The sequence below is a fragment of the Cebidichthys violaceus genome, unplaced genomic scaffold (genome assembly GCF_023349555.1).
Source record: "Cebidichthys violaceus isolate CVI_PGR_0920_01 unplaced genomic scaffold, fCebVio1.0.p SCAF_2, whole genome shotgun sequence".
NCBI lineage: Eukaryota > Metazoa > Chordata > Actinopteri > Perciformes > Stichaeidae > Cebidichthys > Cebidichthys violaceus.
In genome coordinates, this window is record NW_027176372.1 from 7,949,034 (window position 1) to 8,021,122 (window position 72,089).

Genomic DNA, 72,089 nt, shown 5'->3' on the forward strand with positions numbered 1-72,089 from the left:
TCAGACTGGCTGCATCAAATCTGTGCACACCATCAATTTGTCCTTGTCCATTCTGGGAAGGCAAATTACAAAGAACATTCCATTTTACATGCAATGGTCCTAAACTTCTCTGACACAAACACCAACCCCCCCACTATGCCAAATTAAACAATAGGTTACTAGACGATTTACCATGGTATTGACCCAATATCTGATACTAGTATCTCCAATAGACACATAGCTCCAGTTGACTACTTGGACGAGCTGCACCGGCACTCAACTGTTCAGCCTTTAAAAGAAAATGATGTCACCGCTTGAACAAGAGTAATAATAATTGAGACGATAGTGTTCACAGCCTTATAATATGGAGCAGGAGAGATGCAAAATGCTTCCATGAGCAAAATAAATCATATAACAGTTAAATCTTGGTATAGGATGAAATTATTTAATGTAATACCATTTGCACAAATATCAGCCCAATATCTGATACTAGTATCTATGCATCTCTCAGACACATACCTCCCACTGACCACTTGGACCAGCTGCATCTGTACTCGGTGGTTCAGCCTTAAAAAGAAAATAATGTCACTGATTGATCAGGAACAATGTAAATTTACAGCCGCACACCAGTATCACACCTACACATTACATCTCTGTACAATAACAATATTCCAACTTGATCGGTGTGTACATAACTATTTGTATCTATGTAAATATACATACCAGCTGCTTCCGTGGGTCATTTGGCTTGATTGACTTGAACAAAATGTGGTATTTGTCAAAGTTTTGGACATTGCCGTCAATGTCTGTGTCAATGAATTCAATAAAAATCTGTGTTAAATTTTAGAAGTCTATCACATTCTGCATTACAAGTCAATGAACTTTTGCAGGCATCAAGAATTTCTGCAACAGTGTTCAGTTGATGCAGCTTCTTACAAATCTCCCTGCCATCTGGGAACACTGTTACAAGTGTCTTGGGAGTCTCACTCCCTTCCATTTCAAAGCTGTAAAAAAGCAAAAAGACAAAAAGATAGTGTTATTTTGCAAATGTGACATCCACTATCCCAACTTAACCCTGTTAAATTGCTTTTACCTTATCATGTATATATCACACATTATTACTGACAGAACTTCCTCCAACTGATTTGAAAACAAATTTTGGGATTGAAACACGCCTGAACAATGAACAAAATGGCACTGTCCAGAAAATCTAGCTACCTTGCGAATATTCCGTTCCCTGCCTTTAGCACTTGACTGACAATGTTTTTTCATAACCTAATAACGTTAACCTGCATTACAGTATATATAGTGGAAAGCATTACAACCTAACCCCCAAACATTGTTTTTGTTACGTCAACCTTGTGAAAACTTTGGCGAACATTTCGTCGACATTACTGAGCTAACATTAGCTAGACATCCAAGTTACGTTAGCTAGCTATTAACTAGCATTAACATTCGCCGACTGTACGAAGAAAAATGGCGCTAACCCACCCCCTTAATGCTTATTACTACAGCTTGCCTTGTCAAGCCAGGACTGGTCCCTCCCCGCAGGGAGAGCAGGCACAGCGAGCTCTTAGTCGCTGAATGACTGTTCTATCCCACTTACACCACCCTTACAATTACAATTGGGCCTTCGCTGGCCGACGTTGGTTGCTCGGGCCCTAATGATATAACAAGGACCAGTATCTAAAATGCCATTAATACAGCCTAAACTGATGGATATCACTTGCTGCTCGATCCATAACTGAATTGCCTCCCTAAGTTAATGTTAGCTGATAACTTAGATGGGCAGCACGGTCCTGGAGCTAACAACTAATATAACCGGAGGTTAGGTTGGGTTTCACTATGATCCATTCACACTCTATTAAAAAAAAAATTGGTACTAGATGAAAGTTAATACTGATGTTATCATGATATGTTCAAATGTAATCTTGACACGGCTTGACACAATTTTGTTTGAACAGCAATATAAAATAGACATTAGAGAGGGAATTATGACCTGTATAAATTTTTTTAACTCACTGGTATCGGATTGGTACTCGGTATCGGCCGATGCGCAAGTTCAGGTTTCAGAATCGCTATCAGTAAGGAAAATTGGTATCGGGGTCGCGGGGGCAACAGCTCCAGCAGGGAACCCCAAACTTCCCTTTCCCGAGCCACATCAGCCAGCTCTGACTGGGGGATCCTGAGGCGCTCCCAGGCCAGTTTGGAGATATAGTCCATCCACCTGGTCCTGGGCCTCCCTCGGGGTCTCCTCCCAGCTGGTCGTTCCTGGAACACCTCCCTAGGGAGGCGCCCAGGTGGCATCCTTACCAGATGCCCGAACCACCTCAACTGGCTCCTTTCTCCTAGTCCCTCACAGGTGACTGAACTTCTCACCCTATCTCTAAGGGAGATGCGAGCCACCCTCCTGAGGAAACCCATTTCGGCCGCTTGTACCCGCGATCTAATTCTTTCGGTCATGACCCAGTCCACATGGCCATAGGTGAGGGTAGGAACGAAGATTGCCCGGTAGATAGAAAGCTTTGCCTTGCGGCTCAGCTCTCTTTTTGTCACAACGGTGCGGTAGAGCGACTGCAATACCGCCCCAGCTGCTCCGATTCTCCGGCCAATCTCACGTTCCATTGTTCCCTCACTCGCGAACAAGACCTCGAGGTACTTGAACTCCTTCACTTGGGGTAAGGACTCATTCCCTACCCGGAGTGGGCAATCCACCGGTTTCCTGCTGAGAACCATGGCCTCAGATTTAGTGGTGCTGATCCTCATCCCAACCGCTTCACACTCGGCTGCGAAACGATCCAGTGAGTGCTGTAGGTCACAGCCCGATGAAGACATCAGGACCACATCATCTGCAAACAGCAGCGATGCAATCCTCAGCCCACTGAACTGTAAACACTCCTCCCCACGACTACGCCTCGATATCCTGTCCATGAATACCACAAACAGGATTGGTGACAAAGCGCAGCCCTGGCGGAGGCCAACCCTCACCGGAAACGAGTCTGACTTACTGCCGAGAACCTGGACACAGCTCTCGCTTTGGGTGTACAGGGATTGGATGGCCCCCAGAAGTGGCCACCTCACCCCATACTCCCGCAGCACCTCCCACAGTATCTCCCGGGGGACCCGGTCATACGCCTTCTCCAGGTCCACAAAACACATGTAGACCGGATGGGCATATTCCCAAGCCCCCTCCAGGATCCTTGCGAGAGTGAAGAGCTGGTCCGTTGTTCCACGGCCAGGACAAAATCCGCATTGTTCCTCTTTAATATGAGGTTCGGCCGAACCCTCCTTTCCAGCACCTTGGAGTAGACTTTACCAGGGAGGCTGAGTAGTGTGATACCGCGGTAATTGGCACACATCCTCTGGTCCCCCATTTTGAACAGGGGAACCACCACCCTGGTCTGCCACTCCCTAGGCACCGTACCAGACCTCCACACAATGTTGAAGAGACGTGTCACTTGACTCCGGAGACACTCAATGGATTTGTAGTTCCAATCTAGGTGGTACTGCACCAGAATAAAAAACAAGCTTTGGAGACACACAGGTGGGATATTTGGAAGCCAGGGAGATCCCAGGGCAGTTGGCAAGTCCATGGGTCCACAAGCCAGTTCTGTCGTCAACCCCTTCTACCGCCATCCAGTTAATTAGCAAGCCAAGAGACGAAGCACAGTAACCCAACCCCCCCCCCCCAAAAAAAAACAAATTAGCTGGCAAATGATCCAAGAAACAGTCCAGAAATCAAGCCTCGGTCAGCGTTCTACTAGCCAGCCCTTTACCCTACATGTCATGGAGCCAGAGGATGCCAAGCATCTTTGCGACCAGCTTTTCTTTCAAACGACAGACTGAAGAAGCTGGAGTTAAGCTGTGTGAACCTCAGTGCTCACGCCTGCCAGATCAGGAAAGAGAGACCGACCCTCTGCTCACCCGGCCTCAAAGGGGGACTTGAACTGCGACACAATATTTTACGCCCAACATGCACATGATGCATTTTGGTGAGAAACATTATTATTAGTGCTGGGCAACGATTACAATTTTTAATTGCGATTAATCGCATTGTTATGCGCTAAATTCAATAATGAATTCAAAAGTAGTGTGTTGCGCATTTTTATTTTAAAAGTACTGCTATCATTTGGTTTGCAAACACTTTAAACAAATAAGCTTAACAGCAGTATTCCCTTTACACAGTCGCAGTTAAAATACAGTTATAATGATTCTGATAATAGGTATTCAGCCGATGTTCACAACTTGTGTAATAGATGCAATTTGAAATATACACCTTGACAACTGCAAATCTATTCAAGTCATGTTTTGTCTAATTCTCAGTAGCGATAACTAAATGATATGCTTATTATACATATTCCAAACAAAAAAAATTCCTGCAGCAGCAGTAAGAGAAGGAAGAGATGCCACACACAGCTGTTCACCGGTTCTTGTGTTAAAATTGTCCGCTTTATAATTAAAAAAAAAATCTCCATCCTTTCAGCGGGCCCAGCAATACGGCCTGGGTCTCCATCAGTGGTGGTGACAATGTTGGCTCCCTGCGGGGACCTGCGAAGCAGCGAGGCGAAGCTTTGCTCCTGGAGGTGTGGCCGCAGGTCGAAGACATGCAGGCTCTGGGTCTGGCTGCAGCTGGCTGGTCTCTGCTGGAGGTCCCTCTGGAGTCTGAGCTGAAGGGTTTTTTGGTGAACCTAATGGTTTGTTTGATTTTGTGGGGAATCGGACCCAATGACAATTACCGACAATAACCGTGTAGACAAAGCCTATCCTCTATTTTCTATTAAAGTCAGACTGTTTCATAACCAGTTAAAAGCTCCTTTTAGTAACTTTAAAGTAATCCCTCAGATGTAATATCCTTGCTGATTCGGCGACACCTGTGTTTACTGTGGCAACAATGTATTTTAACATTATAGCAAACACTCTTTGAGTAACTACTTTGTCAGAAATCACAACAGAAGAGCAGCTGGCGTATCTGTTTACAGCTCAAACAAACAAACTGATGTTTGAATAAAGAAGTCAGTCAGATATGAACTGTGATCTGATTCCATGCTGTACACAGTCAGAGTGGTTTTCCACCGCAGCAGCAGGACGCAGTGAAGTTGGTTACCTTGCTGAGGAGTTGAAGGTGAGCGGCCTGTCACCTGCAGCTCTTCATCTAACAGCTCAGCGTGGCTGGTTCCTGTGATGCATTAAAAATAAAGCTTCACAATGAATAACATTTCACCAGTTAAAGGCTTTAAATGTGAAGCAGCAGGAGGAGTTTGGTTTGCAACTAGCAGCACTGTAACATATCTCTGATACGTGTGTTAAGAGAGGAAACAGTAAACGGTTTCCTGTGAATCGCTCATACGCGTCAACACTAGATCTAAATGCAGCACAGGGATGGCGGGCGCCGCCACAAACAATTAAAGGTAGTAACAGGATGTAAATGCAACAAGTGGCTCCTGCAGAAAAGAAAGAAAAATGCTGACCACCAATTGTATCAAAAACTGAAAAATGGAATTCCTTCACAAAATGTTTTTGAAAAGTCTGAACTTGCCCTCCAACTTAAGGTCACTACGAGGAACTTTTAACTGGTTATGAAACCGCCTCAACACAAAACTGATGACTCTATATGACCTACTGTATATAAATAAACCAGACCATCAGCAGGAACATTGGCTATTTCTAGATAGTTATTATATTCTTCATAGATAATATATATAAATCACATGAAATCATGCAGGTTTACTAAAAAACTCCTTCAGCTAGTAGTAGTAATTAGTCTACAGACTAAGACGTTGAGTTAACTATTGCTGTTACATTTCTTATTTTTCTCCCACACAATAAGAATTATAACGAAGGAAATACATTTTGTAATCGGTGGCCAGATCTTTCATGGTTCAACACTGACAATTGCACAAATATACATTGTTTGTTTACTAGAGTTGTCAGAATTGTTTTTAATTCTCCAACTGATCATGAATGTGGAAAACACAATTTAGGGCGGAGATATTTCTATTTAAAAGGCTTGAGATTCCAACACGCGTCCTTTTAGCACACCGATGCAACATCGTGCCGCCCAGGTTACAAGACAGAGTCATTTTCATCTGCCATTTTCTACTATTTGCTCCTGAGCGAGCATCATGCGGCAAACCTTTTTTTGGGACAGAGGAGGTGATATGTTGCTGACGTGCTGGGTTTTATTACCACCAGGCCAAGTTGTGCGACGAAGGAGAGGGTCAGGAGAGAGAGAGAGAGAAAATAAAAGGAGGAAACAGTGTATGAAATTGGACTCAAAGCTTTACAAGCCCCCTGAGAGAGAAAAAGGGGAAGAGAAAAGGAAGGTCTTACAGAGTCAAATTAGATATACTGAAAGGAATCCTTGTTAAAGAGGAATAAAACCCATTTCTCTTAGCAGGTTACATATCTCGCCGAGTTATGTAACAAGTTTAGGAGAGAAGGTTTTGCTCACTGAAACGTCCTCGTATGATAAAATATTCACATGGCTGCACATTCAAACAGGCAGTCTGGTGTAGTCACACAACTCACCGCTGCCTCCGTGAAGAATGCAAACTTAAAGGCCTTCATCCCGGACTTCATTTTGCTGTGATTGGCTATAGATTTATCATGAAGCTAAGTGTTGAATGACCATGAAGATTCTCAAGTGTTCCCTCGTCTGTATCTCTTTTGTGTGTGTGTCTGTGTGTGTGTTTGGCGTGGCTGTGGTCTCCCCTCCTCATTCTTCCTCCCTCTCTAGTTTCTTCAAAAAACATCCCTTTAAACGCGCTGCCTTTTGGACTTCCGTGAAGTTGTGATGTCACAACTTGAGGTCCATCGATTATAATATTGAGAGTTTGGAGAAGGAACAAAAGCGATGGGCGATTAATCTGCAGTCAATCCAATCAAGAGGTGACAGTGTTGCGTTATGTATTCGAGAGATACATTTTGTGGGAAGAAAAAAACCCTGAAACTGTTACAGCCACGAGTACCACTTATCTGCTTGCTGTAAAATCAGCGGTTCCTCTGGAGCGTAAAGTTTCAGGCTTGAAACCGGAAAATGAACATAATATGTATCCTTTTAAAGAAACTAAGACTTCCATTGCTTTTTACTGGGATTACCCTTTATATACTTAAATAGTAGGCCTATTAATTCCAAAATCCAAGTTCTGTCACAAGCCGTGTTCTGATTTCATAAACACTCTTCAGATCTGGTCCTGTGCTGATGCTGAAGTGGGCACAGCTGAGGGTTTTACAGAGCTCATCAGCACCTAATCAGATTTTCACGACTCTTGTTTTTTTACTGCTGCAGCTCCATTTAGTGTGTCCCAATGTGCAAAACAGACAGAACGCTACACCCAGTCCTCCACAATGCAGCTGCCTTCATTTTAGATTTGTTTTACTTCTGTAAAACGCACGGCAACAGCAGATTTGCAGATTATATGCGGATTCACAACCAATTTATTTGCATTATTTGCATTTGCAAGAGGTAAAAAAAGAAATCCTCCTAGATATTCTTTAAGCAATGTGAATGTAATTTATTTCTTATCAGCTCATGTATTTGGACTGAAGGCAAGCCTATATTGAATTGGATTTCACTATACTTTGAAGAGCATAACTAGCAGAAGCACTCCTGTATACATTTAAACTTTCGTACAAAATAGTTTTTAAAGTTTCACTCACAAGAGTTCAACCCCCCCCCCCTGAGAAAAATTTAAAATAATGTAAAAGCTATGAAGGTCTGCCAGGTGTTCTTGTGATTCACCCGTCACAAATAAAGCAGAATGTTGTGACAATATTGCTGCACCCACTGTTTAAGTTTGTGTTGTATTTCGGGATTGGTACGCAGACGGCTGTGTAACAAATTGCCCACACGGCTTCACGCTGACTCCGTCGCACGCAGAGACACAATCTGGTGAACAATGAAACTTAACATTTCTTCAGCCGTGAATCCATCTCACAGGTGTTGTGCTTACGACTTAACGCTCCTTTATATCTTATTTTCAAATCTGTCATGACTCGTGGGAGGAAGGTGGGCCTACTCCGCCGAGCAGCACTGCAGTCAATGCAACAATATGCTATTTTAGGCAAAGTGAGGCATCAAAGTGACCAGTTTGACTAGCAAACTCCACCGGAACAATCTGCTACACAATGCTGTCTGTTCAAGAATAACGGAAGCGTGGTTCAAAAGCAAAGATAGTTTCACTAATCCACCTTTTTTTCTACAGTAAGACTCAAAAGGCCAAACAAACAATACGCCGCTCTCACTTTTTGCTAGTTATCACGTGTTGTTGCCTAAAAGGCTCCAGCGAGACCGGACGCAATGACAAAGTTACAACTGCCTTTCAAACATTCATTACATTACCATTACCGACCTTCTTAAAACAACAGGAGTCTGCCTGTAAAGCGCCTCCATCAATTATGCATGGCTCCTTGGGGGGAGGGGGACGTCTCTATTGTTAAACATTTAACAATAGATACGAGAGAATGAATTTAAGAGAGGAAAGCCTGCTGCTCCGTCTCCTCGATGAATAATTTAAACACAGAGGTATAATTCTGGGTTCTCACCTCCAATGAAAGACAGTAGGAGAGAGATGACTGTGCAATAAATCTTTTACATTTTTATTTTTTTTACCTTTTTTCATTCAACTAAAAACAGAGGGATGCCCCGCATCTCATAATACTATCATTGATTCAGACACACTAGCTCTCCAAGCATTGGTAAATCCTGGGTGAAGACTAAAGTACAATGAAGTAGATTTAATTTGAGGATACTTGTGATTAATGTAGCAAAAGTGTGGTTTTTCAAATGTCCTAAAAATGTACTTTGTATACTAATTATATATCATTAGGACAAGCAAAATTATACTAAAAACAAAATCAAATGTCCTTGACTGCACTATTGTTCGAAACCATTAACATGCACTTAAATAAACTCAAGCACAACTTTTTTTAATCTGTATTTTTAGATTTTATTCCAACTTGAAGTGTATTTCAATTATATTTCAGCTAAACTTGAAAGTCATTCAAGTTTTTCTTCCAAATAGTACCCTGACCCCCTGCTACATATTATTTTATTTTCTCACAGTGGCCCTAATATGCCATTGTAGAAAAGTTGATTTAATTATCCCTTGAGTAAAAAAGTAGTAAAAAGAGATTTAAATGCATATTCGTGGTGTCTCAAATTAATTAACAATATCACCTCTCTTCTAAATCCAAAAACTAGCTTTGTAAAACTCAAATTTGTGATGTCATGAAGTGTGAAGTTGACAATGGATTGGGAAAGATGTTATAGATAACACGGAGAGCACTGAGAGGAATGTTCTGAGTATGGCTCCGGTTTCTGTTTCACAACTGAGAACACTACAATAGAATAAAGCTAAGCTTTGGGAAAAGAAAAAGACAACAAACTTTCGGTAGGTCCACAAAATCAGTCTGCAATTCATTGTCGATGGAGCATCTCCAGCCTTTAACGTTTGCTACCATGGTTTCTGGCTTTGAGAGAGAGAAGCTCATGTTCACAGATATTGATTGAACTCTCCTTGGCCATGGAATAACAGATTGGGCAGACCGTGTAGCACCTGCTATAGGTTGAAAATATCAAATTCCATTGAAAGGTGATAATCTACAATTTTTTTTACTTTTTCAACAAATTTTTTGCGTCTGTTGTCAGCTGCTCCACCAACAAACTGAGACTTTGGGGGGGGGGGGGAATAAATAATCAAAGCGCTCTGAATCATAAAATCTATTTTTACTGTCTGTCTTATATCTTACCAAATCTCAATTTGTATAAAATCATAATGTGTTGATCACATTTTGAGTGGTTTGCTAGATTCCGTTTGTTTGTGTTTCTATCTTCCAATGCAAGAAATCTTTTTATTATTTTTTTCAGTTTGATGATTTAAATCACAGCTCATCAGTGAATCTTGCTGGGTTTAATTAGCTACTCCACAGAGAACTATTCACATACACACTGTGGAGGTCAGATGGAGGCGCTTTATTTCAAGTCTGTGTCAGACGTGTGCTTAGAGACTGAGTAACCTACACATACACAGACTACCCTCATCTGTCTGAAGGAGGGAGACTGGAGACTGCAAAAAAAAAAGCCGGTGCTAAAAGGATCAACATCTTCCCACTTTTGTATATTTGAACCTTTTCCCATGTAGGAATTATGAGAAAACCATATCCCATGTGGAAGATTACCAGCATGAGGTTAGTCACAATCATCCGAATGAACCATCTGCCACATGAACATCCCTGTATGTAAAATACAGCATTTTGCAGCATTAGCGACATTTCAAATGATCTCTTATGTTAATTGAATGCTAACACTTTATTATTGCTACTAAATTAGAGGTAATTATGAGGTCAGGGTCAATTATCCTCCCAGGAAAATATGTTTTAAACCGTGTTACGGTGAGTGACCTGTACCAACACAAAGCCATGGGGGAAGGGTTAATGAGAAGATCCATTCGTCGTACTAATAATTCATCTTTGAACTGCCGCCCCAAAAAAGGAGCAGTCGTTGCATTTTCCGCTTTTGGGTGAATGAGCTGATCTCTGAGGTGTGCTACCGGGGCACGGCGTGAACCAGGTTGCTCGTATACCCAACCCGTACCGGCGCGTGGCCAAGAAGGGTAATGAAGATGCGGCGCCATCTGTCCTATATGTTGCTCGCCTGCAGCTTTTACAGTACGGGAGCTGGCTCAGGGCCCAGCGTGGGGGAGCGCTGTAATATTCCAGAAGAGCAACAGAGGGAGAGAGAGAGAGAGAGATGCACACTATCAAAGTAAAAAAAAATCATATTAGCTGTGCTTTTGAAAATCAGCAGGAGGATACTTGTTACCCGTTGGATTATATTTGTGCGTTTAAACTTTTCACAGCTTGAGATGACTTACTGAAGGCTCAAAGGTAATAAAACGTGTGACATTGTTGCTCACTCTATATGCCCCCAGCAGGGAGCGTTACAATACTTGGCACAGGGCCTTTGCATTTGAGATATTGGAGCACACCCACATGAAGACCTGCGATGTGGAGCATCAGAGAGATTAATCTAATGATAGGAAATATGAGATTTAATCAAGACACTGTAACCCAGTTTCTCCACAGGGCCTAATTACTGAAAAGCTAGTCTGCCTCGTGGCGCCGGTCCAGATGACTGTTTCCTGAGGACTTTTCTTCTACGTCAGTTAACTTGACTCCTAAATCTATAGAGCCCACGCATACTTGCAGTTAATGTTCTACTGGGTTTAAAAGATCAGAACCGCTAAAATACATCTTCATTGGCATACAGTACATATCATATTTGACCCATATTCATTGATTAGAACAGTTCACGAGGACCCAGCGGGCTTATGAGACATAGGCAGGATGTTCTGCATGTATATGTGATGGATGCATATGGTGCAGGCTGGGCGGACGAGTCGAGGCATTGATGTGTGTGATTCATAGCGACAAGCTACAAAGGCAGTAGATCAGAAGATAGATCATATCTTGTTTGACCCTGTCAGCATCTTTACAATGGTAAAGATGGACTGATGACAGATAGAGGAGAGGAGATAAGCATTCATAGTTGAAAAAAACATTGTGTCTAAAGCCCATGGTAATAGTGTTTTCTGTTTTGTTTCTTACCCTTTTCCCATGTAGAAATAAAGGTAAAGTGAAATTCTGCGTAAACGTGTGTCTTCATCACATTTTTTTGTACCGTCTATCATATTTTTATGTCCACTGTAATGAACATTTTCAACTGAAAGTGTAAAGATGTCGGACACATTATATTGAATTTTCCTTTTACTGCTTGACCATCTACACTTTGTAGTATATAGGAAGTAGACGTGTTGACCGGGACGTGACCCATTGCCTTGTGGACTACGGTTTTGAACCCTCGAACTCAGCATTTCGTCCTTCTTGGTTTTTGGCAATCTGATTTTTTTTTGGAACAAGAAGTGACTACAATTAGTACAATCAAATGCTGAATAACACTTATTTTAGGTGGCCAAAATGTTACAATTAACTTTCATGAACTGAAAACAGACTGTGAAAGGGTTTTATTTTGAAACAGATTTAAAGCAAGTGGAAGTTTCGCTGTCATCCAAACAGACTTCTGCTGACATCTGGTCAAACATTTGACGTATAGATTCATTGCATCTGTCACTTTGCAACTCTTGACAATGTAAAAACTGGACATTTACTGGCTTAATGGAATCTGTTTAATAGGCTTAGGTCAGATTCAAATCACACTGAGTTTGAATGGCTGAATGAATTGCTGCAAAGCCTTTATACTTGAACTTAGATAATAGATCAGCCAGGGCACATTTTTCTATATTGTGCAATTAATGCAGATAGCAAGTCACTGAAAGCATTGACATTTTTTTCAAATTTTGCTTATGCCACCCAGTTGCCTGGGGAAAAAATAATGTTGGCATTGTACATTTCTGCAAACCATGGGATACGTTGAACGTTTGACCAACACAAATATTTGGCCCAGGTTAGAAAAAGATCATGGTTTGTATTAGATAATAATGTAATACTATTACAGAGTAATGTAAAAACTGTACCAACGTAATGAAGGTAAATAACGACCGCCCCTCGCGGACTTTCTAACATAACATTATATAACCAGCGTAAGAGCGGAAAGTCAAAACTTACACTTGGTTTCACACGGGAAAGAAACAGTGGTGTCCTGGGTAAGTCCTGTGTTTCTTTGACCCATCAACCACCACCCTTAGTGGATGTCTCGCTTGTTGTACTCGTTATTATAGCACGTGACTTTCAATAACAGTTGCTCGATATACTCCGTCACTTGCTCTGACCGAATGAAAAAGAAAAAAAAAAAACATTAACGTAGTGATGGTTTGCAGAAACGAACACTGCCAACATTTATTTATTTTCTATGCTGCTGGGCTGTTTGCTAAACATTGTTGCAGAGACTTGATGACTAGATTACAAGATTGATAGTACACCAACTCACTGATATCCTCATATCTGTACACTAAATATGAAGCTGGAGCCTGCAATCAGTTAGCTTAGCAGAAAGACTGGGGGAAACATCTTAACCAGCTCCATCAAAAACTTTACTCAAAATACACTGTCTGGAGTATTTCTTGGCTCAGCACAGTGACTTCCTTGAATCTTGTTGTTTGGCAAGACACCATGAACTCACTAGTCCTGCTCATGAGATAGAAATAGATAGACCCACCCAAAAACAAATGAATAAACAAAAACTAAATCTGTAAGTTGATATTTTTACACTTTGGCCTTTTATTGAATAAACAAAACAGCAAGGCTATAACCTGTTTCCGGTCTCTATGCTACGTTAGGTTAACCTGCGTCTGGCTCCGTTCTTCATACTGAATGGACAGTGGTATATTTTCAGCAGTTCTCTGCAAGTAAGCGAACTGGTGCGTTTTCCAAAGCGCTGGGTTATTCCTTCAACCTCAACACAACGGTCTAGATTTGTGAGATAAGCTCTTCTGAAGAAGCTCAATGTGCTTCTTTCCCAACAGAGAGACTAACAAGTAGCCTCTCCCAGAGAGAAGCTACTTTGTTGAAGCTGACTTTTTTGAAAAGTTGAGTTTGTTCCTTTTGGTTCTTCATATACATCGGACTAGCATGGTTGGAGAGGGGTTGCTTGATTTGTGACTTTGTGAAAATATGTCTTAATAGTAGAAGGATTTGCATCCTGCGCAGGAAGTCAGAATAATATACAACAAAATATATTTCCATTAATATGCAGTTTTGTGCCTCATTACCACCCCCACCCCCCATCGATCTATTCCAGACTTTACCCTTGTATCTTGTTGAACTAATGACACTGTTTTTAACAAAATATGCGTGTTGACATATACTGTGCTTCTGCATAAAACGATCTATGTTCAGATATTGCACATTCTTATAGAACAGGGGGGTGCAAACACATTAAGCACACAAACCATGACTCGTGGGGAAAAAGAAGAGGATAAAGATCAAGCAACTGGAAGCAAAAAATGGGAAGTCGAGGGGAGGTAAATGTCAAACGAGGAGCTGCTTTGTGCCAGCCTGCCTGACTATGATGGATGGACTGCGGTGGGAGGGCAACACTTCTCTTACACTGGCAGTATCAACCATCTACAGCGACGGCAAAGAGAAAAGAAGGAGGAAAGACAGCTGAACTCCCGTTGTAACCGGAGAGAGACAGAGGAATGAAGTGTTCCAGCACGGAACTCTGTATTCAGCTATTGGTGAATTGTACAACCTTGAGGACCTAATGATTTAAATAAGCCATATATAAATGTTCGTTTGGGGATGTCGACTTATCTCAAAAAGACTAATTTACTGGGTTGCAGATGTCTCTTTTATAATATAAATCAATGGGGGAAAAAAAATTCACATAAACGAACCAAAGGTTGTAATGACACGGTTTAACGAGGATGTCAAATTGGCTTCAAAGCCCAGCTCTGTTTCTGTTTCTGGGAGGCTTGAGTGGAGCCAGGGTAGAGCGTGCAGGAGCCAGGACATGATGCAACAATGCTGTCAAGTAGCCGGTTCGTAATTTGGTCACAAACAACTGCCGTCCCTTGAATTCGTTGGACGATTTCGAGGAGTTCTCGAGTCCCGTCGAGGCCCATCCCACTTAGGTATTTTTCTTAGCGTCTTCATGTAAATAACCCTTCACCTTTTGGATGTTTGTATTCTTCTGCTTTTGTGCCAGTCACATGGAATTATCGCTGGCCGTGAATTCCTTCGGACAATGACAATGCACACATGGGCACAACGGGACGTTACATGGACTTTGAACCAGGGGAACTGTCCAGGAAAAGTCTGTTAAATTTCCGGTCCAGGTGTAGTGTGTGCAGTAGTAATGAATTTGACAGCAGTAGAAGTACTACCTCTGCTTCTTGTAAGCTAGTAGTTTCCAGTGAGTGTTATAGTATTCATACCCTGCTCTGTCACTCGCTAATGTTAAACGAACCCACAGTGACACAGTTGTCACAGAGACTTTACATATCCTGGAAAGTTCCTTATACAGCTTTATCCTTGATTTTAACTCTTGAAGTCTCTAAGCGACACATACTGAACATCCTGGTGAGATCATGTGACAGTGAGTTCATTTCTGTACCCATGACATATCACTTCCAAAATGGCTGCCTGGCTGGTCAGCACATTTGACAAAAATAACTAATTTCAAAAAGCTTGCTTTTGTTGCTAAAGGTACACTGCTGAGCTGCTCAATTGATTTAGGTTATTCAATTATTTTTTTATTGAAACATGTTGTTGAATTCAAAACACATTTAAACAAACATAAAACAGAAACATAAAACAACAACACAATTTATTTAAATAAACAGAGCAACACATATCTTTACTTCCCCCCTACCCACTTCCTGTGGTTGGTACTTCCCGGAACTATAAATGGATGCTCGATACCCCGGGGAACTATTAGAAACGGGTAGAGGTGAGTTGTTGCAATAGTTATACTAACCTATCTTTAGCTTGGCAATATATATATATATATATATATATATATATATATATATATATATATATATATATATATATATATACATACACACTATTGTTCTGCCACACTCACATAAATATTTAGGCCTAATATTTAAGATTTATGTATTTTAATTGCATATAAAATTATCATCCATTTGGATTACATAGTTTTAACATAAATAAACTTAATGTGCTAGTCAAACATAAATGAAACAAGTACAATTTGTGTAATAATACTAATAAACCCAATGTATTTTGAATACACAATAAATAGGTTCATTCATTTACCATAAATCCAATTTGTTTGATATTCATAATAATCAAGTTTATTCGATAAACTCAACTTACTTAAAATACATCAAATATATGCACTTTGTATTAATAAACCCAATGTTTAATCAAATTTATATCTACATATTTCAAATTGTAAATGTTTTTCCATTCTCCCACACTAATATCCAATACATAAAAAAACAGGCAGACAACCATGTTTTACATTAACTATGTATTTCTGTGTGCCAAGTGTGGGCATTGAAAAAACTTCAACAATAACTTTTGTAATTTTAAAATGTTAAACAACTGTAAACAGACCTTTATAGCAGCAAAAACAGAGTCCTTCAAGAACCATGGTAACTGTAATGCTTACTTACAGTACACTAACATTTTAAGGAATCCCTGACACGTCAAACCAGCAATCCTTTGATCAAGAGTGGCTATTCTGTGGAATTTGGCATGCGGTAGGTCTCCTCCAAGTCTCCTGACTGAAAGTATCAGGCATGTTAACAACAACGTCAAAAGCCTTTTTAATGGCCAGCCTGATAATAGCACTCATTATAGCAGACTCCGCACAGGTGGCAGGTGAAAAACTCCAACAAAAACATCAACAATAACTTTTGTAATTTTAAAATGTTAAACATGTATAAACAGACCTTATAGCAGCAAAAACAGACTCCTTCAAGAACAGTGCTGAACAACCATGGCAACTGTAATGCTTACTGTACACTAACATTTTAAGGAATCCCTGACATCCATTTTTAGAAATGACCACCAACCTAACAATCTAAAACATTGCCATGGGGCTCAGTGGTTGAGTGGTTTTGCATCGTGCATCTATGTTTGCATGTATACCTACAAGTTCAAGAATATGAAAGGAGTACTTTGCAACAAAAATACAACAATAAAAACTGAAAAACATTTTCCTGAGGGAAATATCAGTTTATCACTGGAGCATCGTCATTTTCAGTTCTTGCACTTTCGATGAAAGTTTGGTAGAGTCCAGTTCCATCAGGACTTTCTGAAACACTTTGAATGTGCACTCAAGGTCCTTGGCAAGGCAAGGCAAGTTTATTTGTATAGCACATTTCAACAACAAGGTAAATGAAAGTGCTTCACATGAAACCATTAAACGCATCAAAACACAGAGAAGGGAGATTTAAAAACAATTAAGAACATTCATTGAAACATTAAAAACAGTCATTAAAACACTATAAAGCAGTGTAAAAAATAAAATACAGTAGTAAAATGCAGAGGTATAGGAAATTGATTAATATCCTTGAATCGTGTTCAATTAAAGGCAGCAGCAAACAGAAAACTCTTCAATCTTGATTTAAAGGAGCCAAGGGTCTCAGTAGACCTGCACCTTTCTGGGACTTTGTGTAGCTTAAATTAAGCGCATAGATCAGTCCGAACAGTATCACACATCCAAGGGTGTCACAAGGTAGGTTCCACGCCTTCAAATACAACACCAACATCGGCAGGCTCTTCTTCAGGACTGGCAGCCTCCCTCCGAATGACGTAGATGCCCATCGTTGTCTGTACAATCCTCGACACAGCCTCTGTAAGTTCGCTGTCCTGGAGGATAAACAAAGAGAACAATGAGCTGTGCCCCCATGCTGGTACATGTAAAATAATGGAACTTTTTTTTAAACTTTCCAAAAAAAACAGGAAGACCAGAAAACTTAATTTTTTTCATAAATTAAGTGTTGGGGTGGTTACATGTGCACTGTAGTGTACAACAGGACTTCATTAATGTCGAGTGTGAAATCTGATTTTGCTCACATACTGTATGTTCTACTGTTGCACCCAGGCATTCTGCATCTGGAAGGCCTTGGGTTGTTGACCATTTTGGGCAAATGGATTTCACCATATTTCCTTATTCTCTCATCTGGGTGGGGCTTCCTTTTCTTGATTTCCAGAGAGAATTCTTCATCACTGAGTCACTCTGATAATCAGGTCCTCAGCCAAGAAGAGTTTGAACTCCAGGTACTGGGAGGTGTTCTTTGCAGGTCGTTGCAAGGCCTGGCTGTCTTGTCTGTATTGATGCCATGAGTTGGTGATGGCCAAATCAGTAAAGTGAAGCATGGTACGGATAGTCTACTTCTTGGTGCGGCTGGACATCCTATAGAAACTGAGCATGCGGTCGCACATGTCAACCCTTCCCATGTTGCTGTTATATTCCGCAACCACTGCAGGTCTTGTGACTTGGATTTGCTTCTTTTCTTTTTTTTGACCATCTGGAACAGGTATTCTGGGGCTCAATCTCATGGGCGGTTGATGCCAAGACGTCCATCCACTTGGTGATTGCAATTTCATCAGGTCTTCGTACAATCATTTCTGATGACCCTCTTGGTTTTTTGCTCAGGACCTTTTCAGCAGTGAAGTGGCACTCTGAATTGTTCCTGCAGCAGTCAGGCCCCTTTCCTGAAGAGCATCCAGAAGACTGATGGTGGTGGTACTTTGGCTCTGAGTTATGCTCTGCTTCATGCTCTTAGATGCTTGTTTGGAAAAGGAAATGTACTTATGACTTCTGGTGACTAGTAGTTCTTTTGATTACCAATGTTGAATGCACTTATTGTAAGTCGCTTTGGATAAAAGCGTCTGCTAAATGCCTGTAATGTAATGGTGAAATACCGGTCAAAGTAGACCAGTGTTCCTTTGGGAACCGTCTCAGTCAAGTGCATGACTGAATTTCCACCTATTCCCATCTGCTGGACTTGAGCGAAGGTGTTCTTTCCAATGTAGGTTTTAAAGTCCAACACACTAAGCCACCTGGACTTGCATGAACGAACACCTTTAATCCTGTCGGATTCGGTTTCCCAAGCACAATCTGACGAACTGGACATCGTCCGGTGAATGGAACCATCTGTTGATCAATACAGACCTTTGTTGGTCTGGGTTGGTCGAGACAACTATGGAGGACTCTCTTCAGAATTGGTCGGACTTTCCAAAGGGGATCTATTTTCTTTTCCTCTTGGCACATTCAGATCATTGATCACTTTCAGTGAAGATCTGATCTTGTAGAAACGATCTTGTGTCATGGAGTCAGCTATAATCGAGTCTCTTGTTTTGGCAGCCCAATACATTTTAATTCTTGGATATCCAAGGCATGCGATGTACACTGAGATACCTAAAAAGGTCTTGATCTCTTCTGGCGTTGTGTTCAAGCTGCAGCTTGAGTCCTGGGTGACCGTGGCTAAGTGGAGAGCAGGGCCGCCTTTCAATCAGAGGGTCAGTGGTTCAATCCCCGGTTCCAGCTAGTCTCATGTCAAGGTGTCCTTGAGCAAGACACTTAACCCCAAAATTGCTCCCGTAGCTGCGTCTACGATAGATACTGAATTGTAAGTCGCTTTGGATAAAAGCGTCTACTAAATGACTGTAATGTAAAAATGTAATGTACCATGCATTGGTTGGTGAAGGACAGATCATGAATTAGTTCCTCGTCAATGTACTGCTGGAAGTACTGCTGAGGGCTCCAGTCTCTACGGCTTATTTGGGTACCATCATGTGCAATTCTGTATTCTTCAAACACAAGCATGAACCTAAGAGAAAGACAAAGCACACACACTAATTTAGCACAATTAACATGTTCCAACATATATCCATTTTTGTTCTGATTAAAAACCTCAGATCCCTACATGTTGGTTTTGGCCCATAGAGGACGGCGCACTTCAGCTGGCCCTGCATCTTGGTCAACTTCATCTGGCTCCTCGCCTGAGCTCTCACCCTCTCCTGTCTCTGCCATTGGACTCTCATCTTCTGATAGGTCTAGGTCTGAATCTCCCTTAATGATTCTTTTAAGAATCCTCTCTGCCCCTGTCATAGAGCTCTCTACTAAAGTACAAAGTCCTGACGTGCACTCCAGTGTACGTTAATAAATTAGTGGTTTTTCCTGTGACAATAAATAAGTTTAGCTCTGAAAACTCACTCAAATTACTCCTTAGATGTTTACTTACTAAAAACAATCAAATATAACCTTAAAAACATTTTAAATATGAATATCATGCTTACCTTTCTTTTTTCCATAAAATGTACTTTTATGCCCCCCCCCCCCCCCCCCCCCCCCACACACACACACACACACACACACACACACACACACACATGTAATGTCATTTTAAAGCTACAGTTGTCCTCTACTCAATAGATTGACATGTGTAGTATGAGAGGAATTAGCAAAAATATAATGTGCACTACAGTGTATCTCAGGAGGATAAGCGGGACAGTTTTCATAAAATGACCTCAACTGACCATCGATGCCTAGTAAGTTTGCCTCTTAAGTAGTACGCTACTTTTGTAAACCTGCAAGCCATCAAATCAATCTACATGCATTGTAATCCTTCAAGAGTAACAATTACTCATCCACAGTCAACTGCTAATTACTTTGACTAAAATTAATTATATATTAATTAATTAATTATATAAGTCCAATTTAATTGAAATACTTTTGACTGATTTTGAACTCAAAACTAGCAAAGATGAAGAAGTCGTTGCACTGATCGTTGGTCGGCCTCCTCGGCAGCGTATTTCTCCCAGTCCAAGACCTCCTGTCTGTCTGTCTCCATCTCCCTTATGATAGAGAACGGGTCCTTCTGCTCGTGGTCCAGGTACTTGGTGATGATAAAGGTGTCGAAGAAGATGTGGGACAGCTTGCACCTTTCATTCAACCTCGGGCTTGACAAGGTCAAGCATTTCGCAGAGGCCTCGAAGGGAAGGGGGTCGATGGTGTAATGGTAAATTTCTATTTAGTATATATTTCTACACCATTGTGTAACTGCAATTTAAGCATTTAAGCTTGCATCATGTAACTTATGATCCATGCAGCTGACTGCCTGCACACATATCCTCTTCTTCTTTGTGTTGGAGAACAAGTACTTATTGTATGTTCACATGTTCTATGCCTTAAGGATAAAGCGTATATATCTGTGTGTCTGTTGTTACACAGATAAAGCACTTCTTATACTTCTTTAACTGCCTGCACGGGATGAAACAGGATGTTCCAGTACACAGGCCCCCACCCTTGATCACTCTCTTTATAACTCAGTGTAAATTTAACTTGGTAGTGCACACTTCTACAGACTCTTTGTAACTCTGTGTAACTGTGCCTCTTCTTGCAAGAATAAATACTTTTTAAAGACAAGTTGTGTTTGACGACATTCTATATTTCAGCTTAAAAAGACTCAACCGCGGGTCAAATCATTTTCCACCACAATGGCCATGGTCTGCAGCCTTTGGCACTGGTCCTTGTAGACGTACTCCAGCTCGTACATGCTGAGCGGCAAGAAGCGGCATCAGTACTCTGCACTGGTGTCGGTACTGTCTGCAGCATAGGTAACGGCGGTGCGTCGTTACACAGTCCCTAACAGTCTGTTGTTGGCAGTTTGTCGCACCAATTAGGATTCCATTATGCCGACCACCGCATCCATCAAAGATATTTCTAACTTAACTCTCTTTTCCTCACCGCCACGCCTCTACCGTTTCTCTTTTCTCCCCCCTTTTCCCGACATCCCTCTCTCTAAGCTCCTCATCAGCAAAACACATGAATAATGGACTCAAGCGGACGTAGAAGTGTCCGTCGCGCCGATGAAGTGACACTTGAGTTGTTGCAGGAAAACAAACTGGTTTAATGGTGATTTATTGAGTCTGTTTGATTTCTGCAAAGACTCTGTCACTCTATATATGTGGTCCAGTTGCTCCATCACCAACCAATCAGTTCTGTTATCTTGTTTAGTTGCTGATAAAAAAAACAACAACTCCTGTGTGTGTGTGTGTGTGTGTGTGCGCACTGTGTGATGTGTAATCGTATTCTACAGACTGGATGTGCGTCTGTGAAATAATATCGCACTGCACCACCCCCCCCAGGGAGTATGTCACAAGATTTGTGAAATACAAATGCGTAGAGCGAGGGGAGAGCAAAAAGAAAAGGAGCAACGGGAAAAAAATAAACGAGAGAATGAAAAGAAATATTGACATCCAGACAGTCTGGAGAGCAGACAGACACATTGATGTGGGAACAATATTCAGCTTTTTCTTCTTTTTTTTATGAAAATGGAAATATGACTTTTGACTGGGAGAGAGAGTAAATACATTAAAATGGATTGTCCGAGAGATATAATGGAGAGAGCGACAAAAGCAGATGGAGTGAGACGAAAGGGGGGAGGGATTCCTTGGAGCAAAAACTAAAATTAAGATTATTGCCAGTCTTCATCAGGAGATGACCTTTAATAATAATATTACATTTTATTTGTATAGCACTTTTTAAAAGGTACTCTAAGTAAGAATGCATAAACAAACTCTTTTGTTTACATTCAAATATTCTATACATCAATATGCTTTTGAAACTGTGTAAAATATGTTCTTATACCTCCAGGAATTTTATGAACATTTTTACTTCTTTTTATGGAGCTTTCAATGATATCTCATGGCCTTCCTCTGCAAAAATAATTTGATCAGGGGTCACCACACCTAGAGACAGGTGGCTGTACATTGGTGGGGGTTTGAAGCACAGTTTTGTTTGCTGTAGATGTGATAGAGAAAAAAATGAGAGAAGAAATGTTTCATCACTGATGTGTTAAGAATGTCAAACATGGGTTGTAATGAAAAACAAAAATTGGATTTTAATTTGAGATGGTGAGATCAGAAGGATTAGTAACATTGTCAACACATTACTTGTCCTTGCCAGATAAATACAAATTATAAAAGTAAATAGTGAAATCGAAAATATTGGAAATATTTGTACATGTGTGGTGACTTATCTCTTCACTTCAATGACACTCACACATCCTCGTCTCGTCTTTTTTTCCCCCAGCATGCCCTTTTTGAGAGGCATCATTTTAGAATCCAAACATTTGAAAATGAAAAACATGTGTAGTTGTAATTGTGGATCAATACAGTTTTAACAATGAGATATCATTAAAACATTATAGCTAAGTTTAATTTTGGAGCTACAACCAATCCACACCAAAAAGTTCCATTGTATTTTGACATTTTTTTATTTTTATTTTATTTCAATACCCTACAAATGTACACTACTATTAATGATTGTAATAAGTAATTTTTTTTCAACTTGTGACATTATAATTAGTTATAATTATGATAATACATTACTTAAATATTAATATTGTACATTTTTAGGGATCTGAAATCAAATAAAACAATTTAATTATTATTATTATTTAGTACTATATTATTATTACTAACTTATTATAATGAATAATAATAAGTGCCCCTACTACTCAGAGTATGTTACTACAGTGCTTGCGTGCCTGTGATGTGTCAGAGACATAGATGCCTCTGGAGTCTTATTTCTCATGGGTTAACCACTCTGCGTTCTCCTACTTTTCAGCCCTATGGATCTGTGTCCAAATGCCTGGATAAGATGCAGGAGAGAGTCTCACTCCTCTCCTCTTATCCTCCTCCTGCCCTTTTGAAGTGCGTTTTCTCCCTCTGTCTCTCTTTCTCCTTCCATCCATCCCTCCCTCGATCTCTCTCCTTCACTGCTGGGGGAAGAAAATGGAGTTGCTGGCCCGACGCCAGACCTGACACTCCAGCCTTAATCTGATTAATGTTTTTAATTTATATAAGTGAGTAGCGATGGCCGTTGCCTTTACTGATGTTGGGTTTTAGGTGCACACACACGCACACTTATTTGCAGGCTCCATGTGACGGTGTCATATAGGCGTGAAAGGGCAGAAAGTGTGTGTTAGGAAAATATGGAGGGATGAGGAGGACTTTAAAAAAGATAGAAAGATAGAAACTGAGTAAAGTAAACAAGGAGTCGCAGATGACTAACACAAAAAATACTAACCGAGGGTCAAGTGAGGAGAAAGTAAAATGGTAGCAGTGGAAGAGAAAGGGAAAATAAAGGAATAAGAAACAGGGGCTGTAGGGCAAGAGAGCTGGGCAGAGAGAGAGAGTGACAAGGGGTTAAGAGAAGGAAAGGGAAAGACGGATGTACAGAAAGAGAAGAGAGGAAACCACCAGAGAAACAGACCGAGGAACAAGAGGGAAAATGAAAAACCATGAGAAGGAGGGAAAATCAGAGAGATGCTAATTATGAGAGATGAGGGATGATGAAAAGGGCAGCTTGGGACAATCTAATTGGAAATCCTGCCTTTATATTTCATACTATTCATCATAATGATTTTTTTTTAAAATCACATGAATCTACATGAAACTTTCAGCTCCCTGAATCCAACATGGAACAAATCTTTTTTTCATTTTTTTTATTAGGCCTATGTATCCCATTAACATCTTATAAAAGGTGCATCTGTGTGGGGATAAAGTGAAAAACAGGAATTCAAGCAACAACCTCGGACACATACCTTTCCATTACTGTTCCATCCGATCAATAATCCCATTGATTGTTGAGGAAACTGTTGTGGTAGGGAAAGCATCACAAACACACACACACACACACACACACACACACACACACACACACACACACACACACACATTCCCACTGTGTATTGCATCAACAAATGGCCTTGGTTGTTTTTCAGTGAATCACCCCAGGACAGAAAAAACACGGCTGGGTGGTGAAAGGATGGTAAGAATTATAGAGTCAGAGATGATGGTGAGAAAACACGGCCCGAATAGAGGATGATGTAGATAGTGCCTATTCTGACCGCATGCCCCTTCAGAACGGGGCTATTGCTTGGCTCCTGGTAACTCTGTTGTAAACATTACTTATATCCAGAATCCAGCAGCAAAAGTGAACTGCTGTCAATGAGCCGCATTCCGTAAATGTCCGCTGGGCACGACATACTCGCCTCAAAGCCACGCCTCTGCTCCAATCTCTTCTTTACTGAAAGTTTGTTAAAACTGAACGTGTTGCACATCTAAATTGCACCGACTTTGACACTGCACGTCTTTGGGTCCCCAACACGACAGCCGCCAGGTTCGAAGTGGATCGCACGGACATTTTTACAGATATATGAAGGACAAACACGCACATACAGAAAAGATATTTCTTGATTCATAGTTAGTTGTTTAAGACGTCAATAATAGTATTTGCCATGACAATGGCTGCACACAGTCTTTTAAACCATTACGATATAAAACATTTTAACAGACCTGAAACTAAAGTGTGCTTTTTTACTTTTTGAGATGTAATTAATAAACCAATGCCAACTTGTGCAGACCATTTCTAATTTCAGCACTTTGAAGAAACTGATCCAAACTGAGGATCCTCTTATTACCTCCTCTATTGTTTAAAAAAGCACCCCAAGATCAGACTAGATCAGGGGTCGGCAACCTTTACTATCCAAAGAGCCATTTTTCCCTATTTTCCACCAAATAAATTTTGTCTGAAGCTGAAAAAGCTATTTGATATTACATCTTAAAAAGTTTTATATATAGTTATATTATATATACAAAACAATTCTTGGCATTTTGTTGCTACCTTACCTGTTATAACAATATCAAACTCTTATGAAGAGGAGAAAAAAACTTGGATCAGTTTGCTGCAGAGGTTGAGAAATCGCTCTTTTTCGCTCATCTCCATCTTTTCAGCAAATGCTGTGTGCTTGTTCTGGAAGTGTCTTTCTACATTACATTTTTCGCCACATATCAAACAGGTAAGCCAGCATTGTTGGCAGTGAAAGCAAATGAATACGTCCACGCAGAATTAAACTCTTTTCTTTTTTGGGATTCATCCATTGATAGTTTACTGAGGGCGGGGATCTGTAAATCATGATTAGCCACCTGCAGGGAAAGGAGCTTATCAGCGACATAATAGGATGCTTGCGGAGGAAGCAGCTGTTATTGGAGCGATCAGTGAGTGGCGTGTCCAGCGGGGTTATCAGACCTATGGAGCGGCCGTCTGAAGTCACAGTTAGCGGCTTTGAGCAACCAATCTACTTCCTGTTTACACCAGCCCCACCCGCATGCCCAGTGTACGTGAATAGTCACGTGATATTCGTTTTCAGGCATGTTAGTCTGGACGGAGATCATTTCGAAAATGATGCTGAAGCGTTTGTGTGGACGGAGATTGTTTTTGTTTGTTAAAACTCTTTTGTTTGTTAAAACGTATTAGTGTGGATGTAGACTCGGGGAGCCGCAACAGAGGGGCTGAAGAGCCACGGGTTGCCGACCCCTGCCTTAAATGAACCCCTTTAGTTGCCAATGCCAAAGAAGGGATGCGGCGACTCCTCTCTTGCGGCGTCCCCTCACTTAAGCTGGGTGGTGGGAGCCTGGCCTGGTGCCCTCCATGACAGAAACCATCTATGACAGATTATACTGAGTCACAGATGCTAATGGAACAGCAGCTTCAGTTTTATTCAGTTTTGATTACATATTTAGATAGATATTTATGTATTTTGAAGGAGTTTTCTTCCTCTATTTTTGATCTCCATCTGTCCTCTTTCTCTCTTGTGTATTATTTCAGTTCTTACTTGTCTGCATGTTTTTGTTCACTTGTTCCTATCTTAACCACCTTTGCTTCTCTGGCGTTGTGTTGTAGTTTTTCCCCCCTTTTACCTTCTTCCATGTAACAAAACTCCACCGTCCATCTTTGTCTCTGCTGAGCAAACTGTTGCATCGTAATATTCTCCTTTCTAAAGCTCAAGGAGAGTCGTATCAGTGTCTTTTTCCACTCCTCCTACCAAACAATCGCTCACTCTCCGTTGCGCGTGATAGATTTTTCTCTGTCTGTCCCTGATGTCCACATATATCTCAAGAAATCAACTCTATTTGCAGTCCAAACGCGTGCCAATTCTAATTCTCCTCCCGGCACATCTACATTTCAGATGTTAGGAAGGCCATAGAGGTTAGTGTTATGGAATGCCACTCTCCCAGTCATCCCCGTGGTCTGAGAAAATCATCACATGACGAGTCTTAGATTATATGGAAGACCTATGTTATGTTATACTTTCCTGCAGGCTGTTGGCTTTCAAGCTGAAGTCTATTCACTACAGCACAAAGACGCGTCCACCTTGTGAGAGAACACTTCAGCCCGAAAGAGGTACCGTACCGTACATTTGAAACACTCCCATCAAGCCATAGTCCTTCCAAGTTAAGTGAGGACAATAACAATGTTAGAGGTTGTGCCAATTATGGAATAAAGTAGATAATCTTAAAGTCTTTATTATCTTTTATCCTTTCGTAGACCTTTTTGTTCATATGAACGTCACAAGAACTCCACTGGTGAACGGAGGAACCAAGGTATAAATTTAGATTATGAATAACAACCCAAGTGAGCGAGAAAGAAGGAGCTTTATTTGATGAAGAACCTTTGGCCTTGACCCCGTTGATGGAATAGATTAATTATGGACCCATATATAAAGCTTGATGTTGTGATGACAGGGCGAATGGACTGCAATTACAGCAGAGGGACAAAACATGTAGGGTGGTTGAAATGTCATTCAGCTAACATGGTTCAAATCCCGCTAGAATTATTGGATAAAATCCAAGTGGTGGAGTATGAAGTGCTGACAAAATAGATTAAAATGCTCATTCTGGCTTGAACCTGCGCTAAAAGTTTAGTCCTAAAATAATGAAATTGATTATCATAATATGTTGGCTTGATTAGTCAAGACGCTCTCAGACTTAGTATTGCTAATCACAGATGGGAGAGAAAGAGAGTGGTAAATGACTGATGTGTTAAAATTATGGAATCGAGTAAAACACAATAAAGTAGGATTTTATGAAAACTGAGATATCTATGACAATTCAAGGGTGCAACTACTTGGAGAGATGAATTAGATTATATCTGATAAGAAGACTTTGGAAGGCCCTACAAACACATTATGATGAATAAACGGCACCTATGGCAGCGTGTGCTGGATTGACCATTGCGCGATCTGTTGGTGGTCACCCAAAGCTCGGGCAGGGGTCAATCACTTGAGTAACAAGGGCAAGGCGCTTGGTCCATTTGAGTTCTCAGTAGCCCGCAGCAGAACAGAAGACTTGTCCATCGTTATGACAGGCAGAGTCCTCGGCCAGATGTTACTGATAGTTGAAAAAGGGAGTAAAGGACGTCCAAACCAGTTAAAGTTTGAAGGGGTCCAGGAAGTTCAGAATTTGGGCATATTGTGTATGTCATATCATACATACATTTGTGAGTAGTAATAGTAAAAACTTTAAGTGCATGAATTTGGTTCCTTGGAGTCCCTAATTCCTGGGACAACTTGATAGAACATGAGGTGAACAAAAAAAATCTTCTTAGGGTCCTTTCTCGGTCTATATCTAACTGATTGTTAATAGACAGTTTGGGACTTTGCTTTGAAAATCTGAGTTGTACAATGTGTAAAGATTTTCTGTTATGATGATCTTGAACTGCATACCTAAGCAGGCTGAATCTCTATGCCTTCTCATTCTGTGCATATAGGAGTCTAACATAACCTTGTGTATTTTAAACGCAACAATATAGGCATTTCGGCTGGGCTTATGTAACAATAACTTTCAAAGTGAGGCTTAGAACTGGAGTCACTGTATGTATAGTTCCCAAACAACAGCAGCGATATACAAATAATACAAGCTAGAAGAGGAATGAAAGTGTAGGATGAGGGGGGGGCAAGAGTTGTGGAGTTTATTCACATAATTTCCTCAGTCTCTCCCTCAGCATTTTCGCTGCTGCGTGTCTTCCATCTCCCTGATTTTATTCTGCAGATGTTTCCTCACTCACTCACGCCTTCTTTCCTCTCTTCTCTCTCGAATCCTCCTTCGACTTCAATTCTACCCGATCCTCTGTGTACCCTCAAACAACCCTTTCCGTTGTTTAGAGTTTTGAATTGAGCAGTCGAGAGCCAGCAAAGTGCATCTGAAATAACAATGAGAGAGGTACTTGTAAGCATACGCAACCAGTTGAAATCCACCACTCCGACTGCAAGTGTGAACATGAGAATAATATGCCTCGGTAGATGGCAAACATCCATCTTAAGGAGTCACGTTGTCTTATATTCAGTCCGGACTACTGTCAGAAATCTTTCATTTAGGAGCATCTAAAAAAATCAGGGTCTAAACATCCTCAATTAATTTCCCCAAGATTCTTGGACCAAGTTCATTCGCATTTGAAGAAAACTAAATTATGCCCAAAATATTATAGTTTTCCGTTTCCAAAAACAAGTTCTCAAGGCTCGCAACTGGAATAAAAGGCTCTGTGAGACGGATATGTTCTGCTGTGAAAGCTTCGGGGGGTTTAAAGCCATTGTTTCCTTTGTCTCTAGTTGCTGCTTGGAATAACCAAAAACTTTGTGTTATTGTTGTTGCATGGCTTTGGAGAAATGGCTGGAATCCATGTGCCTCTTTCTGTTCGTCACACTAATGGCGACTTAAGATGACTATCACTTTGATATGAAGCAGGGTGAAGAGAAAAGGAAGAAACTAAAGTTTACGTGAGGTATATCCCTCCTTCGCTAGTGTTGAGGTAGTTTGTGCTTCCTCTGACGGCTCTGCGATGATGTTGCCTCTCCTTTTCTACCTTTTTGTTCTGTTTCCCTATGTCTAATGTTGGCTCGTTCTCCTGCTCTTGACTTCCAGCTGATGCTGTTATGAATGCTGTGGGGAGCCTCCTGCACATTGTTGTGCCTCTGCGTCTTCTCTGCAAATATTTTGGCCTTTGAGCTGAGAGCAACATGACCCAGGGGTGAGCAGACGAGGAGAAGCGAGGAAGAAAAGAGGGAGGGTAGATCAGGGCTGGTGGTGGTTTGGGCACAGAGTGAATGGAATAAAAAAAGACAGGGGGGGTGGGGGGATGTTATTTTTTTATGTTTTGGAGTAACTGAAACGAGAAGACGAGAGATTAGAAAAGGAGGGAAAAAGCCTTCTTTCCTCTCGTGTACGGTTTCCTGTGAATCAACCATGTAAGGCTGCTGCAGCAGTGATTGGTGGCGGGGGATGTGGAACGCTCAGTGAAGCTCTGTATACTCTCGGGACATACAGATATGTCCTGAGAAGGTCGGGACATAACTTGATAACATAAATAAAGTCAATGGTAATTATTATTTCAACTATTTCAACTCATTTTGCAGACAATGTGGCCAGGGCTGGTATTGCGCAAGACTAAGTCATCCTATAGCATGCAATCCTGCTCCAGTCTAAGATCGTTGTATATGTCATAACCCAGGTCCTAGGCTATGACAAATACGGAAAGGACACAAGGGATGATGGTAAAGTATTCATTTTAACTAAATAAAGAAAGGGCTACCATGGTCAGTAACATCAGTAATGTAAACGTGGATGCGTGTGTGATGAAGTGTGGGGTGTTGTCAGCGACACCAAAGAAGACCAAAACCAAAATATAACCGGGCAGCCAATGGCAGAGATCACTCCACATACGCAGGACAGAGGCCAGGGCAGAGGAACCCTGGAGCAGGGCTTTCATGCCCTAGGAGCTCCAGGACCAGGTGCTCTGCATCAGGTAATCTGCCACGACTGCTGTTAGAGGCAGGGCCGTCACATATGACAGTAAGTAATTCAGGCAGACGACTTTTCAGAAGCTGCATGGTTCAAAATGTAAATGATTGTTATCTTTTGGTGGCGACATGTAACAGATCAAACAATGCAAAGTGTAGTTTGAACCTTATTTAACATATAATAGGGCTCATTGGGACCTTATTAAGGTGTCCCGCAGTAAGTAAGAGGTGAATATTAAAAATAACACATTATACAGGGGAAAAACAGTGTGAAAAAAGTCCTAATAAAACCAAATCTCCGGTGTGCCCATTTCGTTCTTTAATCTGGAGTGCTCTGTGGGATGTGACAATAAAAAGACATTTTGCAAAGATATGTAAACGTGAAACGGAAAGGGTAGACTCATGTTAGCCTCCCACAGAATCCTGATGGCCATGAAGATGAATCAAAAGGTTGTGTTGACTATATCTAAAATTAATTTTAAAGAATTAAGAAAAACTAAAACTTTTGAAAATTTATAAATGAGGTCTTAGCCTTCTGTATTATGCCAAGTGTTCTGCCCTCAGGACTGGGGAATTGGCGCCCCCTCCTGGGCCCTTTAGGTTGTTTTGTTGGTTTGCCTTTGTTTTGACATGCGCTCTGACCAAGAACAGGAAGTTCGCCACATGTGATAGTTTAGTTAGATGGTCTCAGAAAATCATCCGCTGCCATCCATCATGTGTTTACGCCGTCAAAAGCATAGTCTGTAAGTATTTGTTTAGCACAGACCACAGAATAGTATTTTAGTAATATTTTCATCTTTAGTATATTTGTAAAGGTTAGTTTTGTATCCGTAGCCAGTTGTTGTTACACTATACGTTTGACTGCTACAGAAGTGTAGGAGCTACATGAAGTTCAATTTGTGTGTAATTCATATGCATCTTGCTCATTGTGTTCTTCTGTTTGTTTTAGTTTTACTCCTATTTGATTCGTGTACGTTGGTGCTGCACAATAAAGCATCTGGAGCTTGGACGCTACATCCTGACTCCCGTATTCACTTCAATGGAGTTTGGCTTACTGCTGAATTGTGTACAAGTTACACACACAAGGAGAGCAGTACACCAAGCTTCCAAGTTTCCATTACTTAAGAATCTATGAAAACATGCAAAATGTATATTTACAGACTGATATGATGCTGACATCTCAGCTGAATTCTTTTTGCCCATTTAGATTTTGAAAATTTCAATTTACAAAGAACTGAAAAACAGCACTAAACAGGTGTTATACAAGACATTAACAGCAATCAGTGCTAAGGTTAGCCAGCAAGGCCAACTACTATACACTTTCAGAGTGAAAGTTGACATCACGTCTCCGAACAACACCCAGAAGCTCAAAGCTTAGACGCTGTTTCCACAAATATGTCCCAAAACAGCCTCTTCCTCTTTAAAAAATCATCAAATTTGCCAACAGAAAATGCCAGTGTCACTATCTAAAGCCTACTTCTGCTACTTCTTTAATTGCTGTTTTGTCTACTGCTACACTGCTCCCACTCTAAAGCAACTTAAGAATGTTGGAACATACCCAAATTATTGAGGTCAAGGGCTTCCATAGTCTGACAGATTTAGAATTTAACACCATGGTCACGACATGAGTACACTTTTAACTATTAGGTAGGTACTTGTTGGGGGAAATCTAATGACTAATTAAGTTTCTTTTATTTGACAACAGAGATGTTGTCTGCTCACGAAGCCTTGTGTCCTTATGTGACCATTTGTGACCTTGTTGTGTGAACTGCCTCTGACACTAGGGAAAGCAACTGTTTTGCACATTAGGTCCCGACCGTCATCTGTTTGTCCTAAATAAGAATGATAGATGCCAATACTTACGCAGAGCTGAATTATAACCCTGACTTCCTGATTACGATAAAGTGACCTTTGTACGGGAACAGAGTGTAAAGTGACGTTCCAGACACCTTGTGTAGTCTACCCTGTGTGAAGATAAAGTCCGTTTGTGACGAGATCCTGTCGTAAACCACCCTGTTTTACTACATGTGTTTTGAAGTATATATATGAGAGACTCAGAGACAGACCTCTGAGCAGCCTTGATACATGACCTGTACGTGTTTCAACTCTGTCTCCTTCTTGCAAGAATAAATGTCCTGATTAATGATTTTTGCATCGCCCTCGAGTGAATTTCTCTAACAGTACTGTATACGGGACTGTGCTCATGTTTCACTGCTTGACATCTCTGGTCTATAAAGAGTGTCAAAAAAAATTACCCTTGACCATTATGAGGTCAAGCAAGAGAGACAGAATGAGAGACAGAGGGGGAGGACGTTCGAATGTCTTTCCCACTTCCCCCTTTTCTGTTCTATTAAAATTGAAGGAAATTGGAGATTACCTTCTACAGTCAAACCAAACCTGTCATCGGCCTGTCTAATTTGCTGTCCATTGGTATCAAAGAGCAGCGGATCAAGAACCATGAAAAATACATTTAAAAAGAGCGTCCCATCGCCGTCAGTTACAAGTTGCTTCAAAGGCAGCAGTTCCTTAGATGCTGCAATTCCAAAGTCATTCACCATAAGACTGTAAAGCATTTTGCACTTTGTAGGCTTTTGGGCAGAGCAATGCAAAATAACCTCTAATATTTTTTCATGGAGATTCCATGAGCTTGCACCCAGTCAAAATCTGATGAAACGGAAAAATTTTTAGAATCAGTGTAATTTACAATTTACAATTTCCAATGTTATCACTTTCTCATATGTCCAAGCGAGAATAAACGCACATAAAACCTGCTTCTTATAACGCAAGAACTTGCCTGAAAATCATCACGTTTTCAAGTTTTCTTCAGTGTTAAATAATCCAGCGATAGTTGTCTGTACATCCATGGGTACATTGCAAGCAGGGACTGCTGATAGCTAATTGGGCATGTTTTTAATAGTGCAAATTGTAAACAAATAGGCTAAGGAAATGGGACCCAAGTTGAAGCACACAGCACAACTCATTGAATCTGTAGCAAAATAGGGGAGTTGTCTGGATTTTGTCTGAGAGATTGCCCACTGAGGCAGGCTTTGAGAACCACTGGTGTTTTTTTGTTTTTGCTGATTAGAATTTATATTCATATTCATACATCACACAGACAAACAGTTTAACAATGGAGATTTAGAGTCTTCCAAGTGCTGAGACTCTCAGTCATGAGCATCTGAAGAGAGAGTGAATCACACTTTCTGAGCAATGTGAATGATAAATCCCTAACAAGTATGCCAACTCTTTATCGTTAGAAAGCGCTTTTCTCGAAACCCTAGGATTTACAGACATTGCATTTTGGCATCTCCTTTACACATCATAAACAATCATCCACAAGCGTGCAACGCTGTTTGATGAACAGCAAGTCTGGATGTGAATATCCACTTGGAGATATGTTTAACTTTAACAGATGATGAGCAATGTTTCAAAGTTTGAGCCCAGATTTGTCAAAAACTCCATTATTATATCTCCACACATAAGGGATCTGGTACTGTCTAATTATGGGACTGTCTCCCTAACCACTAGGCTACTCTGATGTCTGATGCATTAAACATGGCCAGCAGGTCTAGAAATTAATATCGCAGAGCCACTGAAACAAAAGTTTGAGCACTCACTTTTTGGAAACATTTCTGATTTTTTTCATGTGTCTGTAAATGTCTGTGAGTGTGGATCTGTTTGAGTGAGTGTGAGCATGTCTGGGCCACTAAAGGTTATATTTACCATTTGTCTGGGTTTTGGGAGAGGCAGAGGCCAACTGGGGACAACCGTGTGGACCGCTAGAATTCTGATGGTCTTGTGGACCATCAGGCACACAACCACCCACACACACGCACAACAATGTTGATTGAAGATTTAATCAAATGTCAGGACTGCCGTGACGTCGCGCTGTAAATACAGGGTGTAGGAGGCCTGGAAAGAATGAAAATGAATAGGAGATGAAGGTGGATCAATCGGAATGAATGGAGATGCATAAAGACATGTATCTATTATATTGCCACTAATAATTCCCTGGCTACAAAAGAACCAGAGACGGGACATGAATCATTATCAGTTACAGGTAGAAAAGTGCCAAACTATGGAAAAAAAGAGTTGAGTGGAGAGTTTGCTCTGCTGGATGTGAAAATAGTCAGTTAGTTAGATAAGTTTCATTTATTCAGTAAATACCATCACTTTTGCAAGAGACCTGAAAACAATCACACACATTCTATGAAATCTAGAAGGGCCGTCGCAGAGCAACACATTCTCCAAGGCTGTTTCCATAATTGAACAATAATGTGTGTATCAGCCTAGTGATTCGTATCTGCTCCAAAATATGATGTTCTCTTCATATGCCCATGTTAAACCCATTCACAATGTTATAAGGAGGTCAGGTATGTTTTTAAAAAAAAAAACCTTGGCGAAGGTAATCATGAACATGTCAAACTTTAAAGTCCCTCACTGGTATGACTATTTCTAACTTCAAGCTTTGTTGCAGTTCATACCAGTAGTAAGTTGCATAGTATACTGCTATACATCAACGCATCAGGTTTTTCAACAAACTCCAATGTAAACCCCTTTGCGTCAGTATTAGACGCTCAGAGTAACTGATGTAGTTTAAAGAGCGAGAGAGTCTAAGGGAGGGAGGGTTGGATGGATCAAACAGACACAGGACTGTCTCCAATGTGAAACCAAGTCAACATTGACTTATTTGACATTAGTTACATAACTTGCAAACTTTTCTAACACCAAGATAACACCCAGAGACGTCCAAAACTGATGCTAAAGGGGAACCTAGAGCATAACGGTTTAAAGCCTAGGGCCAATGACCAAGCTGCAGTATTTGACGAGATGGGAGTAAAAATGTAACAACTGAGGCAACTTTTTGCTAACACATTAGCAAAAACAGCTTTATAAGGCAATCCAATGTGTGTATTTGGCTGTTGATGTAAGTTATTCTGCCCCCACATGGCCAACAATATAATATATGCAGCTTTAAAATGAAAAGTTTGATAATGACATAATTAACTTAACGGTTGTTTCTGCAACTGAAACAACTTCTGAATCAAACTGCATTTTGTTTTTGATTCATGCAGTGAATGCATACTGACGGAATGAGAACACATTCTGAACCACCACTACTGAACAGTCAAAGGGAGATGTTGTAAATTGAGAATTGTGGTAGCCTCAATCTGCACAAATGCATGAGGGTCAACATGTTGATGTAATAAACCAGCCATATAACACCGGGGTCTAAAGAATAGAATCTAACTGTCTGCACTCGCACCATGAGTCAGCTTACTCCCACAGTAATCCCGTTCACTAGACTGTAGTCGCCAGCTGACTTCACTGACACAACTATAATTGGTACATTTAGTATGATTAATCACTACCTAATCAGATTTGCATTTATGATGGATTTTTGGTCAACCAGTTGTGAGCGCATGTGCCGTCCAAAAATGAAGAGCCACGCTGTGTGTTAATGATCATTCGCCTCCTCTGGTCAGCTAACAGAGTCCCCCCCTCTTGAGTCCTGCCATGATAAATGTGTCAGCCAAAATGTCAGCTGAGGCAGAAGGCTCTTTCACGAAAACTGAAGCTGACCGCGAGCATGAAATCGATGAAGTGTCTTCAGAGTGTTCACTGCGGCAGTTGTCCACACCTGACAAGTAATTAGGCTCATGTCCAGTCGAAAAGAAACACTCCTGTTGTCTGTCTTGTGAAAAGACACAAATTGAGTTAGTAATCTCCATGTTTACGTGGAGTCAGGTCTACATTTTCAACAGCCACTAGCGAACAGACTCATGAACAACTCTTTTGATTCGACAAACTCTCTTGGCGTTTTTAGTCTAATACATGAAAAAACCTGTCACAATTGCACAAATTTGTGATTTCAGTCTGAATCGGATATGCTGCTCCCGTTACTTTAGAAAAGACGCCCATCAAGGTGACGTTACGTCCAGTGAGACATCTTATTTGTGTGATCTTGACAGTGTTGGCAGCGCTTGGTTGTGAAGAGCAGCTGAGCCTGTGAAGATCTCAGGACACGGGTGCAGATAATTTCATATTTTCACATTGAAAAGAGAAATATATATATAGTCTTACGGAGTCAGCTGTACAAATGATTGAGGATTTAACTACTTTTTTATTGTGGTTTTCAAACTAAACTTTTTGAATTTATGGGGAATTAAATACAAAAGTAGGAGATTTTGTTACTTTTTTGAATAAACAGTAACATGCTGGCAAATAGTTAAAATTACCGTAAAACAAAGTATTATAATGTCATATAATGCAATTAAACATATGGTAATATGTTGTTAAAATACACTAGGTGCACTGCCTACATCAATGGCGCTGAGGTGGAGCAAGTGAAACGTTTAAAGTTCCTGGGAATTAGCATAATAACCTAAAATGGTCAACGTACCATTCTGGTGAAAAACTCTCAAAATCAGCTGTAACAGCATTACCTTTTACAGAGGAGCTATAGAAAAATCCTGACTGGAAACATTGGAATGCGCACAACACTAGACAGGAGTGCTTTACAGCGGGTGATTAAAACAAATACAGAATATAATTGATACCCATCTATCGGGCCTCAGTGATATTGGTGAGAAGAGGTGCATGCGAAAAACCAAAAGGATATAAGACAATATGAGACAATACCCCTCCACCTTCCACCATATAATATAGTTCTGCTTTTTTGTGGGTTAACTTATGTAGCAAAATGGGACTACAACTACATTTTGTTGGGTAACCCTGTGTTGTACAATGTAAATAAATAAAACCTTGCACCTTAAAATGCTTGCGTCTCAGATGTTAATATTTAACAGTTTTTTATCTGAAAATATCTCATTCTTTGTCCGTTTGGACTGATCTCCACCATCTCGAGTCGCTTCTGGTTATGAAAACCAAAAGGGAGCAGAAGAAAAAAAAGATGGCCACAGCCAAAATGATCAAGGCTTCAAAATTGTATTCCACAAACCAATGGGTGACATAATTACGAACACTGCTTCTATACGGTCTATGTTTGAGAGTAATTCAAAAAGAACGATTTGTCCGTGAAGCTAACATCACAAGAGTGCAAACACAATCTAACAAGTGCCAATCCTAAATTGTTAAACTATTTCTTTAACAATATATTTGTCACCCATTCAATCAAATTGGTTAATTCATTGTTAAAACTCAAACAGGTGCTGTCTCATTCATGTGGTCTGCTGTGTCAAAATGGCAGCTTCTTAATAATAATGTCACTTCTCAAAGAGCTAGGCTTTCTTCTTAAGAAGCAATTATCAATTAATGTATTCCAATATCTTCGTATTGATCCCATCCTGTCAAACTGTGATAAAATAGTCTTTGTATTGTACCACATAACACTCACACATGCACGTATGTATAGTGTTAAGCTCTGAAACACATCCTAATGCAGATCATATCTTGACAGAATTCAATTTCCCATATGAAATTAAAACCCTTTGGAGGCCTTAATTGCGCCAATATTGATAGCAGGAAGTGAAGTGGGAGCTGGCGTGATGGGTACTTTCCCTTACTGATGTGTTCGTCTTATTTAGCTGTGATATGAACTTTATGGATGTTAAAAAAAAGCCATTAAAGACGGGGAGTGGGGGAGCTAAAGTCTTATTAGCTTTTCTTTGAGATTACAGGCAGAGAAGCAGAGTGTTTGGCCAAGGCTGTAGGCAAATTAAAAATCTGCCACGGAGGAGGAAAGGATGCAGAGAAAGGGGAGCGGGGCAGAGGTACAGAGAGCTCGTCAGGATAGGACGAATAAGCCAAAATTCACAGACATGGGTAAAGGCAGATTACTCGTCAGGGCGAGAGACAGCAGTAAACATGCAGTGTTTTGAATTTACACAAAACACTAACCCTTGGGACTCAAACCCCGGTATCCTGGTTGAAAGTCCTCTGTTTGTTTGAAGCATCATCTCCTTCAGGCTGCTCCTCTGCTTAGCAGTGACCGGTGACGTTCAAGGTTGTAGCTTGTAGCGTTTCCTGAATTTGATTGCAATATATTCTATAGGGTTAATGTCTGTCCAGCCCCAAGGACACTTCCACTTAAGCCATTTAATCAAATGTAGTAATTAGTCTCCCGTTCAGCCTTAAAATCTTCATTTGCTTGATTAAAACAAGAGGAGAATAAATCTGCCCATGAGGTGAGAAAAGCTTACTTGTTTCAAATACAAATCGACTTTGCTTGACTAAGGGGTTTCCTTACACACTTGTGTGATCAGCAATGGTATCAGAACCAACTGGTGTTTTTGAATGGAACTGGTCCAATGTCATTCTACACAAGGTAAGGTCATTTTGAGCACTGCTTAGACAAAGACAATTCAAAGGGTTTAAATATGGCATAAGAAGATATAAGATAATAAATGTTGATTAACACATTTAAAAAAATCATAAAATGATTTAAAAAGATTGAAAAACAGCTGAGACATCTGTTGCAGGGTGGATAATGCTTTGAACCCAGCTAAACCAAAGGTTTCATATAAACAAGTCTAAATAATAAATTAAATTATTATTAGTGCTGGCAAACTTAACCCGTTATCGCGTTAACACATTAATTAATTAACGCCGACAATTATTTTATTGCAAATTAATGCCGTTTTTTTTAATGCAATACACACCAGCAAATCACCCAAACAAACAAACAAACGGTGGAGGGAGACTTCGGCAGATTACGTTGGATGCAGCGTGTGGGAGAAGTATAGATAGACACAGCGGAGTGGATGGTATTGTGGAAGATGTCGGTCTGAGGAATGTTCTTAGGATCGCAACGAATGACGGCACGTATGAGACAAGATGCACAATCACAAGAAGAATACACGAGTTGTATGAAAAGGAGAGGACTACAAAAGCGACGGCGTTACAACGTGCACCAAATGTTGCTACTGGACATCGCTAGGTAACCATAATCACTTCGGAGTTACAGTGCATCATATTGATGAACAGTGCCAGCTGCATTCACATGCTCTGACTGTAATGAAAACAGAAGACAGACATTTTGATGAAACGTGCGCAGAACATTTTATTCATGTTGCACAGCAGTGGAATGTTTCAAAAAAAGTCAGCACACTTAACACAGAAATATAACTGCTACTGTGTAAAGGGAATACTGCTGTTAAAAAGCACCTTATTTGTTTAAAGTGTTTGCAAACCAAGTTATTGCAGTTTTGTTCATATAGCAGTACTTTTAAAATAAAAGTGCGCAATTGGGTTGGCTGTGATCCATCCAGCAGCAACAATGTTCAACATAATATATTGTACATAAGTATACTTTTGCATCTACTATGAACTTATCATAATTCTCCGAAAAGCAATATGACACTATGAAGAAGTTGTAACAGTGCGTTTATAAGTATGCTCATTCCGACTAGAGGATGTAAATGGCAAATGCATAATATTGTGTTCATCAAAAAATATGAACTTGATGCATCATGTTAGTGTTTTGAGAAAGGACACTTGCCTTGTAAACTCCTATGGGCCTGATTTGAACACAATAGGCAAAGGTTTTGCTCAAGCTGAATCTGCAATTGGGCGACTGCTACCATCATAACTCGATCTGATCATCCACAAAATGACTCAAATATCAAAACATGATCAATACTAAAGCAGCACTGGAAGTAACAACCCAGTCATTACTTGAAACTGAAAAATGGTAGAAAGATGTCATCTTCATCAGATGAACTGGACCTGGTGGAATCACCTAGCTGCAGGGGGGGTTCTTCCATGTGCTGCTTGATGTAGTCCATTCCTGAAATATAGTGAGGGTGAAAATATAAATGATAGGATTAATACAAGTTTCTAACATGTCATGACCCCAACCTAAGGTTTTGTACTAAATAGTTTGTTTTAATTTGAGGTTTATACATTTAGTTTCATGCACTGTCCATGCATCCATAATTGATTTGTGGATTTGCCAATATTACAAAGAGTCAAAATGTACACCGAGACACTTATTTTTCACTATCCCCATGTTGTCTTACCCATTTTGATTGTGGCATCATCCTTTGTCCAAGTTGTTCGGAATTTTGAAAGAAGAATCGCAGCTGCAATCAACTCAGGGTCTCCTGACATGTAGCCAAAATGATTCTTTATTCCCACCTGTAGAGCATCCACCAAAAGCTTGTAGTACTTCAATGGCAACTTGACTCCGTAAAGTTTGGCAGTCAGCAGGTTGATTGTTGGAAGTAGCCACCCCATCTGGGCATTTCCCTCTGCTTGGAAGATGTTGGTTGCCTGGGCGACTGGGCTCCTAACAGCGGCATACTCTGTGAGGAATGCTGGATTGAACCTGTGATGAAAACAAAAACAACAACACCGTTTTATAACACTATATAACCATTTCGTCAGATTCAACAAAAAATTGCTGGATGAGTAATTAACTAAAATGGATCAATGATAAGTGGAAGTTGGGATACAATGTGAAAGTAATTAGTGCCCAAGAAAGGGTGGGGAAACACATCCACAGTTCTAGAGACATTCAAGACATTATGTTCAATTCTGATAAAATAATAAAACATAATTCTTACTTCCATCGGAACCTTTAGGTCTGTGCAGATGACTCTGATGGCCCCCTTTCCCTTGTCTTTGATTATCCTCAGCAGTCTTTCCACTGCCAGGAACAAGGAGTTCCACCTGGTACCATTTGGGCACAGCAGTTGGAGGGAGCAAGCATCTTCAACAGTTTCGGCTGCAAGTGTGGATCTTCCACATTTGTTCCAAAGTGCATTACACCTGCCAAATGTTGAACGGTACACTTTCTTGTATGCCTCATTGGATGTTGCTTTCTGGGCATCAACCGTAACTATTAGGTTGAGTAGGTGAAAAGCACAGTGCTGGTGCTTCGGGAGCTGGAACTCCAAACCATCATCTTCATTCAGAAGCGCTGACACATCAACAAATTCCACTTCTTCACCCCCCTCTTGATCCTCTTCATGCTCTACTGGTTGAGATGCATCACCATCACTTCCGACTTCATTGTTGTTCTCATCTTCACCAAAAACTTGGAAAGTTTTTATGAAGTTAGAGCCGTTGTCTGTTGTTGTTCTCTGAATCTTCTCCCAAATTTTGAACTCAGAATAGATGTCATTCAGGGCGTTTGCCAACACATCAAATGTGTGCGAACCTCTCAGTTGTTTACAGGCTAGGGCTGCTGAGCATCTTTTGAGACTGTCAGGGTCAATCCAATGGGTAGTAACACCAATGAAGCTCCGCCTTCTGACAGACCAGCAGTCGCTGGTGGTGGCGATATGGCCAACTCCCCTCAGGCCTCAGTCACTGCCTTCTTCATTCCCTTGGAGGTGTCATCAATCATGGAGCACAGGGTCAGCCGTGTCATCATTTTTGCATTAGGCTGCAGTTCCTTCACAAAATCTCTAAATGGTTCTTGTTCAACAACACAGAATGGCTGGAGCCCTAAGACCACATACTTGACGACAGCTTTGTCAATGGACCTCTGAGACACAGTCAAGGTGTTCACTAATGTGGTCTGCTTGCTGGTGGAGGGAGTCTCAGGAGCCCTCTTTCTCTTTGTTGTTGTCAGCTCTCCATATTTTTTAAGGTGGTGTACATACTTTCTCTGAAACAGTGAGAGAAAGACATTTTGTAAGCATAACAACTTTAGCTAGCCCCACTTGCTACACACACTTGCATGCATCTCCAACTCTGACGCGGTTCAAATCGTAATGCTGCGTTCTCGTGGCTCCTGTCAATCCTATGGTGTGGTGGCTAGCTAACGTTAAGTTAGCTAACATTAGCCAACTAGTGCTGCAATGATTATAGTTAAGATGACTTAAATCAACAAAATCTCACAACTATCAACACTTCCTCAGCTCACTAACTCGCTAGCGATCTGTCTACCACACTAATTGTCTCATTTGATTTATGATAGTTAGCGAACGTTATTCTAACATACACCATGTATAGCTAAATTAGAAGATCAGACACCTGTCTCCCCCCCTCCCCCACCAAAGATATACTCCAATCCTGTGGGAAACACTGCTAGATATCTTAACAGGTTTATGCTAATTATGAGAACTAAACATTAACGTTGCGGCTCATGGGATTCATTTACCTCAATGTGTTTCCTGAGGTTTGATTGGGAGTTTTTGAATGCCAATATTTCAGTAGCTTTGGGTAACCATAAGAGGCACTTCATTCGGTACGAAGAATCTTTCACTCTTCGTGCTTCCATTTTTGCTTCCATCATGAAATCAGTCATTGTAGAGTGGAATTCTTCTCATGTAGTCGCTCGCTAGCTAACATCCTGGGCATCACTGGGAATCAAAAAAACGCAGCTTTGAGAGCACTTGTTTGCAATTGCACTTTAACATGATTAACCAATGATTTAACTTGCAAGCTAGGACCACTGATTCGCCAAACCTGCTTGCTTGCAGTCTGTGTTCCACCACAGTCCCCGACGTTGGTCTCATGATTCATTTATTTTCTAAAGATAGATTTGATTTTGTAGCGCGTAACAAAGGTTTCAGGGGAAATGTATCGGAGTCAAAGTATCAGTTTTCTATGCAAAATGTAGTGAAGTAAAAGTGAAAGTCAACAGAAATATAAATAGTAAAGTAAAGTACAGATATCCAAAAAAACGACTTAAAATACTAGTACTATACACCACTGCTCTTTAGGTAGTTTAGGGTGGATGAGCTGTGTGCGACGGCCTTCTGCGTGGCCGGCTCAGTGGCTTCCCCATCTTTTGTTCTTTTTGGCCGGGATCTTGAACCCTTTTTGTTTTCTTAAAACATTGAGGATGGTTACCTTTCTTAAAAAAGTTTGTTGTTATTCTACTAGCAGCTGGTCTGCAGAAGATTGTCAGGAATAGATCAGACATGCAAAAAAATCCTTTCCCAGGTGTGTTTCTAGAGAGGTCAGAAGATGTCAACCAAATTCAGAAGAAAGGGTTGACTAGCACTGTATTCCTCTATCTGTAGATACGTGTAGGCTATTTATAGTGAATATTTTGAAATGCAATTATATATATATAAAATTAAAATATGTATGATGAATCTAAAATAGAGTATTCTCAGTATACTGATACTTGTCAGGGATCAAGCTGTAAAGAAAAATATTTACATGATTTGGAATGATCAAAGCAGCAAATTATTAAAAATACAACAATAACTTTAACTTCAATTGAGGTCAACTAAACAAAAGATAATAGACCCAACACAAGACAGAAAGGGAAGCTTTATATAGACAGAGGCTAGCTTACACAGACATACATGTATGAAAACAAAAGACTACAATCGTATCATACTACATGAAATGTTTGTATGTCCCCTACTAGGAATGGCAGGCAAGATGGTGCTCTTATGGTCCTGCAAATTTGCAATGAGCCACTTAATCTACGTTTTGTTTATGCACACTAAGGACATTGATTGAAAGCACACGAGTTGTTTTCTTTTTTTTTAATTAACAGTATTAGTAGATGTATTTAAACACCAGAAATTGGCAAAATATCATGATTTATTGGAAGAAAACAAGCTATTCCATGTAAAATCAGACATTCAGAAAGCCCTGTATAGTCTGAATGGAATGATCCTTTGTTTCATGACCACATTTTCCCTCCACTGCGATGATTCGACTGTGAGATTGCCAGTTGAATCGGGCAGTTGGCTTTTTGGGGTCACGACTAATGTTGAATAAAAAGAAAGACAAACCACTAAAACTGCATGTGTGGCTGTCGCAACTGCAAAAACGTTTGTGACCAATTGTTAAAAGATGTACTGTACTGTGTGTGTGTGTGTGTGTGTGTGTGTGTGTGTGTGTGTGTGTGCAGTAGAGATAGCTTGGATTGTAGCTTCTACCTGCTTTGTCTCTTAAATGGAGGCCTAATTAATCTTTCAAAGCAGATTTAATGTGAGATTTTACTACACATTACATTCTGCTGTGAGCATTTTGTAGTTTGTTTGCCTCGATGTTAAAAAGTCTCATTCTCCATCTATTACTGGGACCTCCATAAACAAGAGTCACATTCAGCCCCATCTGCTCCGTAGTAGAGTTGCTCAGCAGCCGACAATGAGAAACTTTTGTGTTGGCCAAATCCCTGGTGGGGTGCATTTGCAGTTTCGGGTTTGCTTGCTGTAAAACAAGCGTACATAATCAGCAAAACATACCTGTATGGATCTGATAACCTTTTTGCTTTTCTTCCATTATAATGAAGCTGCTGAAATCATCTTTCACAAAGCGCCTTAAGCTGGGCAGGAGTATTCCCATTACTTGTAATGGATTACCCATTTGAGTGTACGCTGTGGGTTTCCCCCCTTTTAAAGATCTCTGTTGAACAAGACAATGGCCTTTAATAAGGGTGAGGGTTTGGAGTGTCATCACCCTCGGGCTTTGCTATCGGCGGTGGTTTCAAAAGGCAGCGGAAAGAAGCATCAAATTGTCAGCGAGGGAAACCAGGCATCACCGCAAAGGTGAGCGTTTTTTTTTCTTCCACGCATAAGTTCAAAGTCTCATTCCTTTCCTATCGGCTGTGTAATTTAATACACTGTACTTCTTAAATATGTTATCAATATTTGCTCACTCACAGGGTCGCGAAGCATTATCTTTTCCTGGGAAACAGTAATAAAGTAGATATTATATTAAAGACGGGGTGCTTTTAGCTGCAGAGTATACAGTTATCATATGAAATAGTGCCTCGGGCTATTCAATATGTAATGCCCAACTTTTCACAGTACTGAGGCAGAAATGAATGCTGCTGATTCAGAGAGATGATATTTTCGTGTGTGTGTGAGGGCTATTTGGCATCTTCACATTGAGATACTGTGAGTGTGTGTGTGTGTGTGTGTGTGTGTTAATGTGTGCGTCGGCCCATCCAGTTTTAGCTGCTTTACAATGCTGATCCCAACCTGAGTAATGCTTTTCTTAATGCGTGTTTTAAGCCACAGGTTTCCGGACAAATTATCCACAGTAGGCACAAATACACAGTGCCTGAACACGTCAGCACCTGAATGACTATAAATCAGTGATGCTCTCATGCTGAGCATTACGGATGCTGTTTATCTCAAAATACCTCACAAACAAGAAAATAACAGGACAGAAAAAACAAACACTGAAAGCATTGTTGGTGTTGCTGTTTATATAACCCACCAGCTTACTTCAGTGATTCACACTGTCTGTTAATTATTGTGTTAGAATTAAACGTGAATATCAAAATGACAGGCTGTGCTTAAGTCTGAATGCATCAGACTTGGGAATGTCAGTGAGTGCGTGAGCCAGAAACACTCTTCGCACCATCAGATGGAAGAAATTAAATAAACAGAAAAATGGACGTTAATGTTTGGTGTCAAGCAAAAGATCAGTTTCATTTGATTGACCCTCCGAACCACAAGCAATTTTGGAGTGTTTTTTTGCTCCTGTCACATTTTTCTCTCTCTGAATATAAAAGTCCTGCACCTCTATGGAAACAGCACCATCATGGCTAGAAGCAGATAGAACTCAAACATTTATTTTGTGCATTATAACACTCTAACCTTGCCATAAATCATTACAACTTCTTTGATAATTAATTTAACAAAAGTTTGAAAACAATGGAATGTTTATATCCAACACTTTCCAAGTGCTCACAAGTGTTGCCAAAGTTGGGGGAAAAAAGCAAAAGTTTTATTCCAGACGAGATTTTGAATAAGATCTGTAGGATAAAATGTTTTGGTGAAACATAATAATTTTAAGTTTCATTTTAATTGCTTTTTCCAACGAAATCGCCAGAAAGATGAAAGTCTGACTACAATGACGTTTTTTTTTGGTGATTGTTTAAAGAAAGAAAGCTTTTTCAATACCTTCTTAATTAGTCAAAATCGACCAGGAATGACATTCCTTTAAAAGGAATGCTAATAAAGTTGTAATCGATCAAAAGGTCTAATTCACTAATATGCATACAAATTTTCTTACTTTGTGCACAAAATACATGCGCAATGGGCAATTTTGTTCACCATGCGTATGTATCACAATTTCATAGGACGGCATATAAATAGCACCAGACTTTTCTTCAAACCTTTGCAACGCTTAAGGGTTTTTGCATTCATACGCCATGGGATTAACGTTCCAAGACGGCTTTTTGCATGTCACTTAATGCTATGCTGTTAGCGTGAACCAGATGCATCTATGCTTAAGCAACAAAACAACTGTTAGCCGTAGTTAGGTTTAGGCACAAACCCAATTAGATATGTTTAGGAAAAACATCACGGTTGGGCTTTAAATAACTTCCTGAACTAAGTAAAATATGTATGTAAAGAACATAATATAAGATGGGAAAAAATTTCAGTAAAAGGACAAAAAAAAAAAAAACACTTTGCGACACTGGTCTTGAACATCAGTCTCCTGCTTGCAAGTCCTGTATTTATTTGACCCATCATGCCCACCCGTCCACCATGAGCGGCCTCTCTCAAATTTTATACCACGTCACTTATTGAGAGCCCATAGTTATGCAGATACGTTCACATTGCAGTCATTACAGACTACAAATGACACACAAAACAGCAAAAAAGGTGATCTCATTGCATGCAAATTGTCGTGTCATTCATTGGTGAGAGTGGGCTGGCATTTGTTCGGCATTTTGTCCATCGCTATCTTGGTTTTTGTATGTCACTATCTTGGTTTCTTGCAACCAAAAGCAATACAAGAGGGTGGAGTTTAGTACAAGCGAACCCTAAATAAGACATTTTAGGCAACCAAAATGTTACCGGTAAATTTTAATGACCTGAAAAACACACTGTGAAAGTGTTAAAGTTGTGAAACAAAAACACGGGCAACTCCCAGACCGAAGTGATCGCTGAAGTTTTTCCTTATTTTGGTAAAACAAAATGAGGCTTGGGTTGCAATAGACGTCGCAATAGCCAGGGTGGTGTATGTTGTGCCCCCTGAGACAGGGACTGTGGTTCAGGTAAAAAAGAAATAGACCAGAAGAAAATAAAATATATGGAGTTATTGGAAAAATAACAACAAGCAGGATATTATCAAAGAATAAGTGTTAAAATAATGATATCCAACAAGGACTTTCACTCAGAGGTAATTCATTTCATAATTGCATATTTGCAAATGCCTCTTTTTTGTGTGATTAATGAGCACAATGCAATCAGAAGATGGTGCTGCAGTGGACCTCTCTATATTCTTGTTTGTTTTCTACAAAAACAAACAAGAATTCTTATCATTATCATTTGTATGAAAGGCCCAGTTTCTTAGTAAAGATATAACAGTAAATCACAAAAACAAATCAGTTTTCCTCGCTGATGAAGTGGATCGAAATACAAAATTTCGATGGAGACATGAATTTGTTTAACATACAGAAAACTGAATATAAATTCAGATGAAATCCATTTATTATTTCACAAAGAAACTCGTGAAGTGAGGCAAAACAAACAGCATGCTTTATCAGTTTGTATATATGCAGATTAAATGGAAAGAGAAACTCCTGACTACACTGAACAACATCATTAAGTGAATATCTACAGCCTAACTTCAACAGTTCATTACTTCCACCAAGCAGGTTATGTTTTTGGTTTGGTTTCTGTTTGTGTTTGTTAGTAGGATAACTGAAAAAAACTACTGGCCTGACTTCCTTGGTGGAAGGGTTTAGTATGGGCCAAGAAAGAACCCTTTCCATTTTGTAGCACATTGGCCTTTGTGGCGGTCTCAGCGTGCCCTTCTAGTTTATAGCGAAACAGTATTATAGAGATTTCTTTTTTAAACCCACTGGCAGTCTATAATAGGCCTGAGAGGTTTGACAGTGAGGCACAGATGCTGTTCAGCGACAGACACCATGGATCTGTCAGAGTTAAAAAACAGCTCAGACTGAATGGCTTGCTACTGAGGACATGAGCTTTCAGCTGATCCTCCACATTACTGAGGCCATTTTTGCATTCGACACTCAGGTTTCCAAATCAGCCAATGAAATGGAAAGTTAAAAGCTATCTGCTCTGTGTAGTAGGGAACTCAATGAAGGTTTTTTGGAACCTTCTATGTATGAATAGGTGGGTTCATATTCTATTGGAATCAATTCAACTGAGCCAAGTCCAAGACCTGTATTTACACATGGTGAACCCAAAGAGAGCAAGCTTGTGCAAAGTGTAAAATATGAAATGAAAAATCAACTAAATGTAACGTGGAATAGCTTATTACATGAAGTTTAAAAAGTAACGTGGCTTTTATGCTTCAGGGGAGATGAGTGAATAGGGAGAACATTTTTATTTTTTGGATTACAAGTTTTCTAATGTTTAGATATGCAAATTAAGCATTATCTTGTGCAATATGTGCACATTTGGATAGATTTCCGGATCACAAATCTGAACATTCGATAAAGCCAGGTTCAAAATTGTTTGACACATTATAGGCAAAAGGCTTCTTTACAGAGCCAATTTTAGTGTCTCTTTATATCACTCCATAAATCAAAAAATACTACCAACAGCTCTAAAATCAATTTTTACTCCATGTTTAGGAGTACGATATGTATTGGAAACTAGACAAGCAAGACACCACAGGTGAATAGGGTAAAAGAATACCAATAGATATCACCATTAAAACTTGCCCCGTTACTTACATTACTTATATGATTATACGGTTTACAAGTTTTCTGAAATGTTATGTGTAAATATGCAAAATGAAGCATTATCTAATGCACATTTTGTGAACTAAGGAGAAATCTACAGACGTATAGGGACAAAATAGAAAAAAATAAACACCTCAATATGTATTTTGGATGTTTTCTTTCCTCTTGTCTGAAATAACAGGTTATGAAATCTCAAAATTGACCATTGTATGAACAAAAACAATGTTTGTTTGTAGTGTCTTGCCTTAAAAAACCTTACTTTTGTTCAATTTCTGAAGAATTACGACTTTCCTTAGTCTGCTCAAAAACCTTTGAGTCCCATACCTGCCAGCATAATAAAAAACACATTCAAAGTGGAGTCATGATTAATTAACCAGATGATAATACCTCTACCTGGAGAAAAGTCTTCCCCAACTCTGACATTTAGGTTTTTCCTGACTGCTACCAGAACTTTCCTTTGCTGTGTGGATTGTTTCAGGACAGCTACACCTACATAGCCCAGAGTCAAATTTTAATACAAGAAGCTGAAAATGAAGTATATGCTAATCACAATTACAGGTGCATATTTGAGGACTCCCTTTGAAGTTTCAGAGACCATACTGTCACACTATCAAGGAAGCACTGACTTCAAGAAACTTTAATAAAATAAGTAGACTTTTAGCCACTCAGAAGAATGCAGAAAAGTCTGATGACCTCACACACAGAACCAAATCAACCGTGGGATGGTGCTTTGCGAGCGCTGCTTACAAATGGTGCCAGCATCCCGTTTCACAAATGATTGTCCCTTGCAAATGCAACAGATGGAATTGATCCCCATAGTCCCCTGCTCATGCATGGGTCTCAAGTATGGCTATTCTTTGAAGAATGCAATGCTCAATGCACCCAGCGATCTCATATTGCAAGTCACTGCTTATTGGTGAAACGGGCCTCTGGATTATTCTTAAAGGTACGCTGTTGAGTTTATATTAAGGAAAAAATAGAATTGCCACCTCACGATTATATGCCTCCTCCAAACAGTCATGTTGCAGTTTACATCCATGTCTGGCCATTATATTATCTCTTCATCATTTTATCGGAAATTGTTCATGGCCCAAAAAAATATTTTGTAAGGTCACAGTGACCATTGACCAAGGAATTCTTTTCAGTTCAACCTTGAGTCACCTTATTGTTTGAGTCAAATGTTAAGATATTTGCTCAAGGCTTTCCTGAGATGTTGCATTCATGAGAATAGGAAAGACATCACAGGTCATTTTTGACCACTCAAATCTTTTCAGGTCATCCTTGAGTCCAGGTGGACATTTGTGCCTTCTTCTCAAATGTTCAAATGTTCTTCTCAAATCTCGGCATTCCTGAGATATCACAAGTTCACAATTATGAACCGTTTGGATGGACAGCCCGACGGCTGTAGCCGGAGGCATGATTCAAGTTTGAAGACTTTAAAACCTATTAAAAGTATGTGCCTCCCTGTCTGTGTGCCTGTGATTGTTCTAGAGCAGAGGTAGCAACTAAGTGGGCGGGCCCAGTCACCATTGTATAACTACATTTAATTGGTTACAATCCTCGTCTTTGGATTTGCCGGATATCACTCGGACATCAATCTTACATAATTGATAATTTGTATAAACATGGGTCAGAGTTTATGATTTGTTAAACATTTTTACAAAGGTAGTGGTTAGTACAAACAAGACATGGATGTGAAGATATGACAGTTAATGATTTCCTAAAAAATGTTGGAAGTGATAATTTGTACTAAAATATAACAAGTATGATTTTGAACAAAATACACAACCATTGCTAATAATTATTGTGAGGAATAATTAACATTGACATGTGATCAGACAGTCTCTTCACATATATTATTATTAAAAGGTGATCTGTGCAACTTTGTTATTCAGGAAGTTTGTATCAAACAAGTAGCCCTTCGTACTACTCAGTACCCTTGAAGTAGCTCTCTGTTTCAAAAAGGTTGGTGACCCTTGCTCTAGACCAGTGATTCTCAACTGATGGGGACGCGGACCATTTTCAGTGGGTCGCGGACCTTTGCCTGGAAAAAAAAATAAATAAAAAATCTTGTGCATTTATTTTGAAGGGAATTTTTTATGCAGCGGAGTTATTCACACTCCTTAACAGTATTTGGCGTTAATGCCTTGTAATGCTAATAGTCACCCGCCATTTCACAGTATAGAAGATCACCCACAAAGTTTGTTTTCATATACTAATAAGCAAAACGCAAGTACGACACCGACTACATGAGATATGGATTTTCTTACATTGAGGACAAAAGAGGACAAAAACCTCAGTGTGTTTTGTGCAGCGAGGTTCTGGCACAAGAAAGCATGAAGCCGTCAAAACTGAAGCGGCATTTGTTGAATCAATCCGCAGCGGATAAACTGAAAACTAGACCTCTGTCAAATGACACTATAAGTAGGTGAATTGAAGACATGTCGGATGACATCAAACAAGAGACCACAGCTCAAATTAAGGCAGGTGGTCATTTTGCATTACAAATGGACGAATCTACAGACGTAACAAACAAAGCAGTTTTACTGGTTTATGTGAAACATGTGGGGCGGAGACTTACAGGAACAATTTCTCTGCACAAGAGAGCTCCCTAGTACTACGACTGCAGAGGACATCTTCAGCTCAGGTTCAAACTGCACCATCTTTTCATTAAATACATTTGAGAAGTTGAACATTTGGGTCGCGGCTTGTCATTAAGGGGTGATGGTGCTCTAGACCAGTGGTTCTCAACTGGTCTGGCTGCGAGACCCACCGTATAAAGACTTCATGAACGAGGCCCATTGAGATTCACATAAAGAAAATACATCACAACTCAAAGATAGGAGTTACCAGAAAAAAATGTATGTTTGGGAATTCTGTAAAATCAAATGAAGCTCTAGCGCAAGTTCAGACAGGAAGACCATCCCCTCATGCTTAGGCTTAAAGGCCTTTCTCCATACGGCTCTCCCACTAGCAGCACATACTCTATACCGGCTGTCACTGTCAGAGGTGTCATAGACTCAATCAGCTGTTTGTCAGCCGGGTCGCCCTCAGCCAATAGCGCTCTGGCACACCCTCTTCGTCAGCCTATCAGCATGCTGCTGTCTACTTTTAAAGGTGCTGCATCCCCGCCGCCAGCGTCTGCTGCTGTTTCATGCGACTCTCCTCCTCCCCAGCACCATCCGTCTTCGCCGATTCAGCACTCCATCACCATCTCCAGCCAACTCCAGCCGATCCTCCAGCCACCACCACCAGTGTCTGGACTCCTCGGGGGGATTGATATTGTTGCCGCTCAGGGCAATCACAACTCAATCACAAATCTCCTCGGCGAGTTCAAGCGCCAAATAATTTCTGTGTAACTAATTAATGCATCATTCCGTCATAATAAAATGTTAACTACTAATCAGTCACTTGTCTCTCCTGATTGAAATTGAATAAAGTCCACTGTAGGAGGTCCTGTTTGGTTAGGAGTTCAGTGATGTTGTCGCTCAGCAGGTAACCAGCCCCAGCCTATGTTTTACCCTTTTGTTTTTGTTGTGTTTCCTTGATGTCTGTGATGGAGGGGCGGGTAGTGGTGAGTGGTGAGTGCAAAATAACCTCTTTTGGACTTTGCGCTCTGTGATATGCACAAGCTCTGTTGTCAGGCTCAGAGACGTGCACAGCGGTCACGTTACTACATCTGTGAAGGGTTCCTTTGATGGCTCAGTGTGTGATTGAAGACCACCAAAGCTCCGTGTTTAAGACCTACAGGGCTCGGCCTCCACAAGCTGCCTGCATGACGGTTTATTCTTTTAGAGAGGCTCTGTCCTGTCTCTCTCTCTTCCCATCTGCCTCTCTATTGTGCCGCTCTTCTGATGCCTCGTCTCTTTCTGACCGATTGTCTCGGACCATCAGCAGCTAGATGTTTGATCTCTTCGCTATCTCATTCAGACACACAGGCTCCTCTGGTCTGTTTGAATCCATGCTAATGGCGTCAAAGTTGAGGCATTCGATATATACCATAACTACTGGCCCTAAATAAGTGTTCGTCATATAGTACACGAAAGGTCTATTCTGTATGTGTTAAGCCAATACCAGCATTTATCTGGATTACTTTTTTGCATCAGAAATGGAGATAAAGTGTGTAGGATTTGATCCGAGGATGTAGCGGTGAGGTTGCAGATTGCAACCAACTGAAACTTCTCTATGTGATGATTGTTGCCATTTCAAAGGGCTTCAAAAGTTGCCTGGCATAACGCAGTCTAATGAGTGACCCAGCAGAGGTATAATATGGCTGTCTTACAAATCCTTCCTCCCTGCCTACTGTGATCCAGCGTGCAGGGGTTTGAGTTTTTATTCCGCTCAATCATATTCTGCCCAAGGCTTGAGCTTTAAGACTGGCTGTGGGAGACAGTCAGGAAACACCAGTCTTTGGTATTTAACCTCTTTTTCAGGGTGAGAGCTGTGATGACTTTGAGGGGAAAGTGTAAAAATTAAAACTTTACAGCCTGTTTAAGTGTACAATGAAATTAAAGTGATTTCATTATTCCAGCGTTTTGCATTGTAATGTAGTTTATATTTTGTTTGGTAATTGGTTCTTTGTCCATAGAATGGATGTATGCAAACATTACATTTGAGCAGCATGCACTTTGAAAAGACCAGTGAGCTTTTTTATGCATTACATCAGTTCAGAGCTGTGTGCCAAAGAATCTTTTTGATACTATCACTGAGGGTTGCCGTAGTCGAAAAGGCAGCTTTGACGATAAGAAAACAACAAAACTCGTCAGCATATTTTACTCATTAGAATTTTAACGAACATTCGTCATGTATCAAAAATGTATTTACGAGAATAAAAAGACAATTGCTTTTAGCTGTGGTAGTAGTATGGACAGCAATATTAATCAATTGATCAGTCAGTTCAACTTTGGTCCATAAATTGGATGGGTATTACGACTCCATTTCCATCTTGCCTTCCTGTGAGGGACTGGGATTTGCTTTTACCTAACCAATGACCACAAACTAGTGTATCCCCCTGAATCTATTTTTTCCAGGGTTAAGCAGAGCAAAGTAAAAACAAACTACAAAGACAGGCGATATCGAGTAGACGTGCCATCTATGTAAAGAAATTGAGAAATGAGGCCAATTGGGAAGTGCCAAAAGCTGTGTTGTCAATGCCATGATGGCTGAAGCCCCACACACTGAGCTTCACAACATCTCTTTAGAAACCTAAGGGTGGGGTTGTGAAGACTACACCCATATGTTATACAGTATAGATGCCAGATGAATAAATCAAATCGGTGGAGTTGGTGGAATCAAAGGTCTGGACATGGGAAAGGATGGGTTGGATATCTAGATAAATATTGAATGGATTACTATTACATTTTGTAAAAACGTTCATGGTCTCCAGGATTCTACTGATTAGCTACCGCTAATACTAGTAACTTAAGTTATCCTTTGACCTCACCAACCAGAAGGTTCATGTTTTAGAGGGAAATATATCCTCAGACACTGAATGGGCTGGGGAGATTTGAGGTTAAGTGTCTTGTCCAAGGACATATCGACATGGACTAGCGGAGCCGGGGATCGAACCACAGATTCCTTTGATAGAAGGACGACCAGCTCTTCCACTGAGCCACAGTCACCCCTTATTATTATATATGTCATAGAGCTTCTAGCATTGCTGCTGACTTTATTTCCAGCAGGTCTTATTGTAACTCTGACAGAGGCTTTTATCATGTGTTAGGTAAAAAAAAGAAAAAAGAAAATATATTAAAATCAATGCTTGCTCCAGTCTACTAATTAGCATTTTCTGAGCCGACAAACTCCTTACAGAACTTTCCAAAAAATAATAATAATAACAAGAGCTTTAATTATCCTTACAAATGAAGATGAATCTAGGTTCAACCTTGAGCAAACAAAACAACAAAAAGAGCCAAAGCAATTGTTCATGTAACTTTTATTACCTGCCTGTAAACATGGTGGAAGCAGAATTATGTAAGTGAGGTGTGTGAACCCGTGTTTATGTAGATGAGGCTATCATTTGCAGGGTGTCAGTTTTCTTCAAAGGGAAAGGAGAACTTCAAAGAGACTGTGCAGATAGGGAATGGGTCATTTCACTAACAAGAGACAAGCAGAGAATATCAGACTCACGGTGCAGTCTTCCAAACAGCAGATCCTCAGCTCGCTGATTAGTGTGAAGAGAAGGATGATTTGTGCTGCTTTGATGAATGTTTACAGCAAATCATTCTCCCATTGCTACTGCTGTTATTGAACATGCCAACATAGTTTCAGTGAGATGCAGTGATGCTCCTGCAAAAATAATGACTCTGAGTCAATCGGCAGTTTTATATATTGTACTCAAAACAAGACATATGACTTTAATTCGATTTTATTTATTGCTATATAACGATTATTTCCAGACTTATCTTTTGATTTCTTTTATAAAACTATGCATCTCCAAAATGTCAGCTTCTCATGGCAGAATAACATCATTTGTCAGGAAGTTGTTTCATCAGAAACACAGCCGTCTTTTCAGTTTTGCATTGTTTGTTCCCCAGATAATTCATTGGCTTTTTTAGTTGTTCATAGATCCTAAGAAGTTGGATAATTCTTTTCTATGCATAAAGAAACGTTATCTGAAGACATTGAAAATAACTTTCAGTACAGATGCATGGCTTTCTCTAGAGTCAGTGTCAGCTCGTTGCATGCATAGTGTCTTTGCAAAATAAAAGTGCCGTGGTTACGGGAAACCTACAGTTTCCACTTGTTTCATGCATACGGTGTCTTTTCAAAATAAACTCTCAACGTAGGTTTACTCAGTTTTTAAGCTTTACTTACCCAACGTTACGGTGATCTTCCTCAGGTAAAGTTAATACAGTGAACATACACAGTCTATATTTATTTGTGATGAAATGATAAGTCATTATCTCCTGATTAGATAAGCATTAATTGCATTCTTTGATTGTTCTCCAATTATATTATTATTATTAGGCAAATAAGACCATTTTTTGTTATGTCAAAAAGTAAATGTCTTTAGTCCCAGTTGCCATCACAGATAAACACCGATCACATCCAGGTCTCTCCATTCACATGAAGACAATAACATTAGAGAAAAAATCTGTCTCTTAGCTTTCTGAAAATGTCTCATATCAGATGTGGCTGAAACATTTATAAGACATGAAAATAAGAGCAATTTGTGTGCACAATTTGCACATTGTACATTTGGTCAGGGAAAGCCCAAAATCAGTGGTCTTTTCAGGAATAGTTAGCTTAAATGTACAAGCATGATCGAGGAACAGAGGGGGCGGCAGAAAACTGCTTTTGTGTGGTACACAAACATATTTATCAGTTTACAATATATCGATCCGCTCCTGTTTATGTGCAACAGATGCGATCCTCGGTCCAGAGGCGGCGCGTTGGCCGTCCTCCGCTCCGCTCAGAGCGGGAATAATGACGAGGGAAGAGCAAGGGCGTGATGCCAGGCCAGAAATCAATACTCAGGAAATAAGATGCAAACCCAGCAGCTGGTGCAGAGAAACTGATTTGGTGTGCAAGTGGGTGAGTGAGTGTGAGAGAGAGAGAGAGAGAGAGAGAGAGAGAGAGAGAGAGAGAGAGAAAGAGAGAGTGTGTTTGATTTTGCATGTGGAGTGCAACTCAACAGTCATGACGAGAACGTCGACCAAACAAGGTCAGCGTTCAGATATATTTGTTTGTAAGATGACGTGGTCCTCGCTATCAGCCGATTTATGTGATTGAACTTCCCATGTGTTGCTTTAGTCGTACACAACAACGCTAGCATGCAGCTCTGTCTTGGTACGGACGGGGCAACAACAACACGAGTACATTGTACATGGAAATATGGATGAAGATCAGGATGTAACAAATCTGTGCTACAACAAAAAGCGAGGAAAAATTTATTGGAAGATATATTGAAATAGACTTCTTACAAAATGTAGCAACGGAGGCAGTCATGATATCCCATTGCACAGCAAAGACACACTAACAGACCTCATTAAAATCGGCCCCGTGGATACAGATGCAGTGTTTTTTTCACTAACTTTTTGCAGGTTAAACACAACTCTAATGTGGACTTTTATGTATATTGCTTGCATTTATTGGATGTAATATTCTTAATAGCGCCTCGGTGCTCCAGAGTTATTTGTACGTACTTAAATTAAGTCATATGCATCCATCTTTGCCCATTGCAAAAAAATGTCCAATACACGAAGATCAGCGCCAATATCCACACGCAGTTACAGTGAAATTATTCAAACTAAAGCACATTTACAGATTGCGACTTAGGTATTTAATCCCAAATAAGGTTTCTCTCCATCTGATTTAAATTCCTTGCCTGACGTTTTGAGGAATGTCTCCTCACCTCGTCAGCTCAGAGCTGAGACTTCTTTTTCCCTCTTCCTTAGTTCTGCCCCCTAGGTTCTTGGTGCAAAGGCAACATTTGTACCTTGCCACACGACGCAAAAAACAGGAGCAAATAGCACTCTGCTGAAAAACCTTCTGGGAGTGTTTTGCGCTGTAATATCATAAGCGCAATATCTTCCGTGAATCTGACCTTGAGGGGGGCAGAAGGCGGTTGTGAAGTTATGGTGCTATCAGCAATCAATTATTTGTGAATACGCCCCTCAGTTTTTTAATTTTTCTTAAATTTTCATATTATTACTTTGTGGACTCAGATTTCCTATTTGTTAAATTCATTAGATTTATTCCGTTCATTCAGTGAGGCTTCCGATGATTTAATCTTTTCTAATAAAGGTTTAAAGCTCATGTAAAATAGAACTCTGTTGCTTTCTGTCTCCACTGACTTCAGCTCCGGCTGTAACACATTCATATCCGTGAACAAGTTCACGTGAAGCTGATATTCCAGTGGGGGAGACACTTTCTGTGTAAGAATGTGTCACCTGAAATGATTCCATTTCTCTTGAATGAATTCAATGAGGTTGAGTTGACAGCTCTGACAGTTCTCAGCTGCTGCTGTACTTACTACGCTCTGATCGAGCGTCAGCTGGAGTCATACAGCAGACAGGCTACTCCTGTACCTTTTCAATCACCATCTCACAGCTAATCAGCCACACCTCCAGTGACAAACCGTCCATCTCCAGTTTGATTCACGACCATCGATGCAGTCATTTCAATGATTGGGAATGCGGCATCACTTCTGTTTGCAGCATTTCTATTCTTTATTTTTTATCTATTTTATTTGTAAAACTTACTTATTGCTCAAAAATAATCTTTTGTCATAGTTTTATTTTATTATTTAGTAAAATATTCTGTAGCGATCTATGACAAAAGTAAACACTTAATTTATAAAAAATACAAACATTCTAGATAACTTCCAAAAAAAACATATTTTCTTTGGCATTTTTGTCAGGTACAGATATTGCAATGATTATTGCATTTATGTTGATGTTGTACAATGTCGAGTTTGTATTTGACCATGTGATGAGACGATACAATAAACAGTGGCTAGTTTAGGCCGCTAAATCTGTCAGGAGTGACAAGCTGAGCACATCTGGAGGCCCAACAAGCTGTTAAACATAAAAGCAGCAGCGAGAAAAATAAAATTGAACAGGAGGAGAAGGAAGCAGAGCTACCAAAATTAGATTCTTTTGGCTTTTTTGGAAACTGTCACCAGCCCAGGGTGTTTGTCCTTCATAGTTGCTGGTGTGCATTAGAGCCCTTCATAACTACTGAAAGCTGACAGAGCCTTTGCAGTTGCTGCTCAACAACTGTGGACCCAGTTGGCGTTAGATATCAGATGTTCTCCCTCCATCTGTTTTTAAATCAAGGCTGAAGACACAATTTTATTCGCTATCCCTGTTGGCCCACTAATCCTTCAGTCTGTCTATAATTTTGTATTGTATTGTAATATCTTTCAAAACGAATCTTATTTAGTGCAATAAAGTTTCAGAGTTTCAAAAAATGCTGACAAATACATTTTATACCTGAACAAATCATGTGGCCACAAAATCCACTAAAGGAGCTATATCCACCATTGCAAATGAAGAAATGAGTGCATTCCATAGACTGTTAAAGTAAGAGCATTCGTCTCTTTCTCTCACACTCACACTCTCTATGAAACAAAGATTTTTAGCATTCTTGTTCCTCAAGGAATTATTTCAGCCCTAGTATGTGGTATGCCTGGATATGTGTTCAGTAATTAATAGGTCTGACATTGTGTGCATTCACAGCTGTTTCCCCCAGCTAGGGAAATAAAAAAGGCCCTTAAATGGATGATCCTGGTCTCTCTGTGTGGTTTAACAGACATAAGCTCTATGTGGCAGCCGATAGTTCATTCATCTAAAGCTTCTCATGCCTTCGTGACGACTGCATGGCTGTGTAATATGTTAATGCATCTGCAGCATTCAGTTTTCAAAAGCAGCCAACTGATTACTTTTATATCATAATGCTCCAATTTGACAGACGTACAGATTGTTTGAACTTCCATATTGACACGTCGGGGCCACTCGCAACCTTCCAGTGCGTTTTTCACGTTTGAAAAGCAAGTGCTTGATGTTTGTATTTAACAGCTTTGATTCTGCTAATGCCATCACATTTCATCTGTCACTTTTCATTGTGCTGGTTCATCAGTGCACAATGACGCCAAGTAAAAGAACATGTAGACTCTCACCTTGTCTGCAATTCGTTCCATCTGCATGAATAAAGAATCCTTCTTTTATTTATTTCATAAGATAAATATTTTCTACCGACACCAAAGGTTTCATAACACTGACAGCATTTTTCTGTTATGTTTAAATGGTATTTTTTTATCAAAACAACCAAAAGTAAATTACTAAAGTTAACCCTTAGATATATAATTTGACATATTTGTATGACATATTTCAGATATATTCCAGGTATATTCATAATCAGCATATTTTAAATATCATGAACCTTCCCACAAAAACACACAACACATAAGAAGTGCCTGGGGCCAGACATACTGTGGATTGAGAAACAACAAAATTAATACATTTCAAGAGCAGCAGGTAAATGTGACAGTGATGCATCATGCTGCTATGAACACAGAAGACTCTGGCCTGTCCCTCACCAGTCCGCCCACCCAGCCGGCCTTCCTTCCCCAGTGCTGGGTGCCGTCCAGGGTTGTACATGACTCTCTGCCAGCTGGCGGCGGCCTGTCCCCCAGGGCAGAATCTCTACATGCAGATGGACTCCACCTCCGAGTGGCTGCGGACACACGCACGCAATTAATCCTGAACGCCACACTTTGCCTGGTGCACTGATGAATCATGCTCCAGCGATTAACAAACGGTTATTGCTATTGGCGTGTTTGTTTTAGCTTTTCTTCTGTTAAAAAAAAAAAAAAATGATTGGGCAATATTTCGACATAAGCCCCGCCCCTGCCGCTACTCAGTCAAGCTGTCAAAGCTACCGTGGAGCCCACACTGTCACTAACCGCACTCACTGAATGCATTTTATTATTTTTGAATAAACAAAGAATGGATTTCAGAGAGAGCAGACAGAAGGATCTACAATATGCATATATGAAGGGTATATCCAGGGTGTCAAACTGATTCAGCAGTGAAAACAAGTTAAAAAGATAAAGATAGAAGCTAAAGCCTACAGATCACAGTGCAAAAGTGAACCACCACATCACCTGGCGATCGAGACAGACAAGGAAATTGATGAAAAACACTGTTCCCGTACAGCCGTGTAGGTTTTTACTCACTGTTACAAAGCAAAAGTAGCATGCGTATACATTCAGTGTACCTTCAGTAGCTAGCGTAGCATAGTGCTAACACAAGTGAAGTGTAAGTTAGTTAGTTATGTGCTAACATACTCTGCCAGTGTTATCTCTTTAGGTTTCTATGTAGATAAGTGACATATAAGAAACCTATATCTCCTTCCAACCTCTCCGGGTAACGCCTGGGCCACACTGCTCACATGCTCACTGCCTTCATTTGTTAACTCAAGGCTTTTTGTTCTGAAATATTTGCAGGACAGTGTTGTGGAAAAAGCAGTGACCTGCACAGCTCCATAACTTAGTAGAGTGTCAGGGTTTAATTGTGGATTGTTATTATTATTTATGAATGAGCACACGCTTCATAACTTTTGTTTCTCATTCATAATGAAATTAAATTAAACATTCTGGTTAATATGAAAGACAAACTCTGTGTAAAATGAAGGGCTGGCAGCAGCAGCAGCATCAAGGCTTTCTTTGTGGACACTACTCACGTGAGAGACGCAGGCAGAGTGTGGCCCCGGGCGTAAGGAGAGTCACGATAACTTTGACTTTAGTTATGACTAGCTCAAAATCCACAAAACCAGTCTGAAAATGAAAAAAAAAAATAAAAAAATGAGAGAGGATCGCAACGAGAGTCTATAGAGCACAGCCGGTTAGAGCCGGGCCGGTGCCCTGCTATGATTGGCCAGTCTGTGTTTGATGGTGGGACTGGTTATTGCAGGATTCAAATGAAATGCAGATGACTGCAGTCTCTGTATCTTTCCTTTGCAGTGTGAATTTACATTTACACATTGGTGCATACTGCGTGTGTGTGTGTGTGTGTGTGTGTGTGTGTGTGTGTGTGTGTGTGTATGTGTGTGTGTGTGCGTGGTTAAATTTACTGTATATGGGGCAGGTTGTACTCTGTGTTCTGCTTTAAAACATAAAGTAATCTGTCTTCCCTTCTGCCTCCCTACCAAAACCTTTTTTGTTAGCTTGGAATCTAAGGCTTTCTAACAAGGTACGCATAGAGCAAGTCATCTCCATCCTAAAGGACTGCTAATAAACATGCATGCGCAAGCAAACTCAAAGAGGTGACATGAATGAATGATTAAATAAATAAGCATAGACTGAGAAAACCTTCATCCATGCCAGCAACTCTGTGAGGTTGTGATACTCAACCAAAGGAACAGTCAAGCAAGCTTTTAATGTGAAATCTGAAATCAGGAGCTGTTGAGTTGTGTTGCCGGTAGTATTACTCTTGTTGTTGTACTGATGCCCTGTGTGAAACCACAACAACTTTTTTTGACAAGACATTATTAACGGCTGAACTTAATTTGTTTGTGCTCTTAGAAATACCATTCGTCAAATATTTGTATAACAGAAATACATCAGCATGTCATATTCCAGTCATATTGTTATTTTGATATCCCCAGATGAAAAGCTAGTTACTTTATATTTTACATTGCCAGAAAATATCAATGAGTGGGTCAAAAATTACATGTTTGCATTTTCTATGGAACTTTTTAAAGGTGGAGGTAGTTTTAAATGTTAGCTTGGTATCTGTGTTCTGCTTTAAAACGTCATATGTCTCTCTGCCTTGTTAGTTTTTCTTGATCTTTAGATGTGGTCATGAAAGAATCAGAAAGATCCGCTAACTCACCCAGTTTGCGAGTCTGGGCACGCGTTAAAACACATGTTGGGAAAATGGGCAGCTTGTTCCTCGAAGTGGGGCTAATAACAGACACATCTGCCGTAGGTGTTTCAGTTAACTCGGAAATAGTAGGAACAACTTTAACCCCAGCTAAATCATTCCCAAGAATAAGATCAATCCCTGCAATGGGCAGCCGATCTCTCACGGCACCTCGCACAGGGCCAGACACCAGGTCGGAGGAGAGTATAACTGCATGAAGTGGTGTACGTAAAACACTCAATCTTATTCCCCACACCAACAGGTCAGAACCAATGGCACCGCACCACATCAAGCCACAGAACGCTTCGCCCCGGTATCTCTCAAAATGGAAATTGGGACCTTGTACACCTCACAGGAAAAGAAACCCTGCGAAATGAAAGGTTTAAAGGAATCATCAATATCTTGCTGTGGCTCATACTGACTAGTGTTTAGTTCACTCTGATTTAAACTAACCACAGAAGGCCTTTTCATCTCATATTGCTCTTTTTGCTGTAATACAGGACAGACTGCGATGAGATGGCCTGGTTCACCACAATAAAAGCACTCGTGGTTTTCAGTCGCGGACGAAAAATTATTGCGCCTGGAAGAATTTAGGGAACCTCGTTTTATTTACCACAGGTACCGGGGGCTCGCGCTGCACGGGAGACGAAAAAACACTCTTTTGGACCGCCGCTTCAGCAATTGACGTAACTCTCTGTTCATTTAAATATACCACGATGCGCTCTGGAAGACACTTTTTAAACTCTTCCAAAAGCACCAGCTGCCGTAGCTGCGCAAAATCACCAATTTTGCTGGATTGACACCATTTATCAAATATCATACCTTTCACATGCGCAAACTCTACGTACGTCTGGTTGACATCCTTTCTACCACTTCTAAACTTCTGCCTATATGCTTCAGGCACTAGTTCATATGCCCGTAGCACCGTAGCCTTAACAATATCATAATCCAAATTCTGTTCAAATGTGAGGCTGGCACACACCTCCTGAGCTTTACCCATTCATTTACACTGGAGCAACAAAGTCCAAACATCCTTTGGCCAATTTAAAGTGGATGCGATGCGTTCAAACGCATTACAATACAAGTTCACCTCAGACTCTCTGAACGGTGGCACCAGTGCAATATGCCTGCTCACATCAAAGCTATGTCGGGGAGAGTGCGGGGTTTGATTCGTAACATTTGCCTGGGGAGCGACAGTAGGCTGGCGTTCCAGTTCTAAGGCTCTCACCCTAAGGTGCATAGCCTACACTTCTAACTCCTTAATGCGGAGTGTCAGCTGGAGGTCCTCAGCAGACATCGCCGGCGTAATGGGAAGATTTAGAGAAGCGGCCGTGACTGGCGGCACAGGATCCCGGAGCTCCACATCAACTTTACCTGACCCTTCTGCGGTGAACAACCCCCTCTCTTCCAGCTTCTCAGTCACACGTTGTCTCAGCTCCTCTTTGTTTGAGTTCACAGGTATTGGCACATTAAACGATTTAGCGATGAGCATCAAATCTGCTTTCCCACATTTATTTAGTTGCTGAAGTGTAGGATCAGATACAAACGTATCCAAACTGAACTCCATATTGTCCCAGAAGATGCCAACCAGAACTAACGTGCCCAAATTAGCTACCTATCGACAAAAAAACAAGAAGGGAGAATAATAAAGAATGGCCGAGCCCCCACTTATGTTACGCCCGGTCGAAGGGAAACCTGAGCACTGCATACCAATGGGTCTCCCTCTCTCCCCCACTAACGACCAGTGCTGCCAACATACAGTCCACAATTTATTTATTGACACAGTTGGTAGCAATAAGCATCAGGGTGAGCCTGGCCCAAAACAATAAACAAAACAATCTTCATTAGAATACTAATTTACCTAATCCAAAACTGAACAAAAGAAAACGCAGACAGCTCACCTACCTCCCTAACAGACAACTGGAGAAAACAATGTGAACAAAAAGGGCTTCTCACCCCTACCACTACACAGACTGCCTTAAGATTAGATACAATGGTAAAATAGCAACGCCCTTTACAGGGCAGCACGGCACGGATGGGAGCTAGAGAGAAAAAGAGAGAGCCGGCCTCAGTCTCCAGTCCAATCACCTGCAACTCAGCAGATACAAAAAAACACAGACACAATGTAAGCAGCACCACCCTCCGGCAGGGAGGTACAGAAAAATGTAGCGTAAGGGTTGGCAACTTTAGGCACGTGTGCCCTCATTGACATGCAGCAGCCAATGGCACACTAGTTGGTGCCACACTATGATTTTTCTTTTCCCCACCTGAGATTGGTATGTGAGGGTATCACCAAAGTTATTATTTATCATCTGGAGACATTAAATAATTCCAACGACACCAATCCATCCAGCAGTCCTGCAGGTATTTCACTATGGATCAAAGTGATTGGCCCGGCCGACATTGCTATCCATTCAACCATGACTTGAAAGCAAGGCCAACAAAAAAAAAGTAGTGATGCGGATTTAACATCCGTACTTGCTGTGTTACAGTTTAGGCATTGCGTCAATAATCTAGGGAAAAGTGAAATGGTGAAATAAGCATCAAGCAACCACATAATATAAAAAGAAAAAGGTTCAGACATCAATGCCCTAATGTGGTTATGTCAAAGTGAAGAGCTGAGTAACGAAGTAGACTAAAAGCTCCAGAGTTCAATTAAAGGATGTTTTTTTTAAATATCTTGACTGGTTCTGTGAATGTATTTTGAGTCCTTTGTTTTCTACACATTGCCTCAAACCACATCCCCCATTAGGAAGAATTACATTTTTTGTATGAACTACGAAGGAACGGCGTCTTCAACGTCTCCGAAAAGGTCTGAAAGACTGGAAGATTGCCGGTGAGGAAATAAAACCGTCTGACTTTCTGACTCCCACACACTCTTTACTTCACACAGATTTAGGAAGTTAAGCCTGTGGCTGTGGTAGATTATCTTCTTTTTTTCAGCTATTTGGTATGTTTTTCTGCCCTCATTAGGCCTCCGCTGTGATTTCTTTCAATGTTGGATCTAGCTGTGGGTGGGAGCTTGGGAATACCTCTATTAACAGGTACATCCATACAAACAGGAGCACATTTGAAACAACGCTCCAAATGCTTGTTTGTTCCTAATATAGGAGAAAACAACTTGTAGTCGGAGATTAACCCCGCCTCCAAGACAAGTTCATTAATGTCTGTGTGTGTGTGTGAGTGTGCATGACATGCTGTCATTGATATTCTGCACACATTTATCTCTTGAAAAACGTATAGTATCTGGTGTGTATTTTTGTGAATATATAGTGAGCACACATGAGCATGTGTGATATATCACCCTTATGTCAGCCTACAATTTGGCACTTGACAGTGCCAAACACACACACACAAACACACATACGTACATATATAAATGTGTACTACACACACAGTATACCAAATGTGGAGTGAAAAATATCCCCCCCAGCCCAGCTGTCAAACATTCCTAGGTGTTGAATCGATGGAGGAGAGGCAGACTGGAGGTTTGTTTCTGTAGATAATGCGATTTGGGAGTGGCTATTTTTAGAAACAGCAGGAAGATGGAAGGTGAGAGAGAGAAAGAGAGAGAGAGAGAGAGAGAGAGAGAGAGAGAGAGAGAGAGAGAGAGACCCAAATGGCTGCAGAGCATTGGCAGACAGGATAAAAAACATGCACACTGGTGCACACCGCTGATGGGCAAACACATCATGGGCTAACTTTCATCCTCTCTCTCTTTCTCTCTCGCTATCCATTTTCATTTATTCACTTTTGTCTCACCCCTCTGTCTGGTCTTTCCCCTGAGAGCAGAGCAGCTGACTCAGACAGAGAATATGGACTGCCCCGTTGACGGGGGGGGGGGGGGGGCAAGTCGGTGAGCAACCTGGACAGTAAAGCTGCGTTCCCGATCGCATACGTTTTCATTTTGCTTTTACTACGTACTGCAGTTTACAAAGTACAAACTGTTGCATGCAGTGTATATTCAATTGGGACATACTACTTCTTCATAACATGGCACCTTGAACTTTTACCACATGCCCATATATTTCCTGCGCAAAGGATTGTGGGTCATAATAGCCAGAAAAGCATGCTGGCTTGCATACTTCAATATGCGCCTGGATGTAGTAGGACATCCTGGTATTTTTAAGTAAGTAAGTATTATGTAAGTTAACTTACGTACTTAGGTTAAAGTAACTCAATGTTAACATTTCGCATGAGCTATGAACAGTGGTCTCCTGTATCAAACTGTGTTAAATGTGTTAAATACTGCAACTTGGTCACTGCTGCTCGGAAGTCTCAGAAAAATGCACAGAGGCAAAGTTTATCTTCAGCATGCGACACACTAGGCTTGCAACTAACTCCAATGCAGAAACACCTGTGTCCTTATTACTTGCCCAGAGCAGCCGACAAGGGAGACATGGTCCACAAAAGGCGGGTGGGAGAGGTGATGGATAGATGAAACAAATATAGGACTTTGTTCTAAGAGACAGCTGTTCATTTCCAGTGCGAAACAAAAACGGGAGACCAGTTTGTCACTCAGTCCTGTGAGTCGTTGGTCGGTCAAGTTAACGCACAACCCTGTTTATTGGTTTTGTTTCCTAAAACCTAACTTCCTGTGTAGACAGAAGTTTATTTTGAAAAGACACTATGCATGTAACAAGCGTATATTGACTCACCGTGACCGACACGAGAGGGGAACTTAGAGCGGCGCAGTTTGAAGATTCGGAGAACTGACCAGGATGCAGTATTTGACTGTTGGAGTGAGAATTATTGCTGGGTCAGTGTCCCGTGTTTGTTTGTCCCATCCATCCACCTGTAGCTCCTCCCTATTCAGACTTTGTCACTATTTATACTACATCACCTGCCCTATGGATCGTAGTAGGCCTCATGTACAAATGACCTCCTCTGTGTTTAATGAGATGGGGGGATTTTAAATATGGTCCTAAACACACAAATCATTTTTTTTAAACAAGTTGCCTTTGAATTGCCCTTACAGTTTCATGATGCCTGACAATTAAACTCAAACACTGAAATGAGTTCACACAGCCTTATTCATCATTTGTATACAGCTTGTTGAAATTGGTTTCCCCAAACTAAGCACGTACTTTGCATTGCACATCCTTTAGTAATGTATGTATATCCTCTTACATTGGTAATAAAACATCTCACTCTTTCTGCTCTCTATATTCATGAATATCTTTACACATACATACACAGCGTTTCAAGAAGTAATTTGTCTACGTTAATTACAAGTTGCAACATCACAATGGAAAATGTTCCATTTAAAGTAACAGTCACAGATATATTAGACAAACGTATTGCTACATATATCAGCAAAATAATGCAGTGTGGGATTCTTACAACAATCTCATTTTTGATGGAAGCATATGAGGTTGTGTCAGCCAAATGGTATAATACAAAAATGTCATTGTACTAACTAAGCCGGCAGCTCAGAGTCACAACTCAGAGACAATACAATGTGACGCTGCTGTTGAAAACTGCATTTGAACTTGAGTGTTCTTTTAGTGCTGGAGAGTCTGAAACTGACACAAACCTTTTCAGCCATTACAGATCATCAAAGACAAAAAGCTATAGGACACAATAGAAAATATACAAACCATTGTGTTTCCAATAATTTAGAAAAAAGATCTCTCAGAAGTTAAAGAGGTGGGCTGTGATGATTAAAAACAATCTTTTAAAAAATATTAATATAATATTTTACTTAAGTAATATATTATCAGAAAGAAATGTAGACAGAAAACAATCCGGTTCCCTTATAATTGTATTATTCTATGATTATTATTGATGCAGTGATGTTATATCTAATGAAGGTGTAGACAACATGAACTCATCCATGTATTGATTGTGTAACTATAACCGTGAAATGAATGCAGTTGAGTAAAAGAAAGTAGCATGGAATGGAAATATTAAAGTACCTCAAAATTATACTTAAAGCTACAGTTTTTAAGTACAGTTTTTTTTCAATTTTTCAAATGAAAAAAAAGTCATATTCACTCAAACTGTCACTATATCCTGATAGTAGTACACGAGACAGACACTGTGAGAATAATCAGGTTTCTCTGCCTCTTCTTAGTGTTCTTAATGGCATTCGCAAGATTCCACCACGTCCGAATGAAAACAACCAATCAGAGTCTCTAACACAGCTGTCAATCACTGCTCATGAAGCTCATGAACTCCGATCAAACTATCAAACTAGGCAGCGCTAACGTGAATTAAGACTCAGTGCCTATTTCTCGCCTAGAATGTTTTCAGAAACATATTTCAATCTACTGTTTAGCTGTAAAATGCAAACCTTTGCTCCGGGCTGGTGGGCGGTGCTTGGCTTTTGGCTCGACCGTTTTCAACGTGGTCGGCCGGGTCACAAACTTTCTCATTTCACAGCTAAACAGTTCACTAAAATATCTTCATGAAAACATTTGAGGCAAGAAATAGGCAATGCCGTGGCAGAATCGTGCTTTGTATTTGATCAGCGCCACTTTGATCGGAACTCACCAAGAGTGATTGACAGCTGTGATGGAGACTCCTCGGCTCTGATTGGTTGTTTCTCTTCGGGTACAGTGGAATCTCGTAAAAGCCAATAGGAGCACTAAAAGGAGGCAGAGGAACCTGATTTTTTTCATTGATTATCTGTCCCACGTACTACTGACAGGATATAGTGATGGTTTGAGCAAATATGACAAAACACCAACTGTAGCTTTAAGTACAGTACTTGAGTAAATGCACTCGGTTAATTTCTACCACAAGCCTGTGATACATATAATTTAGTTGCGCAAATGAGTGTGTGACTACCACCAGAAGTAATTTGGATCGTATCTTCAGAGCATCTTGGGTGCACTTCCGTCTGAACTGGTTGTGTCCGTGCGCTGTGTGAACACAGCCCCGAACACCCAGGGTACTTGTTAATGCCAGATGCCAGCGTGTAGACAGAGAGTAGATCTGGGACAGAAAGACACAGAGAGATGCGTCCTCTAAAGGCTGGAAGCCATGTAGTAAAAACACTGGCACAGGCAGATGGCTCGAATTTTGAACCCAATTTAACAACCCCTGTGATGCAAATGAGGTCAGCACAATCCAGACACTACTCTGGGACTAAGGTAAAGGAATGAGAAAAAACTGAAAACAGAGACGATTATAATTTGCAGTTTTTTGATCTTAATGCGACAGCAGACAATTTCTTCAAGGTTGTTCCATGACCTATATAATAACAAACTGGTGAAGAAATGTCTTTGAATCACTGGCTGAGGCTGTAAATATGGGACGTGATTAATTAGGCCTAAAAATTAAGCTTATCTTATTTATAGACAGCTAAGCCAATAAGTTTCCTAAAGGCTTGCTCAGCTGTAATGAGGAAAGGGCAGCATATTTACTGAAAAATCTATGTTTGGATATGTTGTCCCACTTATACTTAAAAGAGCCCTGGCTATCTTTTCAGCTTTAGAAAAGAAATGTTGAGGGTATATTTTTTCTTTCTTTCTTTTTCTCTGTATTTAAAATTAGACCATTAAAGGAAAAGTGTTAATGAGAAAAGATGGAGCCATACGTCCCCTCGAGGCTTTGAGTTTCAGCTGAATACTGATATTGTAGAAATCCAGAGGCAGTATATGTCACTGAGGGTGTTATTTGGTTTATATTGTTTTCATTTAATTTCCAGCTGATAGCTTTCAGTATACACAGTGTTTAGGCTATACATGCTAATAAACTCTGGTTCGTTAAACATTCATTACTGATTATTTGATGACAATCAGCTATTTTGAAGTGGCATTAGTGCCCATAGAAGTATTTAGCTGATAAGTGGCCATTGTACATCTTATTTGCTTTAAGAGTCTTTTTTTCCTGTCAAGTTGTCTGTTATTGGACATATGCCTCTTCCATACATTATATACAAGCTGACACACATACCACAACATTTGGTTTAGATCTGATACCAAACCACAGCCAGAATTACCAGTTTGACTTCAATACTTTTTATTGAGTTTAAACGAAGAATAGTGCAACACCCAGAATAGTACAAAGCTAGAAAGCTTCACCATCCACTGATGTTAGTGTGATTAAATGAATACAATCCACAATTGGCTAACCCCGCTTCTAGACACCAATGGGCTAAAAAAACAACAGTAATAGTCACCAAGCTGTTGGCTGAGTTACGGCGAGGTACGGCAGTTTGTCTTCTGGCAGTGCCGTTAGCTGATAGCCAAACACACTGTCCAAAACACTAAAAGTGAGCAAACTGCACTGACAAACAACACACTACTCTTGAGCCTCTGGGCACAGAATAGTGGATTGGCAATCCACTCAGCTGTGTTATCGCTAATGACCCCTACTGGTCGGGGGCCAGTTAAGAGTAAGGAGTCAGCAGGCAGTCAATAAAATATAATAAATAAAACAGGAAATATAAGGTGTTTTTAGAAAAAGTGAGTCACCGCAACCACAGAAGGTCCTTGAGCATGTGGCTATAACTGGCCACCCGAAATATTACGCTGTTTGGTGCTGCAGAATGCGAGATTAGCTGTGGACAGACAAGGAGGTACACACGCACGCACACACACACAATCTGTGGCATGATTCTCCTGACGGAGATAATAACACCTATCCGAGACAGCTGTGCAGCATATCCAACGGGGAAAAAAAACAGATAAACAATTGAATGACATTAGATAATAATAATAAATCACAAGCACACTCGCACAGCGATGGCACAGCCTTCAGGAGCAATGTGGGGTTCCTTTCCAGTTATTAGAGGGGTCTTCCAGTCAGAAGATTACTTCGAAGTAATTTCTTCAGGTCTACAGGTTAATAAACAAAAGGAAAAAGTTTGCTGTTTCTCAAAGTTTGATCACCTTTTCTTAAGACAGTCTGTAAAGGATGTTAAAAAATGTCAGTACCAGTGAGAAACACTTTAGGGAATCTTGGATCCAATTGTGCAGGACACAAATTTATTTTGTGAAAGAAGAGTCACCCTCAGTCTGTTACATGTAAACGTGGCTCTGATCAAGTCTATACCCGCCTGTGAATCATCTTCAGTATATTCAGTACATTAATCTCTTTGCCGTTACAAGAAATACTATTTGGCAACTGTTGCGTCAGAAGTTCTGAAAAGTGTATATTATCTTTATTTTCTATATATTTTCTATTCTGGTGATGTACAGAAAAGGAGGTAACCAGAGAAGATGCAAAATGCCACATTTGCAGATATCCAAAGAAAATTTCCTTGGGGATATCAAATGAAGGACAATAGAGCATTATCCCTAAATAAGTTACCAAGTACCCTTGAATCCCTTTGTCCCTTGGCGGGACAAAGGGATTCAGTTTCTAACCAAGTTGTCAATATATGGCAACTTGAACATAGATTTATGATGTCTGGAACTGACATGCTCAAACTTGTGTATGTGAGCTCTGCAGGTCTGTTCGAGACATCATAAATCTATGTATGCACACAAGAGCTTTTGAGACATGAGGCAGACAGCAGCCTTTTTAGACCAGCAGATCAAAGAGCCGTCCAGCTCCATAGTAAATACATCAAGGTCCTCTACAGTGATGATTAAGAAACTGATAGAGAGAGAGAGATTGATGTGTGTGTGTGTGTGTGTATTGAAGATGGGCTTGCAGAGGAGCACATATGGTGCTGTAATATGCTATTAGAATGAGGTTTAATTAACTTGCTGATGAGAAACAAACATCACCTCTTAGTGTGATATTTTCAGCCTTACAAATTTAACTTCAGCCTTCCGAGAGAATGCTGAGAAAGTCATTAATTGCCTCAGAATATAAAGTCTGCCTTTTGTCTGGAAATCTTGAAGAGGGAAAAGGCGGTATGATATTGCAACTAATATAAAACTTTGTACATGTTCAAATTTGACTTTAGAACAGAAAAAAGGGATTTATTGAATATAAGATATTTTTTACAAAACACACACATTAAAGAGTCATGTAATATAAAAGACTCTTCGGTCTAATGTAACGCAGTCGCTGCTGACTGGCGAGAGAATTCCTGCTGTTGGATCCACTGTAAGTTGTGGCAGCTTCGTCATATATATTTAAAATTATTTCTCATTTAAATTTAAACAAAGTTGTGTTGGAGCACACTCTATGGTT

General features: G+C 40.3%; 1 pseudogene; it reads right to left on the reverse strand.

Annotated features, from left to right (window-relative positions):
- Positions 1-20,180: 20,180 nt before the first annotated feature.
- Positions 20,181-42,258, reverse strand: LOC137875814 (uncharacterized; annotated as a pseudogene).
- Positions 42,259-72,089: the final 29,831 nt, after the last annotated feature.